General features: G+C 43.7%; 3 protein-coding genes across 7 annotated transcripts in view; all 3 read left to right on the top strand.

Moving 5' to 3' along the window:
* The window catches only part of nsmce4a (NSE4 homolog A, SMC5-SMC6 complex component), a 4,251-nt gene extending 3,545 nt beyond the window's left edge, over nt 1-706 (top strand). The window contains exons 8-11 of the mRNA XM_068741404.1: nt 9-103; nt 191-239; nt 324-409; nt 497-706. Coding sequence (XP_068597505.1) covers nt 9-103; nt 191-239; nt 324-409; nt 497-562 — 296 coding nt within the window. The 3' untranslated portion in view covers nt 563-706. The remainder of the gene's footprint in view (nt 1-8; nt 104-190; nt 240-323; nt 410-496) is intronic.
* A 2,921-nt stretch (nt 707-3,627) lies between these two features.
* tacc2 (transforming, acidic coiled-coil containing protein 2) lies at nt 3,628-45,110 on the top strand. 5 transcript variants are annotated; one of them, XM_068740945.1, is made up of 22 exons: nt 3,628-3,701; nt 5,025-5,127; nt 5,599-5,661; nt 9,065-9,297; nt 18,248-18,832; nt 22,398-22,664; nt 32,084-32,190; nt 32,508-33,915; nt 35,476-35,533; nt 35,630-35,834; nt 36,138-36,187; nt 36,338-36,447; nt 36,551-36,689; nt 37,035-37,175; nt 37,448-37,540; nt 40,785-40,916; nt 40,998-41,074; nt 42,295-42,338; nt 43,483-43,643; nt 43,734-43,840; nt 44,024-44,144; nt 44,248-45,110. In XM_068740945.1, exons 2-22 carry the CDS (start codon nt 5,095-5,097, stop codon nt 44,311-44,313), a joined length of 4,200 nt encoding a protein of 1,399 aa, XP_068597046.1. In that variant the 5' UTR covers nt 3,628-3,701; nt 5,025-5,094; the 3' UTR covers nt 44,314-45,110. The 5 variants fall into 5 exon arrangements, with proteins under 5 accessions (XP_068597046.1, XP_068597048.1, XP_068597049.1 ...); XM_068740947.1 differs by having other exon boundaries at nt 37,448-37,489; XM_068740946.1 differs by having other exon boundaries at nt 3,631-3,701; nt 5,035-5,127.
* Nucleotides 45,111-45,318: 208 nt separating this feature from the next.
* On the top strand, nt 45,319-48,486 carry ly6pge (lymphocyte antigen 6 family member pge). The gene is made up of 4 exons (XM_068741592.1): nt 45,319-45,322; nt 45,546-45,629; nt 47,597-47,713; nt 48,293-48,486. Exons 1-4 carry the CDS (start codon nt 45,319-45,321, stop codon nt 48,484-48,486), a joined length of 399 nt encoding a protein of 132 aa, XP_068597693.1.
* The last annotated feature ends 23,603 nt before the right edge of the window (nt 48,487-72,089 follow it).

Genomic DNA, 72,089 nt, shown 5'->3' on the forward strand with positions numbered 1-72,089 from the left:
TATTGCAGCAACATCCGCAATATCGTATTACGAGTTTGTAATTGATCCCAACTCATTTTCCCGGACAGTGGAGAACATTTTCCACACATCCTTTCTGATCAGGGTGAGACGTCAACGATAGCGGTTTCAGCAGAGCTCGCCTTCCCTCTTGGGGCCGTTGGCAGACGTTACAGTGTTGTATGTGTTTCAGGATGGACTGGCACACATGTATCTGGTTAATGACAGTCTGCCTTGTATAGGTAAAGAGATTTAATATTTTGTCATGTTCCTGGTACTGGATAATACGAAGATACGTTCATTATTTTTGTGTTTCTGCATTTCAGCGCCTGCAGAGGAGGAAGAGGCGGACGCTGCAGGACCATCTACCCGTAAACAGTGCATCATCTCTCTCAGTCCAAAGATATGGAAGGTTAGCGGCACACGAGGTTTACTCTCACAGCAATATATTTAGTTTTGTGTCTAAATCTGATCCTCAGATCTGCTTGTTCTTTCCCAGGAGCTCATAGAAGCCTTCGACATCACGGACACGATGATTCAGCCTCGGAGCACACGGGAGCAGTGATGGACCTGACACTGTTAATATACCAAACACTGTTTTTAAATGCGTGACATTTTTTTCTTAAATGTTTTAGTAATAAAGCTATCGTTGATAGAAATGTTTGTTTTTATGTTTTTACATATTAAATGGTTAAAGAGAGGATGCTGGTGTTGTTTTAGTTTGTTTTTGGAGTGTGTGAACAAAAGATTTACATAAAAGCAGAACTGATGTGCAAGTCTATGCTATAGAATGTAAGAAACACAAATTGGCTAATAAATAATATGTGTAACTAGAAGTTACAGTACAGGCTGGATTGCTAATAAGATAAACACTTTATAAATAGTGTAAGATTTAAGAACCCATTTTATGAAAGTGGACAATTTTAAAGGTTTCTACTTCCAAACCTGAACAGGATAAGTTACAAAAAAATGACCCAAGTTAAGATCGATCTGTGGTTCAGTGTAGGCTTGGAACAATGATCGGTCTGTGTGTGTGTGTTTATATTTTTATATTAAAAAAAACATCTGTAAATGAGGTTGTATTAACCCTTTCATCCAAATCCATGACAAAAGCTGACAGACTTTTTAAGACTGCTCTGACATCTTTCACTTATAATGGCTAATGATTTGGTCTTGTGATAAAATCTGTTGGCTTCCTTTTTCAAAGTTTTTCTACCTTCTTTAGGGACTCCCCTTTATCTATTCTGTCTTCTTCTTTTTTTCATGTCCCAAATGGCTAAAAAATGAAAGTCTTTATACTTGGAGTCTTGATTGTCAAAATATAATTAAGAAAACACCTGTGAGTGCTCCTGTGTTGTGTATATATACTACCACGTTTCTGCACTGGATTTACAAATACTTCACTACCAGAGTGACAGACAAAAGCTTAAAATCTTAGTACTTCTTTACTACTCGATAATTAGGTTAGGTGTTTTTCCACATTCCTTTTCATTGTGGTGAAATCACCATCATCCTTACTATCTCCTTGGTCATTTAAAGGGACAGCCTCCTTTAATGCTGCCTCCCATCTCTTCTCCTCTGCCTGTCTGAGTATTTCTTCCCTCCGAAGCAGTGCCTCAGTCTGCTCCACCCGTGCAGTGATGTGAGGCATAGCTACACATGAGGCTGGAAAGAGGAGCTCCCTCTTTCACGCTCATGGCTAGGTCGGATTCCTTACGCAATGTAGATTTTATATAACAGTGGCTTGAAGGATATGTCACAGGCAATGCAGCGCAGAGAATTCATTGGCCACTGAGGCGCGCACTCATCCAGACACGCAGGCAGGCGTTCATGCACTCACTCCATCTCCAGATCTGTCTACTTAGGCGATGCTGAGCCCGACCCGTAACGATGCAGTTCTGTAGGAAGGTGCTGTGCCAGCCTTGTAGTGCCAGAGTCACTTCACCAGAGGAGGACATGGAATACAAGATGGGGAGCTGCATCGGAATCTCACAGCACCAGGTAAACAGGAGAGGGAGCGTGCCAGCCCCTGTGTAACAGCCGAGAGAATGGATTTCACCGTTAAAGAGCCGAGTCTTCACACTGGCATAGAGAGAGAGAGAGAGAGAGAGAGAAGGTGTACTCTGGTGATGGAGGAGGAGGCGATGCCAGCTGGGAAAAGAGGCTGTTGGATGGGGAGGGGGAGAAAGGGTGCAGTATTAAAGTGAGAGTGATGCTGTTTGTAGAGGAGGAAAATGGAAAACGGTGACAATCCTGAAGCGAGTGAACAGAGCCAAACGGGGCTAAACGGGGCTGAGATTATAGCGAGTCACAAGGTGTGATGGGGAGAAGTTTGCTGCTCTGTCTGACAGAAGCAGCTGATCAGTCGATTGTTTATAATGATTGTAATCGGCTTGTAAATCCCATAGACTTGGTACTCGGCTCAAGATGGCCTTTGATGCTAGCGGGTAAAAACTGTCCCTAATGCAACGTGGCAAGTTTATTCAACCCCGATGCATATCAGGACCATCAGAAAAATATGCTTCTTTGTAATAACCAATGGCATGTACAGTGACGCAGTGGGTAGCGCTGTTGCCTCACAGCAAGGATGTTCTGGGTTCCATTCCTTTCTTCCTCCCACCTCCCCCCCCAAAAAACAAAAAACAAACATGCAATATAGGTGAAGTGGAGGTCTCTCTATGTGTGGCCCCCCCGCAATGAGCTGGAGACCTATCCGGGTGTACCCCGCCTCTCGCCCGCAGCCAGCTGGGACGGGCTCCAGCGACATCCGTTACACACAAGGCGGATAAAGTTATGACGATTGAAGCCTGTCTTCAAGAAAATGGATTTATGGATGGATGGTAATAACCAATGCATAACAGAACAGTTTAAACAGCACATTGCAGTAGATATTACAGCCCCCCCCCCCCCATATATTTAACATAAAATGCTGCTTCATCGACTTCTGCTGTCTTCGGATAAGTCAGTCCTTAGTGTCTCTGGCAATCTGTAGATCCCATTTTGTTGCTCTGACCTCCTTTATTTCCAAACACCAGCTTCTGGCAGTGTTCTTGAGGAATCGTTACTCAAAGGCTCCAGTTCTGGATCACTACCTTCTGCAAAAACCCACCCGAGATTTCCTACGAGATTCAAGTCAGGCAACTGTGACTCCAGAAAGGCCCCTGACTTCTTCTGAAAACCCAGCCATGGTGGATTTAAAGGTTCTGTTTGGGATCAATGTTCTTTTGGAATGCCCAATGATGCCCAAGCCTCATCTCCGACTTCCACGCAGACTGTGAGACGTTCTCTTCTGAGATTTCCTGACGCTTGATGGACTCCATCTCACCCGACGCTGCAGGCTTCCAGCGTCTGATGAAGCGAAGCTGCCCCAGAGCAGCGTAGAGCATCATCTCAGTGAGGCTCAGGAGGAATATCACAGACTAGCGCTTCAGGCTGCCAGGCTGAGCTCCTCCACACCACTGCCACCCTGTAGAAGACATGACTCACCCGGCTCCAGGTCAGTCAGCTCCCCTCCCTCCCCCCAGGATTCACCCTCTCCTCCCACTCCACGTGCAACATAAAAATAGCATCAGAGGGGGCCAAGGCTCCTCAGAAGAGAGGACAGAAACAAACCCTGGCCTTGAGTCCGACAGTAAACATGAATTGTGCTGGTCCGTCTGTTAAAAGATAAATACCGTGTGTGGACACACCTCCTGTTTGCAGTGGTGAGTAGTTTACACGATGCAGCTGTGGTGCAGATGTTTGGTTTCTTGGGGCAGATGATAGAACTTTAGATGGTGGAGGAACGTGATTGTATAATCTTGAATTGAGATTTGTCTGTGAGTGTTTTGTCTTTGTTAGCATTTCACTTAATGTGGCAGGACGATCACCGGCTTTTTCTTGCGTCTTACCTTTTTGAAATGTATTCGTTAACTAAGAAATGCTGCATTTTCTCACATTGAAAATGAGTCAATGAGTGTGGATAATGTGTTTAGTTTGGAGGTTGGGTCACGTGAAGGGCAGGAGACAGTCGTTTGATTGGCTATTTGAGGATGACGTAATGCAAAACGAAAGCGGTTTGAAAGGTTGCACAGTGTGATTGAGGTGGCCGGCGATGAGGCGAGGCGACACCTGGCATCGGTCTAATTGTAAGATTTAAAGTGCTCACGCACACATCCACAGTGTGGGGGGGGGGGGCTGAAATTACACCCCATTCACAGAAATAGCAAAGCAGTCACGGCGGAAGAGTTGCCACGCCACAGATGAGAGAATTAAGATCTAAGAGACGTATTATTACTTAATTAAACATTAATTTCCCCCATGGGAGTGTCCTGAGAAATATTTAGGAAAAAGTTAATTATGTAACGTGTATTCACATGCACATTACCCCCCCCCCCGCCACACACACACACACACATATTTGTTTGGAAATCATGCACGCACAAATTGTCGCGCACAAGTCAAACAGAGGAGGACAGGGCAGAACTCTATTTATAAAGTCTTACATATTCAGGTCAGTGTGTTCTGACTATGCACAGGGCAATCATACAGTCCCTGGAGCCACATGAGGAATGCACAAACAACCTTCCCACGCCATGACTCTTCACTGGCCCGCTGTAACTCATACAGCAAAAGAAAGACTCCTGTTTGGGGAAGAAAGAGACTGTTTGATTAAGATAAAAGTTCCTAAACGTTTCTTTAAATCCTTCAAAAAATACAAAATAAAAAAGCTGTTGATGCTCCATAACATCAGCCCTATATTCCACGTCTCAACAGCGCCAGAAGGAGATAATTCCACCGGTTTCATGTAATTTGGAGATTATATATATTACGCTGCTCATACCATTAAAAATAATCCCTAAATTAATATAGAGGATGCCGTCGCAGATATCAGCAGAGGTAAAGCCTGCATTTTGGTCCTGGAGGGGCCCAGTCCCTGCTAGTCTAATCTCACGCCAGAGGCTAATCCCGTGGGGTATGACTGTGTGACTACTGAGGGGACCACAGTCCCCCGGGGGCAGCGTATGCTGACGGTCCTTCTCTCTCAGTGTCTTTCAGACAGCTGATGTGAGAGGGGCTGTTGGGCTGCACAGGCGTAGCCCTGCAGTTGGATGAGCCATGGGGAACGAGAGCAGCACAGCCCAAGTGTTGGTAAGGGCCAGCTCGCCGCCACCGGACAGCTGGCATTTGTTATTCGCTTTAACGCTTCGATGTGCACTAACAGGCCGTCTAAAAATGGATTCCGATGACATGCCTTCATGCGTTCAAGCTTGCTTTCAGTCAGGTGTTTTAGCGCATCGGTTACGGAGAGACAGCTGCAGGAGGTTTTCATTTCACACATCTGTCTGCTTGCATGTTAGCGGCAATCCACAAAAGTCATTTGTGTAGTTCATGCATCATACAAGAACTCTAGGACTTGTTACACACACACACCTAAACACACACTCACACACACACACACACACACACACACACACACTCAGGGTTATCTTAACAGGAAGGGGGCGTTCTAATCTTTGCTTTAAAGACCAATCAGAATTTCTTTCCACTGCTGGAATACACTATTAGAGAAAACCTTCCTCTGTAAGCTACGCCCTCAAATTATTCCATTCCCTGTTACAGCCAGAAGAGCGCGCTCAAGAAAATGTTGAGCTGCTTCAGCCTCAAGAAACTGACCCCCTACAGGTACGAAGCGTGTGAGTCATGTGTTCTAATCCCAACACCTGACTGTTCTCCAGTTTTACGGGCGATCAGTGGACCTTTGCTCGCTTCTCTTCCTTTTTTCCTGGTTTGCTGAAGCGTATATTCTGAGTGTCATTGTCACGTCATTCCACGAAAAGCTCATCAAGTTAACTTGTGACGGAATTACCTTTGTAGTTGCTGAACAGCTAAATGTGCCGAGTTTGTCTGGGACTTGTGAGCATGCTGGTGATACTGTGATACTTAAAAACAGAAAGGGCATTTTTAAGTAGCCTTAAGTGGCGGGGTACACCTCGGACGCGTCGCCAGTGCATCACGGGCCACATAGAGACAGACAACCACTCACACACGCTACGGACAATTTGGAGCAATAATCACCTAAACTGCATGTTTTTGGAGGAAACCGGAGAAAACCCACACTGACACACGGAGAACATGCAAACTCCACACAGGCAGGATTTGAACCTGGGACCTTCTTGCTGTGAGGTGACAGTGCTAACCAGTACGCCACTGTGCCACCCTAAAAGTTGTGTTTAAAAAACTGATTTTCTTTTAATATTTTGATGGTTTGACAAGAAGATATTCTTGATGTTCCAAAATTCAACAGGAGCAGAGTGTAGAGAACGGTTGCTGTGATGTCCTTTTGTGCCTCAGCATGCAGAGAGGTTAAACTGGGGTACAGCAGCATGCTATAGGTTGTCTGTTCCAGTCCATGTGTGCAACCAAAGCTTCTTGAAGTGTAACCTGATTCCTCTCTCTGGGGGTCACTATAAGCCCGACCTTTGGCCTAATTCCCAACATTCACCTGCAGAGGCACTGTCAGTCAGTCCAGATGAGGAGGCAGGGGGAGGAGGAAGAAAGAAGAGGGAAACGGAGATGGAGGAGCTGAATGGGGAAAAGAGAGGGGCGGAGCATTCTCAGCACTTCCCAGTGGGCATCCCATCGAGCCAGTCAGCAGCGACCAGTATTGTTTGTGAGTGTAGTGTTTCTGGGTTGAGGAGGCGCATGGAAATTTAACAGGGGAGCGCCAGCAGTCGGAGACAGGAGTCTTTGGAAAGGAGGCGGAGGAGGAGGAACTTAGCTGAGTCAGTATAAGAGAGGAGGGAGTGTCAGCAGCAGCATGTGTTGCAGCATGTTTCTATTTCCTGCCCCTTCAAAACAGAAGCTGCCTTTGCAAGTGAGCAAGGCAGCAGGGGACCATTGAACTGTGGAGTCACCTTCGGCAAAGAGGAGCAAGCTGCTCGGTAAGTGCTGAAGGAATCCGGATTCAAGTTGTCGATGTATAAAGTTGCAGATGTGCCGTGTGACAGTCTGCAGGACGAGGGAGGCTGTTTCTGGAAGACGCTCCTGTTCCCGGCTTCCTGTGAAGAACTAAACTGGCATGTTTTATTAACAGCGGATATCACGTTCTGAGCAGTATGTCGTTTTCTGTTTAATTAATTGCAGACAGACCACATTCTGTTTTTGTTTTTTTTGGGGGGGGGGGTCGAGTCCTGTGCCTTCATGTCCCTTCCTGCAGCAATAATAAGACCTGTAAAACACAGACGTGCCTCTAGCTGCTGTTTGTTCTTCTTCCCTGTGCTAATCTAATCGGTGGAGGTGTTTGTCTATTTCCTCTGTGACATTAGTCCTGATGACAAAGTGAGAGAGTTCTTGCTGCAAACAGGAAACCCAAATCGCTTTATGATGCAGACGTCCGATGACGGGACCGTGTTTATGTCAAAGTCTGGCTCTTCAGGATTTTACCGAGGGAGAAACAGCAGGAGGGACACAAACGCTTTATCTCTGGTGTTCTTTCATGTTTTGGAACCGGATGCGTTGCCAGGTTTCTTTTGAGAACAATCATAGCAGGAGTATTCTAATGAATGCATTTCTAAATATCCTCATGACGCCCGAGCTCTGCATGCACACACATTGCAGTGAGTTAAAATGTTCAACAGCATTTGTATATTCATGCTCATGAGAAAAAGATGTGTCACACTAAGGGATGCTACTTTGTCATGATGATACAGGTGAGGTTCAGTGATTCAGAGCCCCCCCCCCCATGCACTCACAGCTCTACTTATACAGCCGTCTTCAGCAAATGCTGCCAGAAACACCAAAATAGAACTTAGTACACAGAGCTCTGGCAAGGCATCAATTAAAATGGTATGAGCTGGCGGCTTGTCCAGGGTGTGACCCCGCCTCTCGCCTGTTTGACTGCTGGGATAGGCTCGACCTGGTATCGGACAAATCGGTTCAGAAGATGAATGAACACATGAATGGATCTGGCTCTGGAATGGACTTTATTGTCCTTTTACCTGATCCTGAAAGTCCCCTCCGCCTGTGTGCAGCCATTCTGTACTAATGTTCATGTCTAGAAATCGAACAAGTTCCTTCCTGAATCTCAGCAATGGGAGGCATTAGTCATGTCATCTGTACTTACATGTAATAACACACATCCTTAATCTCTAAAAACAGGATCCGCCTGCAAGTATCATCTTATGCTCACATGGCCCAGACAAATTGAATGCTCAAGGTGTGGTCATAAATCCTTATGTGCTTATATGAGTCTGCAAGTGCTCATTTGTTTTCCTGCTGCTGCACGCCTTAGTTTAAGTACAAGTATGAAGTGGGGGGTGCTCTGCATAGGACATAGGACAGCCTATGTGGGAGATATCCAGTTGTATGGTTGTTCCACAGTTGAGTGTTGTATGTTTTTAGCATTGCATGCTGCAACCGGATGCCACAGTTAGCTGTTGTGTTGTTTGACAAAATGGAAAAGCAACCAAGGTCAAGTACTTTACGTGTTTCATGAGATTTGAGGAGAGATTAAATCACATTTTCAATGCAAATCTTCTCCGTTTTTTTCAGGATCAAGCGAAATCGAGATTGAAAATATTAGACAATAGACAATAATTAAACCGCAGGGCTGTGTGCTTCCTACAGTCAGTCCTGGAGGCCTGGTTTGCCTTTTATAATTACTCACTGGTTGACATTCTTTTCTTTCTAGGTGTTTTCAAGGTGTAATAACCAAGTAGTTCATTTAATAACTTTGTCTTGCTTTCAGAATAATGGATTCTATAATGCATAAGGATTGGGTGCACATTCTACGCTATAATGCAGGGAACCATCTTTAATTCTCAGTCATAAAGCCTATTATTATTATTATTATTATATCAGAATAAGATTTTTAAGTAGCTCTTAAGTGTAGCACTTGCACAAGATGTTTCACTGGAAGAATACTTGTAATACTTTACTCATCAGATTAAGTCATGGGTGATGTTATTTGTTTATGATGTTTGAACTGGACATTGAAGCTTAGTGAGTTGCTGTTCAGGTACTCCCTCTATGACACACGGAGACACACAGTGCGTTCTGTTGATGAGGATGTTTAAATACCCTACAGGCTGAGCGTTCAACCCAGAGGGACGACAGAGCGCCGCAGACTCAAGCCTCGAGCTGCCAGCAGAGTCTGCTGTCCCAACCAGTTCTACCAGACGTCCCGGTCGTTGCCGGAGTGGAAGAGAGCAGAGGTGCAGCCGGACACCCGGACGACGGAGACGAGCTTGAGTTCCCTCACGACCTGCTGCCCAGTCTGGACTTCAGTAGTGAGCTTAACATCTGGGAGTCCTCTCTGGGGTAAGTTGAGGGGCATGAACACACACACATACACACACACACACACACACACACACACACACACACCTACCGACGCAATTATGCAGGTAAAACCGACATGATACCACAGAAAGAAGAAATACGAGTTCTTTATTTGGAGACTGTAAAAGTTGTGAGTCATTTTAATACCTCCAGTTTAGTTACAATATCTACAGCTTGAAAAAACAGTGCGTAGCAGAACTACAAAGGTGTAGTTCTAGTCTCTGTCAGCTTTGGGGTTTTTCTTTTCCAGATTTTACTGCAGTTTGAACAGTTTTGGCTATTTTATATGATTTCTCTATGTGTGGTTTCACATTGGTTGATGATCTTATGCCTCCATCAAACCCACCCAGACAGTGTCCTAATAAATTTAATTAACCATTCGTTGACCGCTTACTCTCAATAATAGTATTTTGTTTGCATTTCGGCTGTTCAGAACTTGGTTCTTTGGTTGGTTGTTTCGTCAAGAAAACAAAATCTGCAAAATCTTCTAATCCACCATCAGAGGACCCTTCAACCCAGCCAACCTTCTAACCCTTCCACCGTGGCCATGTTTATAAAAGCTTTGCTTATACACGGTTAAATATCAAGCTGACATGGTTAAGCAGAACTTTAAAATGAGGTTATAGTGAAGTCAAATTAACATTTATTAACATATTATTCAGATTATTATGTTACAGATAATACACAAAATCTTTCCACAGGTTTGGAATTTACATTTCTTATTTATAATGAATCAATCAATCAATTTATGATAACACCCAGCATGCTGGGTGTTATCATAAACACACTGACAACAGGATTTACATTTTTAACAAGACAATAAGTGTATCATGCTTAATGTTTATATTCCCAATATTATTATATAAAGATAAAAACGACCTTCACTAGAAGATCCAGAATCATCATCAAAGAACAACATTTTTATGAAATTACTGAGTAATATTCTGATATTAATTTGTGTTGATTTATGGATGTTTATGAACACATTTCTGTGACTGTTTTTTTCAGTGAAGCAGAAAGCTAATTTGATATTGATTTGTTGCGTCGGTGAAATGTGAATGTGTGTGTACGTTGTGTGTGTGTGTGTGTGTCCTAACAGAACTGAGACTAGCTCAGGTGAGAGGAGAAGGGAGCAGGTGAACCACATGGCAGACAGTCCGCCTCTGGTGCTTCTAGATTCAAGGTACCACTTGGGTTTAGCATGATGGAGATAGTGAGGTGGCTGCTGTGGGAGTGGGTTGATGAAGAGTGAAACTAAGGAGCATGGAGTGGAACAAAAATGAGAGGATGGCTAAATGTCTAACTTCTAACTCGGTTGTGATGGTTGTCCCTGTTTTTTTTTGTGCTTGTGTGAATTGTTTACAGACCGTGTTACACGCTGAGGCTGATTTCACTTTGTCAGCGGCTATATGTGTTTTGACAGCCTAAATCATTGCAACAGTATAATTGTTTAGAGCTAAACCAAATAAGGGTAACATTGGAATATAGGAAAATAGTTGTGAATTACTCAGTACTAGTATTGATGATGATGCTTTATACTGCAAGCACAGATTTCAGATGATAGTCCAGCCTCCAGCAAATGTAACTAGATTACTCTATACAGGTGGTCCTCAATTAACGACAACTTGACTTACGACAGGTTACATACGTATCTATAAAATATATCAATATTTTATAGATACGTATGCATGTACAGTATAAATGGCCTTTACGTATGCAAATCTAAAAAAAATGTCATTCATCGATTCACTTAAATGTCCGTTTTATCCCCTTTCCGGGTCACGGCTGCTCTGGAGCCTATTCTAGCTTTCCTATGGCCGAGAGGCGGGATATAAACTGTGATATTCATATTGCTGGTATGTGATGCAAACTTTAAACGCAACACAAATACAACGTGCAGTTCAACACATCAATAAAACATCATTTGAAATTATTTGAACCAAACTGCATTTTAGCTTTAAGCTTTTCTTGCAGGCAGAAAAATAGTAGTTACACAACACATTCGTGCGTATGAAGATACCTGGATACTAGTTAATCGCTGGTGTAACTCGTCGGTGAATGTACGTTTCATAATAGGAGCCCTGAGCCGAGTTGTGTGCTCTTGATAGAGTGAAGTGTGTGTGAGCATGGGCTTCTGTTCTGCCAATAGCAAGGCTCTGTGGCATCGTGGAATGGCCAGCTGCCTGCTTTTCAGTCCACACTCTTATCTCTGTCACTCTATCTTCATCTCAGGCCTCATGACAGTGACCCAGTCCTCACAAATACCCAGCAGTCACCTTGTCCCCCTACCACACCTTACCGGGATAGCCGACCCATGACCCCTCCCACATCCTTGCTCCTAGACCAGGAGCTCCAAGAGGCCTTCCAAGAATGTGAAGAGCAAATGGCCTCACTGGAAATACCCAATTTCACGGGGCCCCCAAGTACCACGCCTGAGAAACATGTAGGGAAGAAAACTGGCGAAGGGAGGGTTAAAAAGTCAGATGAGTCATTGCCACTGCCGCCAATCACAGTCCAGCCAGAACATAGCAACGGGGGCCATGGAAACAAGAGTACACATGGATACAGTGAGGCAGCAAACAGTCAGAAATATGCATTTGTGTTTAGTTTCAGGAATTACATACTGGGTACTGGGAGCAGCACTCGGGCAGTAGAGGTGGAGAGTGAAATAAAAGTAAAGCAAAACCCAGATAAATGTACAGGTCCAGAAAACAGGATGGAGACACGCCTTCAAGCACAGACAGAAAGAGCAAAAGATTCCTTTAAAGAAACCAAAACAGATGTTGCATTCACTGAGCAGAGGGCTCATATGAGAGACGAATACATTGGTTGCAATGTGGCCAATGGCACATCAGACAAGATAGAAGACACAGGGGCAATAACAGAGATTGTAGACAAAGAGAGCGAAAATCACAGTGATGAGGTCAGTGTTAATGTTAGTATTGAACCTGGAAATAAGGATCATTCAGTTTGGGAACCAGTTGAATGTAATAATCGTCATGTAAAGGATGCAGAGATGCAGTCAGAGACACAGAGCGCATTGATGACGCACACTCATGATGACCAGGAGTCCAAAATAGACAACCTGACAAATGACAAAGAAGCTGAGCCTGGAGAAATGGCAGAGATTGAAGAAAGGAGGAAAGAAATGCAAAAGGAAAGGTTGGAATACAACACAGAGACTGAACAGAAAGGAGAGACAGCGGTGCAGCCTGTCAATGACATAAAAGCAAGAGATTTACTGACAAACGCCCAATCACTGGCCCCGGCAGACACTCTGACTGTGGTTTGTGGTGATTACTCTGGTAATGGGTTTGGCTACAAGCAACAGCTGAGTCCTGGGGGGAAGCGCACCTCCAGCCCACTGCTATCATTCTCTTATAACAGTCAGCACCATCGTACTGACTCAGAATGCCCATGTGCAGTCGCCCAGGGCTTTTCACTGGGACCTGATCATTCAGACGTCCTTAACCATTTAGCCATCCCAAACGACACGAATCTCTGGTCACGTGAAAGTCCACAGCAGGGGCGACATGCCACTGTGGCTGTCATCAACAGCCGAATGAAACCACCTGCATGTGTCAATCCATCTGCCTCTACTGAGAAGAGATCACACGCACGGACACAGGATGCTGTAGTTACCACAGAAGCAGTGATACTTTCACAGGCGGATCAGAGCCCACTCTCTATCAGCCAGGTTTGTGTGGGAGAGAGTGGGGTGGAGAGTGCGCTCGGAGAGCCTTTGCTAGTGGCTGCTGCGTTGCCACTGACAACACCCACGATGCCAGAAGTGTTAGAAAGCGAGCAAGAGGGAGAAAGCGTAAGGCATCATTCACCGGATGGAGCAGCAAATGCAGAAAGTGAGAAAGCAGTAAAAGAGAAAGGTTTGGTAGGAACAGAAGAGTCTCCCAGCGCCGCGTACAGAGAGGCAGAAGGACTCCTGGACAGCCTTCCTCATCTCACATTAATTTGTTCACAGGGAATTTGCACACTCACGTCATCAGCCGAAGAGGGACTGGCTGTATTTGAGAAAAGCTACAGCAGCAAAATGCCGCACAACTCGGCGGAGACCGACGGAAACGGACCGGGAGAGACGATCATTTGCAACGCAGACACAGGAAGCTCACTATCCGAAGAGGGAGTCAGAGAAAAGGAGCCACCGTGCTTAGACGCCTCTATCAATAACGCTCCCCTTGGGCTAATCACTGGTTCTGATTGTCACCATCACGGTGCTCCGGGATTGGAGGGAGCAGGAGAGGGAGGAGAAGGATGGCTGGGGGGAGAACAGAAAGGAGGGCTGGCCAGAGAGGACAGTTCGTTCAGCCAGCCGGAAGGCTCTGCTAATGGGCCGTCGTCATCCGAGACAGATACGTGCCCTCCCACCGAAGTTGCAGAGTCACAGCTGAAGCCACAGAGCAGTAGTGAGCTTATCCCCTCCATCATTGAGAGCATCTGCACTGAAACGGACTGTGTCTCTCATCCCTACAAGGAGCAGCATGGCACAGCAATTCCTACTCCCCTGACTCATCCTGAACCGAGCTCCAGCAATACACGTGGAGGGGTAAGGGCTAATCTCAACTTGAATTCCATTTCAGCGGAAGCACTGGCTTTGAGACTCGGTGACGAGTCAGTCATCTCGGAGACAGTAAAAAGCTACGACAAAGTGTTCCTGCCATTAATCTCACCTGAGCCTTTGACTACTTCACAACAACAACTCCCTGTCCTGCAACAAGACAGCGACAATCAACAGGTCCAGCCCGAAAGCAGCGCTACAGCAGCCAGGACAGAACAAAATTCATCTGAGCTCCAAGTCCAAGGCCAGATCCAAAGCAGTAAAGGTAGGCCTGCTATGTCTGACGTGGGTGTGTGCGTGTATGCCAGCAAAGGACGCAATAACAGAGTTCACTTTGCGTCCAATGTGAAACAAGAAGACGGTTCCCCTATGGACCTCCAGATAATGTCGGCCCCAGCTACGGACTACGCCTCTTTGCCTCGGCTCACTGTGCATGAGAGTTTGCGCCATCCTGTTGTTGAAGCCAGTTATAACTTTCCAGATTGCCTCAAATCAGAAATCTCCACAAAGGATGTTCCTACAAAGGATGACAACATTAACACGGGTCGGTCACGCAAAGAAAACTTAACGTCATTAACTGGCGTCTGCTCTAAACGGCCTCAACCTCCTAGCAGTGAAGAGTGTTTTGTCGTTTCACAAGCAGCAAGAAATGCAATCGCTGAGGCAGATTATCTGACAGAGGAGACGGGCACTGTAAATCTGTGCTTAACGAAGGAGAAGGCGCCTCAGGAGTTGCCTGCGACTGTCACGCTTGGATCAGTTGCCAAAGATTCAGTGAAGAGTACAATCTGCTCCACCGATTTAACAAAGGATGAATTGCCTTCCGAGTTGACATTCTCCGACCGGTCATTTCCTGCTATTGAGCAATGTGCCAGTGAACCTACTTTTGTGCTACTGCCTCCTGCCCCAATGTTAAGTCACTTGGAGTTCAGCACAAACCGTGACATCTCTCCTCCGGGACAGACAGATAAGCACAGTGCAAATAGTGAGAGCGCTGAAGTCTTTGGAGACGTGCACGGCAAGAGGGGCACGTCTTCAGCACGGAATTTCAATCGCTCTGAAATCAGTCTTAAGGCGGATGAAACTTGTCAGAAACTGGAGAAAATAAATAATTCGATGGAGTCTCTCAATGCACTTAAGAATGACATAATTAATAATGTCGGTATCCCAGAGGAAAATCTGTTTCCTGAAACCCAGCCTCTTCGTGCAGGGAGTATCCTGGCAAAGGGTGGAGCTTGTAATGTAATTTCTGAAATGCACACCGAGCCAGACACTATCGGCGTTACACCTGCTATTTGTGAAGCATCCAGGAGAGACGGCCTGAATAATGTCAGCTTTCTAGTCAACTCTGATCCACCTACAAACGGGCTTAATAATGAAATCAAACAACACGGAGCACACGAGACACAAAAACTAGGAGATCAAATCGCCGTCCGGTTTGAAGAGAAAAATGAACAAGTGGAGGATTCAACAATGGCTTATCAGAAGGAAATAGCTGACAGCAGCAAGACGCAGACAAGAATGACTGGCACAAGACCGCAAAAAGGTCATGGGTCAGAGAAAGATGCCGAAGAGGAAATTGGAACCGTGCAGCCATGGCATAAACATCAAGTAGACAATGCTGAATTACTAATTAGGGATATGAAGGAGGAAGGAAAGAATATGAGCGGCATTCCATTTGAAAACCAGAGAGAGCAATCTTCCGTGTTTTCTGAAAAACCTGCCGGGCCATCTGAGAGCCCGATGATTGGTTCTGGTGGTGAATCTCGGTTGCACCAGACGACCGCACCACCTGTTGTTGAGCAAAGATTGTGCCCAGCTTCGACAGCAACGATGGGATGTGGCTCGTACGGAGCCGAGGCTCCAGATTTTAGTGCAGCTCTCTGCCAATCCCAATCCCACTCAGTCCCAAACTGTTCCGCTCAGCGACAGCAGCAGGGCCAAGGATCCAGAGTTCCCTCTGGTGAATTGTCAGATCAATGCCTAGAGGGAGCAAAAAAGACTAACAGACAGGTCAAACGGGAAGAATCAGGACTTCCTGGAGTGAAAGCGGCAGCGGAAGAAAAGGATGGTGCTGCTGTGAGTTTGTGTCGCTCAGGAAGCAGCGGCGATGAACAACTGATAGGTCTAGAGGAAGACGGAGGACAGTGGGCACAAACGGCACCTGATGTGTCCTCTCACCCCGTCGGTGATTTAAATGAGCATGTCTCTGTTGACTTAACCACAGAAGCAGCTGGAACTCAGGGAGGTGAGACGAGTCGGGAAGTGGATAAAAGTAAAAGCCCCGGGTCAGGGGTCGTTGGGGCGTCTGCTGTTTTAATGCCAGACACTGGGTGTCTGAACAATTCAACAGGTGAAGAAGAGCAAAAAGGCATTCTGTCAGCTGCCTTTCAAGACCAAGAGGGGAAACCTGAGAGCTCAGAGAACACTGCTGCATCTGTTGAGTCGGCATCACGCGAGCATGAGATTTCACCTTTCCAAATATTTGCGCCATCAGAGGTCAGCACAGATAGTCGCGACATTCCTACAAACGACTTTCCAAGAGCAAAGCAGCCCGAAGAGCTTCACGAAAAGAGATCCGACACTCCAGAGCATGTTGGCCCACCTGAGACTGTGGAAACGAATTCTAGTGCTGATGTTCCTGTGAAAAGCACATCACAGACTCCCATACTAGGTCCTGATGTAGCCGAGATCACAAAAGAAGAGAATGCCACGTCGAGCAAAGAGCAGGTTAGCAGCCGACGGAAGGGACACCATGAGACGAACGATGAAGCAAGAGGGGGTTGGAATCAGACTGCCAGTGTCGTTCCAGTCCTCTGTGAAAGTGGGATCTCACACAGCACCAGCAATACTGAGGTGAACATCAGGTACTCTGAGGAAACAGAAAATAAAAGTCGCACAGCAGATAACGTGACCCCTGATGCTACCGGAGCCCCGGCTCTTGTTGCGTCGTATTGTGAAGAACATTTTTCATTGACTCCTCCTGCGGCCCCGAACCAGTTGGAGACACTTGACGATCAGCTGTCATTGCTAAAGCGCGAAGATGATATTGCGGTTAACCCCCTCGTTGCTGCCTCCAAGTTAGAGAAACTGGAAAACGCTGCCGTCAGCGTGTCTCTTGTTGAACAAAGGTCTGTGAATACAGAGTCCGCCGATCTGTCACAGAGTCCGGCACCTGGACCGGCAGCCCCCGGACCAGATACGCACTGGATCAAGGCTCGAACAGAAGCCGCGTCTCAGCATAATCAAGAGAAGGAAATAGAGACCTTAAGGTAAACACCAGAGCCTGTGTGTGTGTTTGAATTTATCATGCGACAAAAAATGCCTTTAGAACATTAGAGTTGTTGTTCGTGTAGCAATCAACCAATATTGGCTTCCAATGGCCAATGCATTTTAAAAGAAGGCCAATGTATAATATTGATGACATATTGTGTAATATTGCTGTCTGCAGTGATCTATTGTTTTAGAAGGGGATTTTTTAATACAGTATATAATACTGAAAAAGCATTGAGTCAATAAATCAGTGCTATCAATATCAGATCATGAAGCATGATATTTTTTGGAAAGTGCATATTCCATAATTCTACCTGTTAGAGAACAAAACATCCCCCCCGCCCCCCATTAGCCTTTCTAAGCGCAGCAATGGTCAATGCCAGCTATCTCAAAATACCCGATATCGGCACAATTATTTTCTTTTTAAAGTTTGGTTGAGGTTCAACAAATGACTCCATGGGTTTTAAAGGTCGGCGGACGTCACCTTGAGATCCCCGTAATGTTTACCTGCATTCAAATCAGTTCAACTACCTCACAGATAGAATGAGAAAATATTGTCTGCATAGGTTTGGAGGCTCCATCCTCAATGGTTATAACCAGGACAAAATAATTATGAATATGTGAATTTCTTCATGTATAATAAGTTCATGGTTTTGTAAAATCTGTGTTCTCAGTGTATTATTCATAGCTGCTTTTCATCTTAGCATTCTGGTGACATCATGTTCGGGACGTGTGTAGTGGGGATGTGACAGAGGGCAGGGTCACGATGAATATGAATGAGGAGGTAAACACAGAGCCACACTTTGTACGGACCGGAGCTGGAGTCAGATGACTGCTGCCTGTTGAGGTTTAATGGTGGTAATACAATACATTACAGTCAAAGGATGACATCAGTTCTTTGAACACAAAGCAACGACACCACGAACACACACACGCTCACACACACGCTCACACTTGCAGTGACAGAAGTGGCCTCACTCAAACGCAACCATTTGTCATTTGTCAGTCACTCTTTGTGAATGTGCTGTAAACTAAACAACCGATCCCCCCCAACCCCCCTCTGCTGTTACATTGTTTTTCCAGACCCCTCCCATCTCTGGAGTCTCCTCCACCAGGGCTTCTCACTCCGACTGAGGAGGTAGCTGCTCTTCCGAGACAGGAGGAGATCCTGCCAGGGGTGCAAGCAGCAGGGAATACTTCTGAGCTCCAAGCTCCGTATCTTGTGACAAATCAGTCGGATCTCCCCGATCCTTTCAAAACAACAGCAGCTCAGCAAACAGTCGAAGATCCAGAACCAAAAGAGAAAACAGCCGAGTGCCGAGAACCAAAGCAGAGCACGAGAGCGGAACTCCCAGAGGGAACAAATGGAGTAGAACCAATAAAGCAAGAAGAGCGTCTTCCAGAAGAGATTCCAGAACCGAAGAACGCAGAACCTTCTTCAGAAATAGTGGAGGTGGCAGCTGAGTCCATAGAATCACAGAAAAGGGAAAAACCAGAGCCAACAAAGACGATAACAGAGCCCTTAGAACCAGAAAATAACCTTTTAAGCAAGCTGCCAGTGGAGAAATCTGTGGAAAGCCCACGTAAGGCGCAATTTAAGGAGACAGCTGAAGAAACCGTGGCGAGAGGAGCGGTCCAGGATCCAGCCGGGGAGCTGCAGGACAGTGGGTGAGTGTCTCATTAGCTCACAATCAGTTAAAATAAGCATTTTAACAGTCTGAACGTTAGTCTTTTTACGTTTTACGTTATCACAGTGATCCTCGTTCTGAATGAATTGCAACTTCTCTTTGTCCCAGCATCACATGGCACCAGTGAACTGTTCTATTTGAGTCTGAATAAAAGAAAACAGATTATTAAATGCAATCTGACTTTAATTGAACTATTATAACCTCTTATCATTAAGAACAACAGGTTTAGGAGGGGCTGGCAGCTTTGTGGCTGACATGTTTCCAGTAGGAGTCCAAACTGCAGAATCCTTCTATGACCTTTTGGACGTGGCAGATTGACTAAAATCAGAACATTTCCAATGCAACAATGCATCTGATACCTTTTCAGTTTTTTTTGTTGCAGTTGCCTTGTAGTTGGAGAATCTCCTGTACTTTCCAGCTCAGGGGCTCTGCCTGTCAGACATTTAAAATGGATTTCCATGTGCCGAGACGCCCCCCCCCCCCCCCCCGGTGTCTCTGCTTTGCTTCGGCACATTGAAGGAGTCTGGTTGATTGTAACTCTCTGAAACTCCATATATCCTTTGTGCGTCGAACGTATTTGGGACAATTGATCTAAATTGCTGCTGCTGATTTCATCGCTCGGCCCTCAATTTTCTCACCTCCCTCTCTCTAATGTGCCGCTCTCCCTTGAGTCCTCTTCTGCCATGTGTTGCACGCCCAGAAGCCACCCCAACATGCCAGAGCAGCATTTGCTGTCTGTCTGTCACAACACTTCTCCCATCACTGGTGTTGGAGTTGCAAAGGTTTGTTCGAGAGAGGAGGTGTGACAGTGCTATTTGCAATATAGTCTTCATCAATGGATAATGTTTCGCTTGTATATTTGTGGCAGGGACACAAAAAAATGGCTTCATGGTCAATAATATGTGTGTGTGTGTGTGTGCATGCATGTGTTTCCCTCCGCCCCTCAGAGGCTGTCATTTGTCGGTCCTGTTCAGGCTGTGGTGTTTCGTGAACCGAAGCCTGCAGTGGGAGGAATTTGGGCAGGCACTCCAGCCTCATTTAAGTCATGTGCACAGACCAGACAGAGTGGAACAAATGCCAGAGCTCAGAGGAACACACGAGCTTAAGCCGCTGCATGAATGTGTTTGACAGACAGGCGGAAAATGTACATTTATTGTGTCTGGAGTGTGGCAGCAGAAGTCATGCCTTACTGAAGTTGGATCTGAAGTTGTGTGATGGACTGCTCCATTGCTGCAATCATTTGGGTGAGTTGAGAGGAGGTGGCTGCTGTATTTTCGTTCTTGTGCATGTTTGCAGTCGGTTCTGGTGTTCAACTCCCTCCAGGTGGATGCAGCAGATGGTCACTAGGTAACGGGGGGGGGGGAGTAATTACGCCCTGCCTCTGCCTCTGCTGACCTCACCAGATGGGAGGGGTAATTGGGAAAACAGAAGGAAAGAAGGCAGAAAAGAGAGAAATTTGGGAAATGCTGTGCTGGACTTGAAATAAAGCGTGTTGTCTCCTCCTGCTTTGATTCAGAGGCTAACAGAGGGGTAGCGATATGTGAGACGTTTGACCGATTTGCTATATGGATTTAAAAAAATTGAAGTGAAATACTACTTTTAAAAGCCTTTTAATTAAAATAGCTTTACTCTTTTAAACTAGTGAGCCTTTTGCTTGCCATGTTGGATATTTCTCATCTGTGTTGTCGGAGTAAAAAAAAAAAAAAGACTAGCCCACATAGTACTGTAAATAGCGTGGTTGCCATGGCTGTTGTAGATCCTTATGACTCCTGTGGCATACCTGAACCAGATAATCTCATGTCTTTCATTCATTCAGTCAGCCTAGAATGTCCGTAATCATTATGCCATCTGTAGTGAAAGAGAGATGGTGGATTAGCTACGAAGTGTGTGTGCTTGCAATAAATGCAGAGTGTCGTTGAATAGGCGGTTTAAGTGTGTTGATCCAGTATGAGCTGCTGGTTGCAGAACAGAAATGGTCCTCCCATCATCAGAGCAGAAGGAAACTAATACTAGTCTCTGTAAATTCAGATGGTTCTGTTTCCTAGTCTCTGTTTATCATTAAACACCCTCCCTGGACTTTGTCTCTCACGAGAAACTGTTTCCTGTAGATTATACTCCCGGTAAATGTGTGCGTGCGGCTTCAACACACCATGGCCAAAGATACAATTCTCTTCCTTGTAGTTATGAAAATGAAGTGCAGAGAAACAGGTCGGACTGTGGAACGAAGTCATTTCTGTGTATCTCTGGGCTGGCCTTGTGTCATGGATTCTGAATTTTTAGAAGCTAAGTTTATGATGTGCTCTTGAGTGCAATGCCCTACCCACTGTTGAAAAAGCAACAATAGAAAACCACAAAGGACCGCCTCTAGGATAGAGCGGCTACGCTGAAGAGCGTGCGCACGCCCACCCTGACGTGCTTCATTCATCCCATTATTTCTGCCATGCCTCTGTTTGCTCATGCCTATCATATCTTGAAAAAGAGCCAACTTGGTAATCTCCAGTTGTTATTGGCTCAGCCAACCTTAGCTCCACATAAAAGCCGCTGGACCATTCATTCGCTGCAAGTGATGCACACAGTAGACTTTTATTTTCCATCGTTTATTTATTCAGGCAGCAGTGTCTCTTAATTTTTCTCAGACTATGTTGTGACTCGCTAGTTTCTATTTCCAGATAGCATGTGCCAAGAAGAGATGCTGACATATGTACAGCTTTGGCCGGCTGCTATGAAGTCACAGACTGAGGATTTGCAATTAGAGAAATAGGACCAACAAAAATTTAAGCAATGAAATTCTAGATGCTGTCTCTTTGTGCAGTCAGCCTGAATTAAGAAAAAAAACATGTGTTACATTTAAAATGTTACTTGTTACACTACAACCTTCAGAAAAGCGCATGCCCTAAACAAACGTTATTAGGTTCTGGCTTTAATGAGATAGAGAACAGCAGAACCCCATTTCATTGTAAAGTTGGGTGGAAGAGATGCTCGGAGAAGTGTTGGCTTGATGTTTGAAAAAAAAAAAGTGCTTTAGGTGCTGCAGCTACTGTAAAGGCCTACTATGAAGAGGCTGTTGGGGTATTTTTAGAGCTCAACAGGAGGCAAGCCCCAAGTGGGGAACAGCTGCATGGGCGTCCATTGCATTGCCTGTCAGATTAGAGAGCCTACCACTCCTGATAAGACGGGCATGGATCAGGGCTAAATCCCACTCCACCAGGTGGCCAGTGATGACAGAGCCAGGCGCCTTCAGACATGCTTCACTGGAGAAGCCAAGCAGAACAGGCACAAGAATCATGGCTTGTCATGTAAAGGCGTGGATTAGAGGAGGTTCAAGTTTATGCCATTTAAACAATGAAGCATTCTTAGGATGGTCGGAGTGAGCTTTTTATTTTTCAAGTCACTCCTAGGTTTAGGTGACGGCACAGAGCAGAATGTGCCGTCTTTCTCTGCATGGCGGTAAGTCTCTCGTGTGTCCACAGAGGGGTCTCTGTATGGCACTGTTTGGTGTCCTCCTTTTGGTCTGTTGATGTTTTGTGTTCCCTACCTCCCTGCAGGAGCTCTTATGCTGAGCAGACAGAGCAAGGTGACCGTGCCCCTTGCTCTCCCCCACCTCCTACTTCTGAACACCACGTCTTGCCTGTCCTCCCTCCTCACCTCCACCACACCACCGAGTTCCCAACTCCTCCTCCCACACCCCCAGAGAGGCACGCGCCAGCATCGCTTCCTGCTCCACCTGCATCTCCAAATCTTCCTTCCCCTCCTTCAACCCCCGTCTCCCAGTGTAAGGACCCAGCTTCTGCAACATGTCACCCCCCACTCAGGTAACCCAACCCAACGTCATTTGACAGGGAATTTCATTAAAAAGTACAAACAATTTTTAAAGTTATAAATGTAATGAAAATATCTGCCAGGTTTTTATTTTTATTTTGGTACTTCAATGCACCTTCAATCAAAATTACTCAAACCTCACGGTATGTTTAATTACAAAAATGTTAATTATCAGCTGTTTACAATTAAAAAAACACGCATAGTTTAAATTGCTCAATCCAGCAGACATAAGTAATGTTTTTACTGGCATTAACCTCTAGTAGATGCCTTTTACCTGCTTCTGGTTGCAGTAATTTCCCCGACTGTGTTGTCTTCACCTGTCCCAGCATGTTTGTCTCACTTTTTTTGTGTGGAGTAAATGAACAAGACGTAAGTCGCTAATTAGTGAGTTTTAGTGGCTACTAGGGGATTCTGCGACCCTTGACCTGAATCGAGCTAGACATCTCCATGTTTGCATTCTTTTTTCTATGCTATGCTAAGCTAAGATAGCCAGATGCAAACTCATTGTTGCCATAGAGCGGTGAGCTTGCTATTGCCTTTCTCATAAAAACTACCGACATATTATTTCGGTTGATATTTAATTGTTTCCGAAAGGAAATGACGCAGCTCATTGAGTCATCACATTATTATTAATGTATTACACCAAACAGTCCAACCACCTCATGAAAATACACATGAACTCACAGGAGACATGATTTACTAAAGAGCGTCGTGGTCATGGAAATCTTTTAAAGGTTAATAATGAAGATCATTTCCACAGACAGGTTGTGTGGATTTAATAGACCCTGACTCCACTTCCACAAAATATGTTTTGAAGGTTTTGTTTATTTCTTCTATGCATCCTTCTCAATATGTTGCCGACCCAATATGTAAGCAAAATAAATGGTTTTTAGTAAAGACAATAATTATAATGATGACTAATAACAGATGTCAGAACGCCATTACTTTAGTCAGGTTCACCCGACCTTTGTTAAGGGGAAACAAAGGAGTGCTCATTTACACCCACTATGCACTGCTGTGGATTTTACTAAATTCTGCACGTCCCTCACAAGAGGCAATGAAATGCTAGCTCATGCTCACACGCCAACAAGTCTACAATTAACACAAGTCCACGTTGTGACTGATTCTTGTCGTTTCAGCTATGCGTGATTTTCACAGCAGTGATGCTGTAAATATTATGAAGCTGCTGTTTAACACTAAAGTTCTTCTGCTCCCTTTCATGGCCTACAAGTTAACAGATTTAATAGCATTTATAAGAAGGAATGACTCAGCCTCTTTCATAGTGCACTGCTGTCTGCGTCCAGAGGGGGGTGTTGTCCTTTCACAGACTCTAGCGGCGTCTGCTCTCTGCTGTCTGAATGACGCAGGCATGAAAGTAACACAGGACAGAGTGGGACAGAGCAGCGCTCCTCTTCATCATTAAGAACCACATGAAAATATATTGTTGACTGTGCGGAAAAGCTTGCGTGGTATTATATTATTCATAATATATGAAATGACTTTGAGCTCAGTGGTGCACCAACGCAATAACATCTAATATCCTGAATGAATAAGGACGATAATATTTCTTTCCACTGTTCTTGCAGACTCACGTTACTATTGTGCAACCATACTTTTGACATTTGATTGAAGAAATATATAAGACTGTCTGTGCTATAGCAATAAAAACATGATGTATCAATCCCTGCAGGGACAAAGCAACATCCTCAGCCTACATCAGCATGCCAAATTGTTCGTTATTTTAAACTATTTATTTATATATTTTCTGTGCTTTTTCTTTAAGGGTTCATTGAGGGGTGCATGAGTGGCAATAGTAGGCTACACTCTGATGGGAGGGGAAATACGACAAGACATAAGACTGATGGATAAAAGTGTTTTTCTGATCGGCTTATAAGCCCATTTCAATTTTTACCCACTCTCTTTACCTCTGTCCTCAAGAGCGTTGGCAAAATTAGAAGGAACTATAGCTGCCAGAACTAACTGCTCTGGTTACCTCACTGATTGCTTTGACATGTAATAATAAAATGAAAAGTATTGCAAGTCAATCTTAAAATATATTGTGAAAAGATTGCAGAGAAAGAGATTAAAGATGGGAGTGTTGAAGACACAGCCTGAGGAAACTGGTTTATGGGAGCGTTCTCTTGTCGTATGATGAGAGCCACGGCTCTCCTCCTGCCTGCTGCCTGTGTTCATTATCTTTACAATGCATTTCTCTTGCATTATTCAGGGTTGATGAACTACACAGTCAGAGTCTATCTATCATTTGTTTTGTTTTCACAGTTTTTAATTTTTATATATTGTGATTAAATGGTATAACTTCAAAAACATTTAATCAGGTCAGTCTGAAGTCTCACTTATCTTTTCTGACATTTACACTTTAAAAGCCATGCCATAGACATGAAGAGGTTGTATTTTTTTCTACTGCCACTTTCCTAATTAAGATTTAGATTTTTACAGCTCCTCTCCCTTTGCTTCAGTCCCCACACACATGAAAACACTCTCCATTGTCCACAGTGGAAGCAGGCGTCATTCCATTCAGGCCCTCTCGCAGGCTACATTGTAGGATTGTCGTGACCCTGATTTCTCCTGAGCGTCGTTATGAATCTTTCAGAAAAAGAAAGCTTCTGGTGGCTGAGTGTATTTAATTTTTAATCACATTTCTTTTTTTCAAGCCCAGAGTTCAATCTGCAGTGCATGGCCAGACCCTCACATTCAGGAGAGGCTCTTTATGTGACTCATTTAATAGATTAGAACCTGATCCTTCACACAAACATGCTTTGCTGTCCTACATACATCTTTTTTGCTGGTATGAAAGTAGAAATCAATACTTTCTCTTCAGCGGGGGTCTCTGCTGGGATTGGTGAGTGGGCAGTGTTTTTACTTGTCCCCTCAGGCCACGGAGCATCGACCAACAGGCTCACACCAGACTATAGTTGCATCAATATTCTTGTTGATTAAAAAAAAAACATCTCTGGATTTATATCAAAACCGTTCCCTTCTCAACTGTGGTGTCAGGTTGAATGTTGTCTTTTCCATGCTGGTGCGACACTGGAAGACGCCATAAAGAGAGGTTGTGCGGTTTAAAGCGCTGCAGGCTGAAGTTGCTGTTGCAGAGAGCCCTGGTTTCCCAGAAGTCTACAATAGATGTGTTATCTCATATTTTCACTGTCTCTGTTTCCATATGACTCTTGGAAAGTCGATATGAAATTTGAGGAACCTGCCCCCCCCCCCGCCCGGTCACATTCTCTGCATCTGTCTCTCACACAGACATCCAAAGCACAAAGAAACGACTAGACAAAATATCGTAATCCTCTCATCTTTGATGCGACTCAAACATTGATGACAGTGTTCGTAAATTAGATTAGCCAACCCAGCCTGCTGTCCAGGGATTGTTTTTGCCGGCTTTGGTTTGTTTGTCTGTTTGTTTGATTGTTTGTCTGTTAACAAGATAACTCAAAAGGTTACAGACGGAATTTGATGACATGTTGGGAATGTTTCCAGGAATAGTTGATAACATTTTGGTGATGATCCAGAAGAGATCCTGGATTCTGGATCACTTTGAGATTTTTGTTAACATTGTAGTCAATGGAGCTTCAAAATCTGTTCCTCAATATCTCGTTTGGTTATTGGCCGATGTTTATGGAATTGGACACAGTCGTGTAGGGTGGGGAACTCGATCTCACCACCGAATTTCATCCGGATCAGATCCAAATGAGGTCAGGAAAATATATTTCATTTTAACATTGAAAACTCCATTTACGGATTCAAAAATCAGTTAAAAATCAACTCCAATTCATTTTTACTTTTCATGGTTGATGATGATGATGATCCAGACCACCATGTGGATAGTGTCAATACAATTACGAGGGAATGAGCAGCTTTGTGGAGGTCTGTGCTCTCTGCGTGCTTTTCTAGTTCAGAGATGCTGACACTCGTCTGTTAAATAATTTGCATCTGATGCCTTGCCGGTGTTTCTCCTCATTTGACGCGTAAAAATCTGCCAAGTTTCAAGATATATATATATTTTAAAGATGTCTGCCTGTTATTTTGCTCATGATGCTTGTTCTCTCACTGTGTGCTCTTGGTGGAGGGTCCAGAATGAGTGAGAACATGCTTTAAAATTCAGAGTCTATCGTTTACCTCACTCTGGTTGGCCGTGCTGAGTGCTGGAAGCTTCCATTGTGGTGAGGCACAGAAATACATTCTCACTAAGCTGATGGATGGGCGAGAGAGGGGGATCCTCGCCGGAGAGGTATGGCGAATGTGGGAGGGCACGACGCAAATGATGCAGTGAAAGAGAAAGCTGTTCATCAGTGGGGTTTTGGGGGTCTTCTATTGTTAGGCTCCCCTGCATCGGTGTGGTAGCCAGCGAGAAAAAAGCTGCTTGTCTTTTTAAAGGCACAGAAGGCTGGAGTCGGGGGAGAAGAGTGGGGGGAGGAGGCAATGAGAGCAGCACCACAGCTCAGACGTATCAACAGCCAAACCGAGAGACGGTACCTCAGATGCAGGAAGACAAGAAAGAAGGATTAATCTTTCCCCCTGTTTGTTTTGGATTATTCTCTTCTTGATATTTTGGTTCTGGAGATTTTATTCCTCCTCTTGTTTTGTGTTGGATCTTTTTTTATTTAGTACCAGAAGACAAGCAGGAGTATTAACATGTTGTAGAGGACCAGAATCTTGGGGATGTCGTGAATGAAGTCCGGATCATTCACGCTCGGCTCCTGATGTGAGCAGGAGCCGCTCAGCCTCTGCACTGCAGCTCAGAAACCTCAGCCAGCGCTCACCTCCTCTGATACCGGCTTCCAGCCTCCTCATCAAGGATCAGAGCAAAAGGAGTTCTTGTTTGTTTTTGCAGAGGCAGCAGGTGAATGTGGAGAGTGGCTAGAGAGCAGCAGGAGACACGGTGGAGGGGCAGGGGGGTGGGCGGGCAGAGCTAACCGAGGATGGGAGCCAACGAGTCCGTGGAGCAAGGACAGACCCCCTGTCCCTCTCAGGAGCACATGTGAGTTTGACTTAAGCTGCATTGCTGCTCAGGGTTCTCTCTGGAAAAACCCAGAGGGTATGATGAGGTGGAGAAGCTCTCTGGCACATGTGCACAAGCACATGAGATTTAGAGTATGTTGACGGCAGAGCAGCATGTGTGGCTGGCGGGGTGGTGTGTTCTCTGGCGCACTGGCATCAGGAGCTGGCGGTGTTGAAATGGAGCACGCTGTGAGGGGGGTGAAGTTGGAGATGGAGTGAGGCAGAGGAGGAAGAGTGTTCTACTTTGCTCTGTTTTATTTATATCTCAGACTCACTTCTGCACAGGGAGGCAGAGACCTGGGGAGAAACACAGTGAATGCATGTGTGTGTGTGGCATGACACAACACAGACTTCTTTAGAGCTCAGAGGACTAAAGTGGGTAAATGATTGTCATACCTGCTTATGTGCAGCACAGATGCACCATACCCACCATATCTACTATTACTAAGGCTGTTATTGAGTTCACATCCTGACTATAGCGTAGGTTCTGCAGGTTCTGCAGGTTCTGATCTGGAAATCATCAGTAATAGATCAAATTGTATTTATTTTTATTCATTAGTCTCGCTTTATTTTGAAATCTGTATTCAGAGCCCGGATTGTACCCGTGTTTACTGGGGCTGGGATGCTCTGCCCCCCCCCCCCCCCCCCCCCCCTCCTGTGTTCTCCTGTGCTATAATCTGAGGGATGTAAGCATCAAAAAGGAGAGATCCTTCTTCCCCCTCCTCGTGGTGCTCTGACTCAAAGCCAGCATGCGTGTTGGTTAATGTGCCATCTGCTTGCACTCGAAGACTCAGATTAGGTTTTAGGATGAGGTTTTACATACAGAGATTATCTTGGCTGGACACTCTTTTTTTCTCAACAGCTTCTTTGTTTTTGTTTTGGTACCACAGAGGTGCCGATTTTTGCCGACTGGAGCTGACATCGGTCCGGATGGTGATGAGAGACAAAAAGTCCAAGATGTATGCTCTTTGGAGAGAAACTCTTTCCTCACAGCGTCTGTTTACACCAACCACAGAAGGTTTAGTGAGAACAATTTGCAGAAGACTTTGTACATTTTCGCCATCAGAAGGCTTCTAGAAGTTGCCCCATGCTTACCTGCTCACATCTGTATATAAGATAGCGGCGTTCTTGTATAACAAAACAAAACAAAAATAGGTTGTTGTGATGTTCAGTGTCTGACGTAATCCTCTACAGCCAGACACTCAAACACCAGAAAGACCTGAGCGCCCTCTGTTGGTCTCTCCCACCTTGCAGGTGAGACACAAGGCAGAACAAAACATGCATGTTATTAGAGAAAGTGCAGGCTGTACGCACTGCAAACACATTTATTTTTATTTTATTTATAATATATTACTTTAGCTATTGCCTCTATTTGGTCATTCAAAGCATATTTAAATACCCCAACAGATGGGCTATAGATTTAGTAATTCCCCAAATGCACATTCAAATGAGAAGGTAACAATGAGATGATGGCTTGTGCAGATGGAGAAGGAGGTAGAGAACAAAAGATAAAGGGGGATAAGATATAGATGTAGTCCAGACAGAGAGCGTTCAACGGTGTTTAACATCTGACAGACAAAGGAACAAAGGAAGGCATGTGCAGCAGTAAAGTCATCATTTACAAGCCCAGTTTTTCTCTCTTCCCTTGATCTGCCGATGGTTTTCCCTCCAGCACGGTGAAAACTGTCTAAGCAGGCTGAATTTGGCTCAGCGCAGGTCTGAAATGAAGCATCTTCCCTCTGTCTCCAGGGAGTCATCTCTAGGCTGCTATCTAGGCTCAGATTGTCTTTGTCTCCACCACAACCCGACAGCTCTCACACACATGCTGCCTCTCTTCTGTCTGCACTTTGTCTACAACTAGGAAACATAAAAGATGCTAAATATAAACTCAAACCGCATTTGCTTTCATCAATTATTTTTACTCCAGCGCTATTTCATGGTAGTGAGTCCATGTGAGACAATTTTTCCTTTTCTATATCCAGTGCGTGAGCTGTGCCTTAAATAATGCTGATTAGTTCATGAAGCTGCCTTGTGTCTTTATTTGTCTGCTATATATCATATATTTAAAAAAAAACCTCCTGGCCCTGGTTGGTTGGGTAACCTCAGTTAAGCCTTTATGTTGGACTCTGTTAATTCAGCCCCTTCCACTCACAGTGGAACATTATAGGGATGGTGGGAACAACCTCCAGTTACCATAGCAACACAGTGTTTGCAGTCACATGAAAAATGTCCTCTGCAAGGACATAACTGCCAGAGTGAAATAAACCCCGATTACTGCATTGTTTCACTGTTTTCAGTTTTATTTCCCAGAGGTAGTGTTGCACGTAAAAACACATCATCCAGACAGCTAAAGATCTTACTGGTCATCACGGATAAAAACGGTGTCGTATTTTCATACATTTTACATCCTAATACAGATTTGCTGTGTGCGTCCTATCCTTGGAGCTACCTGGGTAACTGTCTGACTCTCAGCATCCTGGAGCCCACTGTCTGATCCAGATGGATCAGACTGTTGTGGAATATTGATAACATGAATGAAATGTAGAATACATCGCTGGCCATGAATTGTCTTCTTTCCCCATTACTCCACCCTGAAGGTCTTTGATTCAAGCACGTTTTTGACATGATTTATAATTGTGTGTTCTATTTGCTATTTAAAATGTTGTTTTAGTATTAACTTGCTTTAGACAAGCAGAGTATAAGTACACCATGTTACTCTTGCCATATTACTTAGTTCCGCCATCTCTATTGAGATTTAACATTGGGAATCATGAACATATTGGCTATGACGACAAAAGTCCTTCATGATCAGCCTCCTCTATAAATTCAAATATCCCAGTGCTTACTTTTAGTAGCATCGACCATATTGGCCACATTGATGCTTTATCGGTGTTTTAGTAACGCCCCCAGGCTTTTAACCTTTATTTGATCTGTGTCAGAATGTGTCGGAGGCAAAGTGCCCCCGCAAGATGCTGAATGGCCGCAGTATTGCCTTGCAATGAATCCCTGTGGGATACTCATATCTTCTCTTGTGTATACTCTGGTTTGTGTGTACAAGTTTAACAGGTCTGGGATTTAACGGTTTAACATTGTTTATTCTAAGACTCATTTCATTATAGGACACCCTTCTGCATACAGCCCGATCTCTGCAGCTCTCAGTAATCAACAAAACAAATAAGGGTGTGTCTTGTCAGTGACCATAAATGTGAGACAATTTCTTACGGTAATTGTTTTCAGGCAGATAATGATACTCGAGCAAAGATAAAGTCAGTGGCGATGTGAGTCTTATCAGGTAGCAGATAATAGGCTTTTATTCTCTTCTATTCTGTGTAGATATGCAACAAATGGTTAAAGAATGGGAGCGAGGGAGGAAAAGAGAGACAGTGTGCTGTAATACACATTATGCAGGCAGTGGGCTTCTGCAGCCAGTCTCATTCAGATGGGGAGGCGCAGGGGAGGAGTGGAGTCAGACTGATGTGGCTACAAATGACAAAGAGGAGCAACATCGAGTGGCTGAGACTGCAGATCTGAAACGGAGACGGTCGTTGTTTTAGATGTAGAAAGAAAAAAAGAGAGAGAAGGTTGGATCTGTTGCTCTTAATCATCATTTCAAGAAGAGGATGCAGGCGTCTAACCTGTGAGTCAGGCGGCGGAAGCCACCCTGGCGACCATGGCTGTGAGTGCATGGCAGGCCCTGTCTCCACTGCAGTGGGCTCGGTGGGGCTGGGACACACTGCTGGGAGGAGCTGGAGATGGGAATAGCCCAGGCTCAGATCCGAGTCTCGGGCTTCTTTGGCGTCTCTCACGCCATGACAACATGATCGCAGGGCTGGTCAGACCGAGGTGAGATGGGACGGGAGGTTTAAGCTTCATACCTCATTGATAAATGGAGCACGGCTTGAAGCGGCCAGGCTGTCTGGAGAGCATCGCTATTACTGTGCGGTGCTGATGAAAAATAATCAATCCTGCTTTTGATGATAGCAGTGGGTTTTTTTTTTTTATCCTATTGACATCCTATTGTCAGAACCATTCATTTCTTCCTTATGTCATGTGTGCATGGGTGTGTATTGAGGTGGGGTTAATCTGGTGTCTCACATGTCACCTGCACTGCAGAATCAGCATTTTCCTTTGTAGCCCTAGAAATGAAAGCAGCTTATACTACCCTGGCGGTTGGACACGCCATGAGCTTTGCTGCCTCACGTACACGAATCCTATTGGAAAATACTTCCTTAACTGGACATGAGCAAATGGAACATTATGTCAGAACTGCCTCACAGGATGACAACATAAGTGATTCCGAGTCCCGACCCAGTCAGCGGATCCATTGCAGATTGATAACTGTCCGAGTCACGGCAGCATTGATGTGATGTGCGCTTGTGTTTTGCTACAGGAGCTCAGACTCGGATGGAGCATTTGAAACCCCTGAATCCACAACGCCAGTGAAAGCCCTTTCTCCCATAGAACCACAAAGTCAGCAACAACTAACGGATGATAAAGGTATTGCTTTATTAATACGGTTACATTGATGTCAGAAAGCAGACGAAATGAAGTCTTGTTGCACCATCTAGTGGGATAAAGCTGTATTTCCGACATGACTGTGTAAAACCCAAGTCTCAGCATAGCTAGGAATATCTGACCAATCCCTTCCATGTCTTTCTCTGTCTTGTGGTTAATTTATATCACTTCTTATTCAACTGGGAGTTTCTTTGAGCACATTCGTCTCTATAACTGGATCAGCTAAAATGCAGAATTCTGTTTTTTTTTAATTCAACCCTTGAATGAACAGTGGAATAAAACCTCTTGCTCATTTGCAGACACGTCAGGCTGTGATCCTGTCCCTAACGTGACTTCAGATGATGCAACCTGCTCTTCTCCGCCTGTTGTTTTTGATGAGGACAAGCCCATTGCAGCCAGTGGTGCCTACAACATTGACCTTCTTGCCACAGAATTAGCAGGACACACTCTGACCCGTTCACTTAGCCTTCAGGGAGGAGAACTAGACACTGCTAGTCTGTTGGACGGCTCCACAGTCAAAGAGTTCCGGCCGCATTCTGAATCATTCAGCGTCGGTACCGAAAGTGCTTCAGGATCACTTCACAGGCCAAAGAAAGCTTGCTCTGGGTCTGTGAAGAAGAAGCCTCTTCTCAGACAGAGCTCCGACCCAGAGAGTCCAAGACCAGCCTCATCCAGCAGCACTCCAGAGACCAAGAAGCAGGCAAAGCCTCAAACTGTCAATCCTCTCCAGGCTCGGGACGAAGCAGAAGGGGGATCTGCAACCCCGAGCCCTGGAGGAACGCTCCGAAGGACCAGGAAGAGCCGTGTGGAAACTCCACCTCCTCTGCCAGAGGAGACCAATAACAACAGCCCAGAGGATAGCCTTGCCATCCCAGCCTTACCATTGAGCCAGGAGGGAACTCCACCCTCCACTAGTCCACCAACTAAAGACGAATCTCCTATCCCCCCTAGTAGCACCTACAAATGGGATCCCGATAATTTTGAGAACGTAGACCCTTTTAAGTCCGGAGGCAGCAAAATAGCAAATTCCCCTGTGTTGGGTCAAAAATGCCTTGTGCGTTCCCCAGCTGCCCCCCCTCCAGATAGTCTCTGTGTCTCTACCGGGGAGCTGTGTCCTCAAGTTGCTCCAACAGAGCCAATATCCAACCCTGAAGATCAACCTATCATTCCCAAACGTCAGCCTGTAAGACTGGAGTTCGACTATTCTGAGGAGGCCAGTGAGGTCTTACACCAGGCCTCTCCCCCACCCAAGAGAGCAGCCAAGAAGCCTGGTGGCAAGATGCCTCTTAGGAAACCAAAGCTGGGGCTGAAGAAGGCCCCTCCAGCACCAGCGGAGCAGCTGGACAACAACCATCCAGCAACGAGCAATAACAATGAGGAGGAAATCCCTCCTCCTAAAGTATCCTACAACTTTGAACCTGACAAGTGGGAGGATCCAAACTTCAATCCATTTAGCTCAAAGAAAAATATCGCCAACTCCCCCAAACTGTCTCGGCCATCTTATAGCTTTGACCACAGTAGCTTTGAAGACTCCGTCGATCCTTTCAAATCCTCCAATAAGATAACCAGTTCCCCTCCTAAGGCTTCTGCCTCCTTTGAACTGTCATCCAACGAATACGCTGATGAAAATGACAATGACAACGTGGCAGAACTTGAAGACCAAAATCAGAACAAACCAGCCAAGAAGAAGAAGACTCCAATAAAGTCGTAAGTTCAAAGTTTTTTTAATCACAGCTTCAGTCATGCTTCACTTGTGAACGTCTTCCTACACGTCCAGTTGACTTAGTTCAACACAGAGCGCTACCATCGCCTGGATGGCTGAAGTCTCCAGTTACTTGCGACAGATAATATTTGTCTGTGTCTCTTTTCCAGTGTGACATGTCATAAAGATATGAAAGTAACTGTAAAAATTCCAGAGTGGATCTACAGCAGCATTTAACGTGTTCTTGCACGATCCTCTCCACAAAAGTTCATGGACATCATTTCATTCATGTTTGCATCTTTAAAAATAAAACGGTCACATCATTACAACTTTAATAATTTTGTTCTTTGATGAAGGTTATAGTCTACCTTTCAGTACAAATTAAAATGTTCCAGTAGGGGGGGGGGGGAGACATCTAAGGTGTTTCAGACTAGTCTGTGTTCAAACATGTTCCTCTTGCATATTATTCCTGTGTCCTCTGTGTCTCCTGTGTCTGTAAATGTCCCATTGTCACAGGAAGTCCAAGGATGTGTCTTCTCTATGTTGTCTGTTGTAAGTACAGGGATGACATAACCATCCACCCATTAATTCCACGTGGGCCCATGCAGCATATTAATCTCTGCTGTCCTATTAACAGACACATCACTGTCCCCACTATCAAACGTGTCGATCAACCGGGTTGTTGAGCGGTCAATGAGGTGCTGCTGAATGACTCAGAGAAACATTTAAAATGTGGTTTTGAGGTTAGCAGTTGCTCTTTGAAAGGTGTTTTCTGCACTTTTACTGAAACAACATTGTAAATACCGTAGTGCAACTTTTAGATATTGGAAAATAGCACAGGTTTCCTACTTGATATAAACCTTCTCCTACTAAGGCTGACAAAACACCTTTGCTCCAGATTGCTTTTCTTTTTTTAACTGATCCACTGCCTCCAAACTCTGAATGCGTAACAAAAGACCGTGCTTGTGCACCCTCTTGTGTTCATTATTGAATCTTGCAGACAGCTTTCACACTTGACTAGAGTACTGTGATAAATCTTGTCTAGCTATTGTGCCATTTGTATTCATGTTCAATTTATCAAGTTAGGAATTGCAAGCACAGTGGATGCAGAATTATTTAGGCTAAAGTAAGCACCAGCTCAGCCTTATCAGATATGTCTTGCACAAACTGTTGACATATTAATATTTTAAGTTAATCCCCCACCCCCCAAAAAAATGCCCTACTGAGAAGTTGTTGTCTGTGGGATATATAAAATTATGGGAAGTATGAAAATTGAAAAACCAAAGTAAAACTTTCCACTAACAGTTCATCGACAAACCTGACTGACCTGCAACGATACAAAAAGCATTAACATCCAGGATCTACGCTATGTGTTGACTGTATGTGAAAAATTATATATTGACACACACAGTTCATCCTGTCCTTCACTGTACACGTATAGACCAAGCCTTATTGATGCAGGGATGAGATATGCAGTAAATACACAGCACTCATTACACAGTGAATGCTGCATTGAAGATACTGTGCATCGACTGTGGTTAATGAGGATGTCTTCTCTTTCTCAGCAACACGTTCAGAGTGAAGCGGTCCCCAAAGAAGTCCCCGCTGTCAGATCTATCCCAGGTAGGCACCTTGTTCTCCATATCTTCACATGCCTCTCACCTTGATCGGCCTGTCTCTCTCCTTCTTCCACCTGACTCTGTTTGTAACTTGCTGCAGGATCCGACCCCCCCGGACGAACCTTCGTCCCACTCACAGGATGACCACGCCACAGACGAGGAGAAGCTGGCCTCCTCCACCAGTCATAAATGGGCGGCCCTGCATGATATGGATGCACGTTTGAATGCTGACCAAGAAGACTTTCCGCGGCCAAGTGACCTGACCTCCTTTGTTAATGGGAATAGTTTTCCTCATCGGGCTCCAGGTGAGACCTTTTTGTATCCCAGTTCATACATCCAATCACGTTTTTCTTTTTCTGAAGGGAAAAAAGCAAACCGCATATAGGGAGTACTAAAAAACAAAACTGTCCACCGACCAGCTACTTTATTCTTTATGCATCCAATGTCATTGTTGTTGTTTTTGTTGTGGTCGGCCCATTTCACCTCCTCTTCTAAGCTATGTAGCTCAACTGATCTGGGTCGGACATGAAATAATGAACAGACAGCTCAGCTTCTGCTTCTTTTCTGTATCTAAACCTTCTTATTTATTTTCTGCCTTTCTGTCTCAGTACAAGACTACGAAATTGAGTACATGGAGAAAATTGGCTCCTCGTCACCTGTGAGTATTTTATAGCATTTAAAGAATGTATTAAATGCTTGTAGTTTTATTTCTTTGCATGTTGTACATGTGATATGCAAAATTAGCCACAACAAAACAGAGCTAGAATTCAGCGTTAAATATCTTCTTATTTTCCTGTGTGTGTTTTAGCCATTGTCCGCGAAGAAGCCATCGTTGTTCTTGAACTTGGACTCCGTATCTGATAACTTAACCGAGAATACATGTGCACATGGATCTGAGCCCAGCTCCCCCTGCACAGGGTACAGCACACTCTACTGAACTAATCTACTGTCCGACTTTTAAAATACTCTGCAGTATTTTATGTTACGTTCTTCCCTCTTCTTCCCTTCTCATCCTGTGTAGGAGTTTTGAGGAGATGGAGGCCCAGATATCAGCTGGTATGAGCTGCCAGCCTGATAATGGGGGATCTGCTGGGGATGAGGGCAGGAATAGCAAGAGCGAGGCACTTGGCCCATCACAGGCCACAGACGGGGACGAGCAGGTGAGTGAAATGCTCTGTGAAGATTCCATCACGTACTGTATGTTGTGACTCACTTCCTGTCACAATCACACAAACAGATCAGTTTTGCTTTTGCCATGTTTACATTACGTCATTGTTCAGTCACCAGGCAGCGACTTGTCCCTTCAACACGAGCACCATAGTGAGTTCCATTAAATCCTGTAACACACAGCCAGACACCCCCCCCCCCCCCCCCCCACGCCTGACTCCCAGCTGACTGACTGAGTCACTTACTCAGTGACTCGCTCCCAGGGCTTGCTTCGCTATTTTGACCCCTCCCCTCCTCTCCGACCTCTGTTCGCCCCCCCCCCCCCCGTGCCCCTGTAGCCCCGAGGCCAGGGCTCTGTGGAGGCTCCCTCTCCAGCCCTGGCCATACCAGACAGGCTATCTGAGTGCGACAACCCCCCGCAGTACCTGGAGCCTGACCTTGCTGAGACCAATCCCACTGCATTCGCCCAAAAACTACAGGTGTGTTGACAGACCACACAAGAATCCTCTTGATGAACCACATAGGTCCCATTTGATGTCCCTTCTATGTTGTTGTGTGTGTTTTCATATGAACTTTATTCCCATTGTATGTCCTTATTGTTCTTATCTGCCCTTTGACACTATTGTCCCTCCTTATGCCTGAGTTGCAGTTCTTTAGCTGTGTGTAAAAGTCTCTATATATCTTCCTCTCTCATCCTTGGGCCGCAATCCTCCTCCCTTACCCCCCCCCAATCACCATGTCTGCGGCCCAGGAGGAGTTGGTGCTTGCTGCCCTGAGGATAGAGGCTCTGCAGGTAGCCAAAAACATCTCTCAATGCCCCTCCCTCTCTTCTGTAACCCCCCAGGTATTGCGTTGAGTTCTGCACCTGGTGTATGCGTGTGTGTGTGGGTGTGTGTGTGTAGGTGTGTGTGTGTGTGTAAGAAACATGCTTGAATGAGTAGCTATGGTAGGTGTATGTGAATTGTGTGTGCATGACTTTGTCCCAGCCCTCTTCTAAACACACCGTTCTGAGGGTGGCTGTGAACCCATGACCTTATCAACATGGCGGCTGCACCACTACACCGTCTGCTGCCTCTCCAGGCTCCACATAGGAAGTCTTTAACATGGCTTAATGCACCCAGCTCCCACCACCGACTAGCAGCGAGCTCTCCCAGGTCAACTCCTCGGGTACTGGTCGTTGTGCCCTAGTCCCTTGCCTTTCTCGCGCATGTTAGGTGACATGCATGTTGCCGAGGCTGTTCATGTTAGGCTTCCATAAGCATGGATGTGACTGGGAATGTCTCATGCAACTCTTAATACCAGCAGCGGAGGTGTTACATGGAAATGAATCTACCAGATGTGTTATTGGATGTCGGCCTGAATCCCAGTCACATTCTTGTTTTGTGATTTGATTTGGTCCTTTTCTTAACAGCACTAACAAATACATCAGGTGGCTCTCTGGGTCAGTTCGACTGGATCCTGAGGGAGAATGTTCTGGTTTGGAGAGTTTTTTTTGCCAGAACAGCACATGCATACATTAAAGTATAGTGAGCTTTTTAGTGGTCACCGCTGAATCGACTTTTTAGCGGTTAGTAAAAAAGCTAAAAGAGTTCCCGTCTCTTACTGTCCCTCATAACTTACAGTTTCAACTCCAGAAACCCTGCTCTCATCGTTGGAAAATCAACGGTTCACCCGTACTCAAAGTAAGAGTAACTTTGTACTGCTGAAATCTGTCTGCATCTAACTACAGTGCAACCAAGTATTTGGTTGTTAGCACATTTTTAAAAATTGTTTTGGGCTCAGTGTTACCAGCACATATGATATGAAATTAGTATAGGAATAAAGTGATAACTTTTATCATTAAATTAGCTCACATCTAAATTGGTAAAGAGTAGTGTTGTTGTTGAAAAAAATATTATATTTGAATAGAAATGTTTTAAAAAAGCAATTGAGTTAATCACTATTAGGTTGTCATTCAATCATTAATCACAAATTCACATTATGAGATTTACTTGTAATTTTGGGATGATCAGTCATCAATCATCATCTTTTTCTACCGCTTTTCCGCTCTGCGGGTTACGGGAGTTGCTGGAGCCGATCCCAGCTTGCTATGGGCAGAGGTGGGGTACACCCCAGATGTGTCGCCAGAGCATCGCGGGGCCACACAGAGACAGACAACCATTCACGCATACACTCACACAGTACGGACAATTTGGGGCAGCCAATTGTTTTTGGAGGTGGGAGGAAACCGGAGAACCCAGAGAAGACCCACACGGACACGGAGAGAACATACAAAGTCCACACAGATAGGAATCAAACCTGAAACCTTCTTGCTGTGAGGCAACAGCGCTACCCACTCTGCCACCGTGCCGCCCGATGAATTGATTACGGTATATAATTTAATAAAACATTTTTTTTACTTTCTAGCATTCCACTTTGGTTTTGATGGGTTTTTTTTACCCTCAATACCAAGAATGAATCACGCTGTGAAAAGTTACTGGATAATGTTGCTTGTTGACGTGTTTCCACATTCATTGTGAGAGTTACACGGTTAATATTGACAGCCCTCACTAAGAGTATAGAAATCACAGCATTTTGAAACAGACCGTGTTCCATGCAAATTCAGCACTTCACAAATGCAGAGCCAAAACAATAGCTACAGACCACAGTAGACCCCAGAAGCCCAGATGTTGGACGCCCTTTTTAGGATACCCCTGTTTTCAATCTTGCATCTCTCTTTAAATATCTAGTGCTAGATTACATTCTTTATGTTGTCAGGTGTGGGCGGCTTGGTGGCGCAGTGGTAAGCACTGTTGCCTCACGGCGAGATGGTCGCAGGTTCGTCTCCGGCTCGCGGCCATTCTGTGAGGAGTTTGCATGGGTTCTCTCCGGGCTCTCCGGCTTCCTCCCACCACCGACGACATGCAGCCTAGGCTGATCGGTGACACTAAATTGCCCGTAGGTGTGAGTGTGAGTGTGAGTGTGTGTGTGGCTGGTTGTCTGTCTCTGTGTTGCCCTGCAATGAACTGGCGGCTTGTCCAGGGTGTCCCCTGCCTCTCGCCCATTGACTGCTGGGATTGTCTCCAGCTTGGCCCGCGACCCGATAATGGAACAAGCGGTTAGAAAATGAAATGAAATGTTGTCAGATGTAGTTTTTGTGTGTGTGGTTTCAATATATGCCTTCAATTTGGTTTGGGGTCGATTAAAGGTTTGGTTTAAAACCTCACTGAAGTGGTAGAATAAAGCTGATAAATCCTAAACTTGAGTGTTATTTAGTGGAATAATGGAATTACTGCACCAGCCAGACCAAAGAGTTCACTCTCAGTTCTGTGTCTCTGTGGATTTCAGTCCACTTCAGTCCCCGGTGAGTCCCCACTATGTCCTCAAATCCGCCAGTATTCCAGCTCTCGCATTGATGACTGAATCTCTTTTAGAGCAGAGTTTTTAGTAGTAAAGATGCCTGCTGGTGGTAGAGCGTTGTCATTTATGCCTTCGAACATTGGACTTTGGATCTTTGGACACCAAGCCCAGCACCTTTCAAATAATAAATCCTGTGATATTTCTGGCTCACATCATATTCCTTATAAAACGATTTGATACAAGCTGCAACAAGAAACAGTAAACACCGACTCCAACCCCTGCAGGTAAGGCTATGCTACATTGTACTACGTTTGAACCTGAGACTAACATCTGTTTCCAACGCTGCTCAGTTTGCCAGCCTATCCTCCTTCCCCTGCGTATGATGCAGTCCTTGCTGCATCAACTGCTGCCTTTCCTTTTGCCTTGCCTGGATCCAATCACATCCGACCCTGCACAGAGCAGGTGGTCATGAGTGTTCACCTGGGGGGGGCAGCATCATTATTTGGCTAAATAATGCAGCGATGCAGGCAGTCGACTGTGTCTTCAGAAGCATCACTAGCCTCTTCATTTCCATCTTGATTTTGCCACGAGAACCATTCTGATGTCGTTTGTTGCTGCCTTGTGATTTGATTCTGGAGTTGAGAGTGTGCGCGTGGGGCCCAAGGGCGAGGGTGTCCTCAACTGAGTCTAACGTGCAACTGGCTATGTTTCCTTTCTTCTCCATTCTTTCTGTTGGATCCTGGAAACAGCACAGAGACGTCTCATCTCCCATAGAGAGTGCCGTGTCCAGGAACTCGCTCAACAGCAGGAACTACATCGAAGCGGAGAGTCCCCACCTGCCCAGGGAGCTGGACCACTCGCTGGGGATTGCGCGAGAGGAGGTACTGTATGCAGAAATGTCTTATTAGTTATAAATACTGTCTTTACTACATTTCAACATGGCACATTTTATGTAACTTCAGATTGTGACAAAGGAGAAAGAAGTGCTGGAGTGGAAGAGGAAGTATGAGGACAGCCGGCAGGAAGTGCAGGAAATGAGGTGAGAGGTTGCACTTTGGACTCACATCACTTTTATCCGAATGAGATCCCATTCAGGCACTGTAGACTTGATTCAACCTACGTACCCGTGACTCTGTATCTGTATGTATATAGAGAATGCATCACAGTGTTTTAGTATCTCACTTTCAGGCCCCACCCATTTTCACCTTTTAAATAAATGGTAAATGGACTGTACTTATATAGCCCTTTTTTTTACGAATTTTTGGTGCCCAAAGCGCTTTACATTAAACCACACATTCACCCATTCACACACGCATTCACACTCCAGTGAGCGACTGCTACCATGCAAGGCGCTGCCAGGCCCACAAGCGAGCAATTTGGGCTTCAGTATCTTGCACAAGGTCACGTCGACATGTGGACAGTCAGAGCCGGAACTGGACGATCCGCTCTACCAACTGAGCCGCAGCCGCCCCTGCCTCTTCATTGGTTGATCTCATTTAAACTCAATCAAGGCTTCAGTTAACTGTGGAGGGGAGAGCCATAAAGGAAGTCCACCTGAGTCCTCCTATCAGTGTGGCTGTCAAGGAATAAATGTGGCTGATCATGAATTTTAAAGAGTTAAAAAGTTTGGAATCAGTGTGACAAAATGTATAAAGGCTGTTAATCGGATCATACGCCATCAGTTGCCTGCCAGCCCCACAAACTTTGATTAATACGCCCCATGTTTCTGTCTTTGGTTGGTCTGTGTATGTCTGACAAATGGCTAATAATTATGTCTGAAGAAGACGGCCATATACAGCATGTTGTTCTCTGTCAGCAGGTGGTGGGTGTGGGTCCAGCTGGCCACAGATCAGTTAGTGCGGATAAAACAGAGCTTACTTTATTTGACTGATTGGGCTCAGGATAAAGAGGGGCTAAGAGGCTAAGGGGGAGGCCTGGCTAATCAATCCTCTTACCTCCAACCTGTCTTTCCCATAACAAGGCATCTTCTGGTCATCAGTTTGGAGTGTGTATATCCTGGATGGAAGCTCCGCCCACAGTGCAAGAATTAGAATATAAAGGCAAACATGGTTCAGGGGATTTCAGCCCCTGTCATTGCTAAATAAGATAATCATCCAAATTTGTAGTCTGGATAAAAGTATAAAATAAGATGAATTTATTTTATTTCCGTGGTCGGGGCATAAATGTATAATGTATAATAAATGCTTTGTCATACATTTAAAAGCTCCTGCAGGAACTGATGATCTTTGTCCCCCACAGGAGGATTGTCTCTGAGTATGAGAAGACCATTGCACAGATGATAGGTGAGTTCTATTTGAAGTGCAGGACTTCAGGTTCTCACAAAACCCAGAAAACATGACACAGACGATTGGACCGTCTTTCTTGTCAGGACACGTGGATTTTTGTTCTTGAACTTTTGTTCCGCAACCTCTACTACTACATTTTGCTGCACTTGCACTTTATTTTTATGCAAACTGAACACCAATAATAAAATGTATACAAACCTGTGCCTTGTTGAACAAGACTAGCTAGCTTTTCAATTCTGATTAATATGAAGTGAATTTAATATCACTGGAGGGAATAAACTCACCTTTTCCCACCCTGTGTTCAGCTTTACTGGACTCAATCAAATCGGCTGCAGGTTCACTCGCTGCTTTGTTCCTGCTCTCACTTTTCCTTTTGCCCTTTCCTGAAAATGTGATTTCCACCACCGTCTAATTTCATTTAAAGCACCGTCACAAAAAATGAAACAATCTCCCTCTGCTTTTTGCCTGGCGCTCGGCTCTCACGGGTCTCACCCTCCAAGCTTAATTTAACACTACTTTTCTGTTCTGCTCCCATCTTTGCCCCTCACCCTTTGATAACCCTGATAGGCATGCCAGGTGAGTAACACGGGTCACTTGTTTAAGCTCACGTCCATCTGTCCGTCCTTCAGAGAGGGGGATTGATTGATGTCCTCCCCTTCTTCATTTCATCCAGTGACATGTTTTCTTTTTTTTACTTCATCTGTATGAGCTGCTGTCTTTTATTTGTAATAGAATAAATTCAGCAGCCATTTTTGTACGCCGCGAGTTCCTCATGTTAATACAAATGCATACATCTTCATGCAGAATTAATGAGCTTAACAGGTTAGCCACTTATTCCTGTGACAGGAGAGAGAGGGGAAAGCTGTGAGGGGGCATGCCACTATGGGGGGGGGGGGGGGGTTATCAGTTAGTACTGCAGTGACACAAGCTTGCCAACTGTTTGCTGTCTCCACAATTCACAGGTTATTTCCCCATTGTTCAATGTTTGCATGCGTCTGTTCCATCAGTTATACTCATGTAGCGTAGTTTAAAATACATTCAAAGTAACCCTCAAAATCATTGTGACATATTTTCACAAATCAACCTGTGTTGGCATCAGTAGTTGTGTTGATCTCCAGTGTCAATTACGTGTGTCCAACAGAGGACGACCAGAAAGAGAAGTCTCTCTCCCACCACACCATCCAGCAGCTGATCATGGAGAAGGACCAGGCGCTGTCTGACCTCAACTCGGTTGAAAAGTCTCTGGCCGACCTCTTCAGACGCTATGAGAAGATGAAAGAGGTTCTGGAGGGCTTTCGCAAGGTGACTGATTATTTGCAGCTCGTAAACATCCTGTAATTTTGTTTAACATTCTTCGTGGCAGGTAATTAAGACATTTCCCATTCCATTCAGAATGAAGAGGTTCTGAAGAAATGCGCTCAGGAGTATCTGTCCAGGGTCCGTAAAGAGGAGCAGCGCTATCAGGCCCTAAAGATTCACGCAGAGGAGAAACTGGACAAGTGAGTCTACGTAAACGAGTGTTGCTTTATTTGGCGGTGACTATGAAATACTGAAATATGCTACTTGATCTAATAACCTCTTATTTAATTTACAATGTTTAAATTCCATCAAGCAAATGCAAATGCTTTCATAAGACTATTCTTATGGTGGTCATGGGGATGCAATTCTTATTTTGTTTCCAGGGCCAATTCTGAGATCGCTCAGGTGAGGTCTAAGTCAAGGCAGGAGCAGACGGCCTATCAGGCCAGTCTGAGGAAGGAGCAGATGAAAGTGGACTCTCTGGAACGCACACTGGAGCAAAAGGTCAGCCAGACACGTCAACAGAATGCTGAGTTGCAATTATTGAATACATCTCCAGAGCAAATATTTTGTATACGGTATGTAATATGTTCAATGATTTTAACAGAACAAAGAGATCGAGGAGTTGACAAAGATCTGTGATGAGCTGATCGCCAAAATGGGGAAGAGTTAGCAACGACGCCATATCCAGACCAAGGCTTACAGAGGGAGTGGATGAAGGTGGATCTGTAACATTAACATTATCCCAAAAGTGAGATGGATACAACTGGCCAAAAATACTCCTTGGACTAAATAACTTCCTTCTGATCACTCTGTACATTTTTGACGTGTCAGTGTATCGTACTGTATCAGGGGTCTGGCTTAAAGTTTTAGGAACTATATTACATTACTAATACGTGTGTTTGTGCAAATGCGAGCATGTGTATGTATGATAGCGAGGACGTGAGAGCTCTGTTTGTGGGTTAAATGATTTGTAATGACGTTGCCATGACAGCCACTGAGGGAGAAGACTGTTTGCCCCTTCCCTGTTCGCTCTTCTTTGATACAAGAGAAAGATTTTTGAAAAAGAGTAAGAGATTGTAGAGTTATTCATAAATGTAAAGAACACAAAATACTACGGTATCTTACTGCATGTGAGAGAAAGGAGAACTTGTTACCGTTTGTATATGCTGTAGCAAATATTGAACATTTTTATCATTATTCTGTCACCTATTTCCATTCGCCTCCCTCACATAACCTTGTAGATACTTGTCATAGCTTTTTTCTTGATGAAATTGTGGGACAATTTTTTTTAATGTTTTTATTTTGATATAAAGGAAACTCTACTTGTGACTTTATTCAATTGTGAGCAGGCATAATTTATTTTGGATAGCCATTTCTTAGTTCTGCTATGGGTGTTGTGTCACAATGAAGAATCAGCCACTGTACATCATCTGCTTACAAAGTGCAATAAAAGATGGCAATACAGCAGACTGGATTCGCTCTGGTTATTTACCCACTTGACCCTCTATCGATGGTCAAAAGACCCTCAGTGTGAGAGACAACAACACGAGGAATAAGGGTTAATGTGATTATGACTCTTTGACAATGATCCGTTCGAGTCACTGAAGGAACCAAACACACAAGCACAGGTACCGGATGCACCGATGTATAACAGATAAGATTGGGAAGGCATGGGATGGGTGTGGCCATCTCTATGGTGAAATGTGCAGGATGAATCTACTGATTTGCCTACCCAGGCTGAGGACGCAACAAGACAACCCTGAGCACAGAGCTGTGGCCCCCCCAGTGGAGGGGCTGGTAATCTCCTGGTCAGTGCATGAGGGGATATGTGCTGATCTGGTGGGCCAGATTAACCTCAGGATGCTTTAGGAGCAAACAACCTGCTTTGTGTAGTGTGACCAGGACAACTGAGGAGCACCAGCACCGTGAGGGCTGCACACTGCTCGCCGCTGCGCCTCCTCGCTCTGGTGCTGCTAGCAGCCAACAGTAAGGAGGACGTTTGGATTCTTTATAACTTTTTTTCGATTTTCACCTTCATCTCTTCCCCATTTTAGACATCACTCCACCCACTGTACCAAATATTTGGACTTTCTATGAGTCTCCTTTTAGGCATGTGTGGATTTTAAAGACTGCAGTTTTGCAGATCGTAGTCTGTTGTTTTCTGTTTTCTCCATCATTTTCATGACAGACAACAACAGCTGAAAGAATAATTTACTAATTAGTTTTCAGGACATAACATGTCGAACATAACACTACAGTTATCTCTGCTTTTCCAACCACATTCTGCATCTTTTACATTTTTTCTTGAGATATATATTATGAAATGTTATTATAATTAATATTATTCACTATTTATTTTATTATTATGTGAATGTTGTACTCTTGGCCAGGTCCTGGTGTGAGTCATTATGTACAGTATGAATGGCCATGAGAGGTGCCAATGTGCATTTCCGACCATTTGCTGGCTTATGTATTTATTTATTTATTTATTTATTTATCTGCTGTCTCTGACATTGATGGTCTGGGTAGATTGTTTGAACTGAATTGCCCTTCTGGGATAAATAAAGTTGTCTGAATCTGAATCTGAATATTTACATGTTTTATGTTCAATTTTTTCCCGCTCCCTTCAGTTTACCATCCTCCCTTTTTTAATGCAATGCATGCAGCTAATCTCTTAATAGGCCTGGGGACTAATACAGCACTGAGTAGCGAGGCTGTGCGGTAAAGCTGGTCTGGGGTCACGTCAAACATATGGGGGTGGGGGGGATTGGCCCTTCCATGTCTGCACAGATGCACATCGAACATGCTGATACTTTTTTGTTGTTGCCCTTGTTTTGCTGTTGAAGTTGTGCTTTGAGCAGTTTCATTACTGAACATTTACAGTTAATATATAGCACACTGAAAGCCAACTCTCTATGTTAGCAGCACGTAGTGTGTCTGAGCTGCCTTTCTGCCATCCTGCATGGTATCTCTCTATGACGAACGATGAGTGAAGAGATGTGCTGCTGCAACAAATGTTCGAAGCGATTCCTGTAAGTCCAGCTCGGTTTGATCCTCTTAGGAAGCAGCATTAAAGGCTGCCTCTGAAGGGGCATTTTAGAATTGAAGGGGAGGATGAAGGGTTTTTATAAAGGAAGCGTTGAAGTGATATTTGAAAGGTCAGCTAGTTCTGAGAAAGCCACTTCTTCTTCCTCTCGAGAGCTTTAGAAAGACATTTGAGTGTTTTATGTGCTGAAGTAGGCGCTTGAAGATTCAGCTGAAGGTCACGAAGACATTTCTTTATAAACGGAGGGCACTTGTTTAATTATTGGCTTGACTTATGATGGAGGTGATTGATTAATGTTCTGTCTTCACTCCACTTGTCACTGTCATAAACTTATAAGCATTGTGCATGCATGCTAATGGCACCCATAGATCTCCTCTTGATAAAGGATGAAATATCCAGAACATCTTATATATTTATCTTATGATAAATAGGACTATGTAATCTTGAGTATGCCGCTCACTTAGTACTTGAATCTTTTGCCTGATAAATAGAGGCTTTTAAAGGTTATACATGCCAGCAGACACACGTTTGATTTTTATCTTTCTCTAGGATATTTGATATTAAATCCTACATTAGCATTATGAACAGCAAACCACAACTGAAGAAACGATATCATGTTGTTCAAAATATAACATCAGATTTGAAATGAAATCAGGGTAATGTCATTCACTTTTAATGCCAGTAAAAACATATTCTCTTTTGACGCTGTTTTTTCATGTCATGCTTGACCTAAACCTTCTGTTACAAAATCTAAGCATATTTTGATATTTGACATATTCTGGATATTTGTAATATGATGATCTCCTGTTGCTTGTTTTTCAGATACGATCCATCAAAGTCTGATTTAAACCCCTTTCCTTCAGTGTCACATGCTTTGACGATTTAATCCTTTGTCTGTATCCCTCAGGTGAGGCTCTGCAATGCTACACCTGTATGGGCTCCAACAACGACGACTGCAACCGCCAAGGTTCCAAAACGTGTCCCAGCTACTCTGACGCCTGTGCTGCAGTGATGGGCCACGGCAGTGAGTCCAACAGTTTCTTACTCTACCAACAAAAACTATGCACATAGAAACTGTGTTTTTTTTCTGAATGTGAGGAAGTGTGTGTTTAAAGCCTGCTGTCTGGAGACACGACTCACTCAGCGTGTGTGTGTGTGTGTGTGTGTGTGTGTGTGTGTGAGAGAGAGAGAGCGGTTTTAAGGAAATGAAGAGCTTTGCTGCTCAATCAAAACTCTTAATTCGGCTGCCGTGTGTTCCTTCCTGGCGCTGAGATAATTCATCTTGAGCAAAATCCTCAAAATGAACTATCTCATCAGTTTATCCATTTAAACTTGCACAGCGCAAGATTTTGCCATTTTAAATGGGGGGGGGGGGGGAGCAAAGCAGTGTAAATATATTGAATCTGTAAGTTACGCTGTAGATGCAACGTATCATAGATAGACATAGGAGTCATGAATACAAAGTGAAATGTTGTTGCTTTAGCAGCATCCTTAAAGCCTCTTTGACTCCATCAGCCATTTCCATATGCTCAATCCTATACTGGTTGGTTTGTAAGCGATCGCTGCTACACTGGCGTATTCACTTCTATTTCTGCCTTGTCAGGCGGAGTGATGAAGTCGTGCTCCTACAAGTCTTTTTGCAGTCAGGCCAGCAGCCAGGGCTCCAGAGCACCAGGCGTCAGAGTCCACTGCTGCTACAGCGACGACTGCAACGCCACGAGCTTCACCCCCGGCCTGCCAGGGTTCAACTACTTGCTGTTGTTTCCGCCATTGTTGTCTGTCTGCTTTTTAAATTAGACCGGTATCAAGCAGCACAATGCCAACAGCTGATGTTCTCATTTTCTCCGAAAAGCCCAATAACCCTGATTAATACCGCATCGCATGCTTTGATTGATTTACAGTACTCGTGCAAACAGCAGCATCACCGTTACCACACGTGGAATAGTGCACGGTGTGATTATACGGCATTAAACGGTGCTCAAGTGGATGCATGTTTCAAATGGACTTTGGGTGAAGTGCTGAAATAACAAGCAGCTCCTACTTTGAAGAGGAAGAGATGCGATTTGGGTTCATCCGCTTCACATTCCCAGTTTGATGGTCAGAGCACAATCTGTTCAGCTTCAGCATAAAAGAAACAAGACACAATCACCTTCAGTTTCTGATTCATCGCTGCTGTCTCCAGTTTTACCTGCATGCATCCACACAAGAGCCTTTTGGAGTAGCTTGTGCCGCGGCAGATGCTCCTGTGACTAAATACGGCACTACAACTTCCATCAGCTGGCGTGTCCTTACATCATGAGTCTGCTACCTGTCAATCACACATCTGACGGATAGCGAGAGAGAGAAAGAGAGAGAGAGAGAGAGATTTAGGAAGTTGGTGAGAGGACAGTTCTTACTCTGCAGCTGCATAGCCAGGCACTGATGATGATGTTAATCCACTGCATTTATCATCGCAGCTCACATGAGGGTGGCCTGTAACAACAGACTACTGTATATACTGCACAATAAATGAAGAAACCAATAAATACAGTCGAGTGTTTTACGTCTATGTTGGTGACAAATGACAAACTCTGTTTACTGTGACTTTATCAGAGATTGTATCAGACAATGTTACAATCATTAATTTCTAAAATTCCACATTAGAGTAGGAAACAGCCAACTTCAATTTTTTAATCTAATTAATCATTAGGTGATGAATGAAGGAATGAATGAATTTAGGAAAGATGGCTGTCTTTTCGCCGCTGTGTATACTTTAAGAAAATATATTTTATATTCCTGATGCAGAACCAGTTCTAGATTTACAGGCCAAAGGATTTTTATATTGTAATCCATGATAAAAAAGTAAATAGAAACATATATTTGTGACTAGCTCTGTGTGTAAATAATTATTTATGCAGTGAGTGTTGTGGGATTATTTCACTTTGACTATTTTAGCTCTATTGGCAGTTGTTGGTTCGTCCTTCTACCACTTTGGTCTAAAAGGAAATTAATTCTTCTTCTAATGAGTGCTACGCCTGGCAATTTCCTTCAAATGAGCCATAAGGCATGGATCAATGGGATTCACATAAATCTCCAACAAGATAGTCACATTTGTGATGTGGACCGAGAGGTCTTAAAACTTGTTTTTTCTATTTCTGTAGTTTATTTTCCAACGAGTGAATCTCCCCTGGAAGAAGCTGCTGCTTCGATCCATTAAGTATATATTTTCTTGAAAATAATAAGATACTTAATTTCTTCACCTTCACCATTCTTACTAAGCCAATCAACATGCACTTGAATTAAAACAAATAGAGAATAAGACAATGCGTTTTTAGCCCATAAAAACCCACAGTATTGGTTACATTCTTCAAATTGAGCTTTTTTATTAAGTTCACTTTAAATGTAAATATGAGTTTATAATGGTTTCATATTTTATCAGGGTCAATAATCTAACTTTAAGCATAAATAAACATAAATAAGAGCTACTTAACCACATAGCGATACGTCATAAAACAACATAATTCTCCTCTGAATTTACAGTATTTATCCAGAATGAAGTATTATGAGACGTGGCTCGACACGATCTCTGTCCTGCGATGCAGAGATACGATAGGATGTGCAACTTATAATGTAATAGATTTTAATAAGTTAATGGTGTTCTTTTATGAGGCATGACATTTCATTGGAACCAGGCATAATTTCATATCATTAAAATTAAAAAACTAAAATGTTATTATTTGATTATTTTACTATTTTATGTAAATCAGGAAAAAAGTCGGTCTTGAAAGAATGTATTTTTAATCTTCACGTGAATATTCACAACACGAGCGCAACAACTGGGATGCAACCCTGTTTAACCTGTTGCCCTCCGGACGGCGCTACAGGTTGCACAAGAGCAGGACCAACAGACTCAGACAGCTTTTTCCCGAGAGCCATCAGCGCTCTGAACAACAATCAGGACTAAACAGAACAACTACTCACCATGTGCAATAACAAATGTATGTTACTCCTATATGCAAAGTACTGGTCAATCTCTCTGCATGCATTGCTGATCACTTTAAATCTGGGTTGTTATTAGATACCAGACGGAGCAGCGCTCCTAATCTCATTGTGTAGCCACCATACAATGACAATAAAGGCTTTCTATTCTATTCTATTCTAACAGCTGCTCTGATCAAACCGAACAAGACTCTGTTGGCATGATGGCATTTGCTGCTCAGACACATTAGTCTGCTGCGTGAAATTACACACAAATCAGTGATGAATACACACATTAAACACCTCAAATAACAAACCAATAATTATTAGCAATTTATTCTGCAATACCGTCAAGAATATAGATTTTTGTAGATTATAAACCTCAGCAGTCCGCTCTCCAGTTCACACAGCCTCCATTGTGAGGCAGTCTAGTCACACGTTTGACTTCAGCAGACGCAGTGAAGACTGCTGAAATTCATATTGACCAACCACGCCTCAAGGGCGCCGCTAGACCGCCTTGAGTCGATGGCGATAATAATTGTTCTGTTTTATTGCTGGCTGCCAGGTTTGGACCTTATTTAAGAATATAAAAAAAGCTCTCCCACTGCGTCTTGTTTTCACTCTGGCTCTGTCCTCTCTGTGCAGACATCCTGCCACCCTCTCCTGTGGCAAGCAGGTGTGAGAGTGTGAATGAACTGGCCCGGAGGAGGATAAGAAATGACCCCCAAGCTGTGAGTCTCCAGACTCCTTCATGCAGAGACCGCTCTGGGCGCTCATGTCCACAGACCGCCAAGACAGCGGCCTCACATCAGCCCTCATCTGTTTTGCTTGAAAGTACACTTTCACTTTCATGGAAGGACTTGATGAAGGGTTCCTGGGTAAAGGTGCAGCTGAGGTGTAGGCGTTCAACAGTGTTATGAGCATGGTTCACTAAAATCGGACTGTTTGTGTGAAGACTTTCGTGTGAAATGTTACTTGAACCTTTAGCCAAAAAACATATTGTAGGCTAGAGTTATTTCATAAAGGACTTGCGGCTGCAATCATGTCCTAAAGCTCCCCGAGAATCCGACCATCTGGGGACAATAACACCAGTCGCTCTATTCCCAACACGCACACTATCTGGGCTAAGACAGAAGGTCATCGCCATGGTAACTTTGCTGATAAAATTGGAGTATGTTTAATCCCAATGCTCTGGCACCTGAAGACATTATCAACACAAATCCCTCTGTCAGTCATCAAATAAATGAGCTGGCTGCCCTTTACGGGAAAGCTATGTGAGACGAAACGAGGCGACAGAAAACTCATGTCTGCACGGCCTTCTAAAGGGAACCACACCAGTTTCCTGACTCAGGAAGGCTACCAAATGTCACACACTACAAAAGAGTCATGATGTGTTCTTATGGCGCTCTTATGTATGCGTTTGGGGGTAGTTTGCTGCTGTCACAGAGGAGCAATCAATTGCTCAATATGTTGTCTTTTGGTTCTCATTAGAACTCTTTTGTCAACGCAGACAGTCATGTTGTATTTAGAGTGACCTTTGATTTGTAATTGGCTGCCTGTTTTGATTGCATCGCCTGTTTGATAATTTGGACTCCTCGGACTGATCGATACAAAAGGCAGAAATATTTGGCCGTTAAGTCCCCCCCCCCCCGCTGATCAGTTTTTGATTGTAAATAAATCACCTCTGCTTAAACAAGGATGATGACATCAGAGTATGAAGCCCTGGTGGAATCGAGGTCCGGCGTACAAATGCTCATGATCCTCGAGTCTGGAGGCCGAGAGGCAAAGAAGCACATCACAGTCTGACCTCCAAAACCATCTCCTGTCCACCAACGTCTTTTTTTCTTTTCTTTCAGATACACACATTATTTCAAAAGCCTTCCAGACTTGGTTGTCTCTGTCATTTCCACTTTGGAAACAATAAAAACCCACAGGTTGTAAATATCCTGGGGGGGGGGGGGGTTGAAGAGGTTATCTGGTGTAAGCACTGTTTAATCTCTGGCCTAATGGAAACTGCCTTGTTGCTCTTCTTGCTGTATTTTCAGAAAGCTTCAAGTCAGTCTATACCCACAATCTCCACTCGAGAGAAGAGCAATCTAATAACATCAAGCCTTCAGCGTAAAGCAGAGGGGGGGGGGGGGGGGTATGATGTGCTGCATTGTGCCTTTGTTGGAGCTTTAAGGGGTTTACTCTGCAGCTGACTTTGCAAAATGTGCCAATATGAAACGCTATTTGGGGGCCCCCTTTCTTTTGGCAACTCAGAACTCTTTGCCTGATGGCACGCCCAGGATCCTAGGACTCGTCCGATTTTCTTTGCAGCTCTCAGCATTAGAGGGAGTCCTACAAATATAACTAACACTGATCAAATAAACAAAAAAAACCTCTTTAACTCTAATTTTATCTCATTGGTCGGCAGACACATCCAACATAAGCGAGACGCACTGCTTAACATCAAATACATGGGCAATTGTGGCAGGGAACAAAAGTGCTCAGTGGGAAAGAGAGCGTGCGAGGCGTTGGCTGGGTTTATACGCACGCCCACGTCCTGGCTGGTTGGTGCGGGTTCACCCAGCAGTCACCGGTTCTGAGGTCTCTGTGTCTCGGGTCTTTTTGAAAGAGATCTGTGAAGCAGAATTAAAGTGATCTACCTCTGGCCTCTGGACGGAGGACCATGAGGGCTTTTGGTCTTTGGAAAAAAGAAGAGGAGAGTACAGCAAGAAAGTATGTGGGCTGAAGAAGAAAAGGCCAGGAGGAAAAGGGAGATGAAGATTGATCTGTAATGAGTGTGTTCACTTATCTTTGCTATTTTGAAATGTGTCTAAATGGCCCACCCCCTGTAGGGCTGGCCCCTGACTGGAGAGCAGCACGGAGCCTGAAGCGAGAAGCTGTCACAATTGTTCATAGAAGGCTAGTGTAAAATGTGTCTTAACATTTTCCTTCAGAAAATGGTTTCAACAAACATAATAGTGACTATCAGTTCCTTCAAACAAACATAATCCAACGACTTCCATTCAATTTAGTCCCTATTAAAAGAAAGAGTATCGTGCAGGATTATTTTATTTGCTCTTTATTGGCACAACAAATGCAGTTAGCAATTCTGAGAAATAATAGTTGAGTTTCACTCCCTGGTCTTTAAATACTGATTCTTTGCTCCAGAGAGAAACTCAAGTCAATCACAGTCATTAAGAAATGAGAACGAATCAAGCATCTTTCTCTAGAGTCTTCAACCACTGGTGGTGGCGGCTGATGACTCTGCTGAGAATCAAAACGCTGATGACGTAATCAAGTATGTGAATTTGCAAAGACTGGGCAGTGTTGTTTTTGTGTGTGTGTGTGTGGGGGGGGGGGGATTGGTATATATTGTTATATGGTGTATTGAGCTAAATACATATACTTATTCTCAAATATTTCAAACAATTGTTGAACCCAGAGAAATCACAATCTGTTTCTTATTTGTCTGGTACATTTTACTTGGGCACCTGTTGCTACGATGTCCGTTAGACTCAGAGAGCGGGACAGGAACATAAAGCAATGTGAATAAAACTTTAAAACATTTCCTCATCTCATACCTGAATCACATCATTCAGATTTTTAACTCGTCTCACTGCCTTTACATGGCTGTAATAATACGCATTTATAGTACTTGTAGCATTTTCAAGTAGATGATAACAGTACTTTTTACTTTTTACCTGAAAGAAAATCACACCATCAATAATATGAGCATATTTCCTCATAAACAACATATTTTAGATGTCATATCCTTTAATTATTGGATAATTTACAAGTAAAATAAAAATGCTTTGAGCCAATAAAGAGCGTTGAGCTACTCTGGCACATGTTCTCAGCAGTTTTCAACTATCATCTCTTCTCCAATCTTAAGAAGACAGCGTTTGCAACCTTGCTGCTTCGACTACAGCTGTTGTACACGCTGTCTATTTTTGTTATTCCCCGTAGGATGAACAAAGCAGCAGGATTATGTAGTGAGAAGGAGATTGTTGTATAATTAAAACACGTCTGCTAATTCTATACACAGTGTGTCTTATAGGAGAAACAACATTTACATCCGTAGGTACAGGGTCTTAGTTTTGAGCATGAAAAATATGTAACCTCCAGCAGCACAAGTCCTCATGAACAATACATGCAGATGGTCAACAATTGTTATGAAGAATTGTTGACAGGGAAGCGGATATTCTGTGATGAATGGGTGTAGAATGAAAGCAGGGTAACAGAGGAGGGGAGCGTAAAGTAGACCATGGAGCCAAAACCCAATCACATCAGTAACAGCTACGCCCCGCCGTGAGGGCAGGCTCAGTCAGCCGTACCATCCAACCGGGATAATTAGTTTTGGAAAATAATATAAACTGATATATTTGAGCATTCTCCACTAATGAAGATCCTCTCTGTGTTTGTCCTGGCAAGGTGCTAGTTGATGGGAGAGGGATACATTGGTTGCTTGCAGAGAGGGGGGGGAGGGGGGGGGGTAGGTCAGTGCAGGATATGATGGTGGAAGTGCTGCCGGCGCTGCCGACCAAAGGTTTGTCAGGTTTGTCGGTCTCTGGTGGAGATTTTATCGAGTAGTCAGTAACTCGCTGCTTTCTTTCATGCAAATGTCTGTTAGGCAATAGTTCATTCAAAATGTTGCAGGAGATGAAAGAAAAGTCACCACAGCGTTTACAGCCACGCTGAAAGAAAGGATGTGAATAGAATGGGAGAGGAGGGAGTTCAGGGGGTGCTCGGGTCGCGTTGGGAGTTTCGATCGAGGGAAGCAGAGGGTCGGGGATTTGTGGAGGGGAGGGCTGTGAAGAGGGGTCATGGCGAAATCAGTTGAGGGAATAATAGGAAAGCAAATTGGTTTTGACAAGTTAGGGGAGCTGGAAATAATGCCCTCCTTTTAAAAGGAAGATGAGGGAATATCCAGCAAACTATGAGATAATCAGTGGTGCTATTCAGGAGGGTTGAGAGTTCGGAACGGAGCCAAAACACGAGGCCTGCTGCTGACCCCGAAGGGCCTCTGCAACAGGGCGCTGCCGATGAGTGGCCTACAGGGGGCGACAGGTTGAAAAAGGAGATCAATATTTACGGAAAAAAATACAAATGAAATGTGTTCTTTTGTTAAAATGAAATTAGAAACTAACAAGCAAAGCTACATGGCCTTTCAGATTATGTATTTTATACTGATTAAATATATTTTAGTCATGGTGAATACATCCAAGAAAGAGAAATTGGCAAGTGAAAAATTGCTTTTTTTAAAAATCGATTCAGACATCATCTGCAATTCAGAAACAGATGGATGGAGAGACAATATAAAAAATAAAAAAAGCAGAGAGACGGATAGATATCCAGAAGTCCAGACAGCAGCACAGACAGCACCGGTCCCCTGTCTCAAAGCTCTTGAATCAGACATCGTCCCCCCACAGCAGGCTGCCTGCCAGGTCAGCGCCACTGGCAGCCAGATAGACAGACTGCTCACAGCGGCGAGCATGGAGACAGGCTGATGCAGAGTAACCGTCTCAGGTGTTTGGACACAAACAGAGGATTAGCAGAGTTCTGGGCATGGAGGTGATGGTAAATAAAACCCCAAGCCTGCCTGCTCCACAGGACAGCAGGTACAAACAGAGAAATGATTTCCCACTCATTTCAAATTAATGTTGGAATAATGGGGTCACGGTTCAGTGATTTGCTGGCGCTGATTCAATATGGAGCACAGGGAGGAATGCATCCATCTCGGATTGAGCTTGAAAAAAAAAAGGTGACAAGAGAAAGGCAGTGGGGGGGATTATTTGTGGGGTTGAAATGGAAAATTCCTGATGCTCTCAACAACAACGTCTGCATTTGTGATAAAGTCACACACTCTCCCTGCGCCCGCTGACACTGACATGGACTGATCTCTCTTTCCTGATAACGTCACACACTTGCAAAAAGAGAAGAGACACACGTGTCTAAATCTGCCTCAACCCTTCAAGCTCACAGATTCTGATTCAGAATAGGATTTGCTGTTTGTCCAGTTTGACTAGTTCTGAATGTAAATAAAATTCACACACAGGCACGACCTCAGTTATACATTCTACAAAAGTGCACAGAGCATCCGTTTTGGGATGTCCACAGGTCCACAGAAGTTGAACTAAATAGTGGAACATATATCTTTGCATTTATAATATAATCTACTTTGTATACCACAAAGGGAAAGCTCAAAGGGAAAGCTCAAAGAGAGCGATATAATCCAGGTTAACATCTAAAGCTGACACTAACAGCTCATTATAAGCAAGGATACATTTTCAAGCACTGAAAACAAGTTTCTTCCACAGCTATAGTTTAGTGTCTGATATAGTGAGAAGGCTGCCCCCCCCCCCCACACACACATACTTTCATTGTACCAAATGCCTTCTCGGAGTTTTCCATTTAACACCATATCCCTTGACATTGGTGCAGTCCGCCACAAAGTAGCTGCAAGAATCAGCATGCGGTCAACTGTGGCAGGGAAAAAAGACAGGAAGAAAGCAAAACAATTTAAGGCCTTGCTCCCTCTCAGCTTCACCTCCTTTGCCTCCTTGTTCTTGTTTTCACAGCCCTTAATCCTGGCAGCTAAAGCTCAGAGCGGTCACAGGTTTTGACAGCAGACTGTAATGACCTAAGCTATTCTCTGCAGGGGAGGAGGGCGGTAGTGGGGGGTAAGTGGTCGGAGATGGGGGGGGGGGGGGGGGGGGGGGCAGAGGAATGCTTAATGAGAGGTCTCTCTCTACATTTATTTTTAGGTGTAAAGCAGTTTTACTTCTCGGCCAATGGGCTCTGAGCGGATTCACACCCATTTCAACAGAAACTTGCTGAAAATGAAATGTTCTAAAAAGATAAGATAAGATAAAAAGACAGGCTGCACAACTCAAGTATGATAATGATGTACTGCACATCGTGAACTTAAGACACGGACTGACAAAAGCCATTATTACCTGTTAATTGTCACCCCTACATGTGACATGCTTGAATGTAGATAAAGGTATAATTCTGCATTTTTGGTTTTGATACCAAAACCGATAGGAGTTGTTTTACTTTGCCCACTCGGTCTGGATGTCGGTGAGGTCTGTTCATAAGCCTGTGAGGCAAAGAGAACAAGGGGGTCTTTGAAATCACAAAACACATTCAACTTCATGTTTTAAAAGAAAATGCAAGAAGGAAGGAGCGATAAGTCTGTCTGAGGAGGGATGCACGACGTGGTAGATCGATTGATTTGTAGCCGTTCACAGACATGAAGAGTATGAGTTGGTCTGATGACTCAGAAATCCGAGTGTGATGGTTACTTTCCTGTGTGGTGAAGAAATAGTAAAATCTGTAAAACCTTTCATTCAAACTGTAGAGTGTAAATCAAAGGTCAAATCCAGAGCTTTGTCATGCATGTTAGCTCTTTGTGCTCAAAAAAGTCAACTTCGACTCACTTTTACTTTTCATGGTTGGTGTCTGAAGATGCCAAGAACAATTTGGTACCTTTTGGTGACAATCCAGATCACCATATGGATGGTACAAATCCAATTAGGAGGGGAATGAGATGCTCGGCGGAGGTCTGCGCTCCCTGAGTGCTTTTCTAGTTTTGGATGAAATGGGCCGTGGAGAGAAGGCAAAAGGGCCAACAAGAGCTCAGCACCTCTGAGAATACGTTAAGACTGTTGGAAAAGCATTTCAGCTGACAGCCTCCTGGAGCTCATCGAGGAAATGCCAAGAGTGCGCAAAGCAGTAATCAAAGCAAGGGCGGTTCTTTTGAAGCATATTAAATACAAAACATGTTCTGATTTATGTCATATTTTCTTTGTTAATCACATGAACGTGTTCTCATTTTGATGCCTTTAATGATAACTACAATCTAAATAGTCATAAAAAGCAAGAAAAACTTTAAATGAGATGGCGTGTCCAAACTTTTGCTCTCCAGTTAAGTAATGTACAGTATTTACCATTATTGCAAAAAAAAAAAATTGCCCTAAATGACAGTGGACTATCTTCTTTTCAATTTGGTAAAGTGTTGCTCTTGGGGTGTTTGCTTATTTTTTTTGATGCAAACATTTACTAAAAGAAAAACATAAAGCACATTAGCCAGTATCATTTACTTTCACCACAGTCAAATGACCATTTTCAATGGCAGTAGGCAGCTGTTTTCATGCAAAACAATCTCAAGAACTCGACTATTTCAGAAACACCAGACAGCAAGGAAACGCATTGTTCAGGAACATGGTGGAGCTAAAGCTCCAGAGGCGTGATCTACAAAGTGAGAATATTGGATTATAGCAAGGTATGGGTCTTTTATGACCTGGCTAGGTCACTATGGTAACAACCAACATTCCATCTGCAGCCAAGATGAATACAGAACGGCTATATTTTAGCACTTTGTGCTTATTGCTTCTAAGTGTGTTCTAAACTGCTTGCATAAAACTAAGTAAAGGCCGAACATTGTTTTGTCTGCCGTTATTTATCACAGATATGATCCAAAATGTACAATTTTCACAAATAGAAAAGCACTCGGGAGCGCAGACCTCTAATGATATAGCAAATGCATGTGGTTTTTTTATTTATTATTCCTGGATCTACCTGGTGATCGGATCATCATCAAAAGGTTATAAAGTGTTCTTGGTATTTTATACACCAACCATGAAAAGCAAAGGTGAATTGATGTACGTATATTTTTAACTTTTGAATCAATAAATGGGGTTTTCAATGTTAAAATTTAATATTTTTTCCTGACCTGAGTCTGAATCAGATCCAGACATTTTGCATGATAGTTCATATCGGACCCCATTATGACCGTAATTTTAGATTTATTTTCATCAAGAGCCATCCAACAGTTTCCACATAATCTTGCTAACAGACAGAATCATTAGTTTGCATGTGTGTGTGTGTGTGTGTGTGTGTTTAATGCACAACCCCCAAAGGAGAAAACCGGCATTGACAAAGACAGCCCTATTACTGCTGTAACACATTGAGTACTACTGGGGTTTAACATTTTGTGAAGTCATCACATGCAAATTAAACCCTGTCTATTTCGAAATTACTCCATAACATATTTGATGATTTGGGATTTAATTAACAGTTTAGTCAAGAGGTTATTATCTCTCTCATTTTTCCTTCTGGCTCTGCTGACACAAATACTACAATTTTGAGCTAAACATAATTTTACTAGAGAGGTCATATTGTTTAAATAAAATATTATAAAAAAAATAATAAATACTATTGACAGGTTTATTCTTTAAACACCACAATATCTCCACTTTCCTAATGTATACTTTGGTTTTGCTTGCTTCTTTAAAACTCGCTGTTCAATTTAAAATAAGCTGCGGCCTACTTGTAATGGTCATGCTAAAATAAATTGGAATGAACTGTGGAGAACAACAGTGTGTGCATTCCAGCGGCAGTCAAACAAAAATTGAGCTGCTGAATTACCGCTGATGCAATTTTCATAGCAGTGCTAAAACCTTTGTATAAAAAAATGCATCGTAACCCAACTTCCAAAAGCTGAAAAAATATATATCCCGGTATATACTTTTTTAATATTAAAATTAAAATTCAGTCTTTCACTGCTGCTAATGTAATTGCTTTCTGCCCCTCGTCACTGAAATAAAATGTCCAAGGTAATGAGGCTTGCTATTCCTCCACAGTGCGCTAATTTCAAGTTACCATAATTCAGCCAAAGACAGATGCTCTTTCTCTTGCTTCATCTAGTAGGTAAAATATGACAAACTTTACGAGGCCTGGATTCGCTCTGTTTTCTTTATTATTCCGTGATGCCTTCTGTTTCTCAGTTCTAGCGCCACTCTCTCTTTTCCACACCCCATCTCATTAGTTCCACTCACCACAGAAGGACTGACTATTTCCCCTCCTTAGGACGAGTTTACACTTAAACTAGCAGCAGTCAGAAGACGTGATGCTCAGATTATTAAGACCTATTCCCTTGGGATAAAGCCAGCGAAGTCCCAATATGAGATAGAGACTTAACCCTGCACCCTCTTCTACAAAAATCAAGTAGACAAATAAAGTTTTGATTAAGAAATGCTCAGTGGGTTTATGGGGTTTAGATGTGGGTGACTAAATGAGGAAGAGGTTATGAAAGGTAGGAGAGGCCGTACTTGAGCTTCACCTATGAAATAAAGAACAATAAAGTGATATTTATTAAATATCTGGGAGCTTGCAGGCACAAAGGCACAACATTGGTCATTCAAAATGAAAAAAACCTCCATTAAAAATTTGTCATTATAAAATATATTGAATAATCAATTCAATTATTGCACATTTTATCACCTCTCCCAAGGCGCAGAATGCATCTTTTAGGGCGAGGCATCAAGATTAATTGCTGTGGAAATTAATTTAGAGAGTAATTTTAATCTGGAAAAAAACCCATTTTGCTTTATCAGCATGAGTCAGAGGAGCAATGTTTGTGGTGAAGTCCTTTCTGTGCTACTGCTTCTCCACAGAATCCAATCTGTTATTAGCGTTCTATTAATTTCAGGGCTTTGAAATGCCTCGATGAAAAATTCCTCACTGTCAATCATAATCTCTCTCTCTCTCTCTCTCTCTCTCTATATATATATATATATATATATATATTTATTTATTTGTTTATTTGTTGTGGGTTACCATGGTAACCATCTTACCAAGCATAAGCACTTTGCCAACCTCCCTGCAATTTAATATACTTCACTTAAGTGGAGGCTTTTGTGTGCTGAGATTGCAGCGATTGTACAATTATGAGCTACTGGGAAGACACAGCTCTTTTAAATCATTTAATGACTACAGATATGGACTGCAACAAGAAACGTAGCTTTTTCTAATTGCTATGTTGCTTTCTTTTTTGGGTCCGAGAACATACATGAATCTTATGGATCCATCGCTGTGTCTTGGGTGAAGATAATTTTCTCTTGCATCATCACACATCGAAGGATTCTTCATTTAATTTCCAATCTGCTAGCTATTGAAACGTATCCTCGGTGAACCCAAGCAAGTCAAATGGTGTATGCTGGGAAATGCATTCACATCTTCCTGAATATCTCCCTGTATATGTTGTGCACATACACATACACACCACCACAGTTACTCAAATGTGGATTGTGTGGTCAGATCCTACAGCTGTGTGTCACACAATTTATGGGCCTGCTAGCTTTTAAGTGTCCTTTTAAGATGTTCTGCTGAGCCATTAGTAGCACTTCCCCATAAAACTACACCGTTTATGGAGTTGAATCGCTGAGTTGTGCCTGTAGCCTCAAAGACTGGGGTTACTAATAGGACTAAAAGTAGGCCTGTCCTTTCTGGACTCTGTTTGCGCCTGTGCATGGACAGTTGTTAATGGATTTATGTCTATAATATATGTGCTCGGTATCTATGCCTGTTAGTGCTCAAGTGTGTAACAGATACAGTGAGATCTACTTTATTTATATATACAGTCGACTGTAAGGGTGGAAGGACGCTAACAAATGGCCTGGTCAGCCTTTGCCTGAGGTAACTATGGACCTCCATATGTGGCATGCCCATCTCCTGACCCTCAGTCCCCACAATATCGCCACCAGAGGCCCCTGGGGTCCTGCTGACCCGCCTCCATCCTCCCTCCCTCCATCTCCGTCCACAGCCACACGACACGAAGCACACTGCCGCCTGAGGCATCGACTGACTTTCCCTGTAGTTTGCCATGAATAGCATGCAGTGCAACAAGCCCTGTCCTCTGTCCCCTCAGTGTGTGGGTGCGTGCTAAGGTTGACTGATTTAACAGCTGCTAGGTAATACACAGAAAGTCATTTGTTAAATCCAATTGATCACTCCATTTCCACCTCGACAGGCAGAAGCTCTCTCCTCTGCACAAGCATGGCTGAACAACAGATGTTGTCTGTGCTATGTGCAGAAGGAGGAGATGAGATGAGATGCTGTGCACTTCTGTATCCTATGTAGCTTCTTAACAACTAGAGCCTTGCATTGCAAAGTATGACCTGGAATTATAATAATAAACCAGCTGATGCTGAACAGCATCAGCAAAAGGCTTGCAGATCACGATCATCCTGGAGACTCTGTTAAAAACGATACACGCACTAAAGTGAGCTCTGTGAAGTACAGATCCAGCCAGGTGTGTTTGGAGGCATGTAGGTGCAGCAGGGAGTTTTGTTCACCATGTATAACAGAAAGTTGGAACACTAAATGGATACAATATGCAAGTGCAAGAACTCCGGTGATGCAAAAAGTTCATTTCAAAGTGAAAATGCCAGCCAATGGATGGAACTGCCACATATTTCTTTTAAAGTGGAGCCAAGATTCCAATATAAAGCAGTTTCTGATGACTTGCAGCTTGTACCGGTCAGTGAAGTCAAATAATTCCATTGGTCCTTACAGTAAAAAACTGGGTTGTCGATTGGATGATATTGGTTTATAAGCTGAGTGCAGTCTTGGATTTTGAATGGTTTGGCCAGGTTTCCTTTTTACTGTTTCTTTTTCCTGAGAATATTCTTTCTCATTGCTGGTGGCTTTATCCTGTATCCCTTTCCTCTCATTTCCGTGAGTCCAAAAGGCACTGAGCATTATGATCATTCCAAAATGATGTTTGTTTATTTATTTATTTCCAGAGGCACGTCCCTCATTCTGTGTGGTGAGGAGTGTATTTGCTCAATGACAGAAACAAAAGTTTGAATTTTCTTTCTAAAAAAGAAAACTATAGAGGGAGCGATTGGATGCAGCGTCAGCATGCATCGCTGTTTCAATAACAGTATTAACAAAAAATCAAAGACAAGAGGTCCTTGAGGTCATAGTTTTTTAGGTCGTGGACAGATATAAACATGGACACACACTCCTGCCAGCCATAATAAATTGGCTGCACTTGCATGACACTTTTACTTGTTACTATGCTGTTTCTTGCAACCTAATTTGATCTCATTCTTGTATCCACGAGGCATTGGATGGGCATTTCCCTCTGGGACCGACAGACTTGCCCTTGGTCGAGCCCCCCCCCCCCCCTGTCCTTATTTCATTTTCACTTGCTTGTTTAGACCAGGCTCTTTTGTCTCAAAGCATTAACTGTCAATGCAACCTGAATTCTCACACCTCAACGACAACCGCATATACCAATGGCTAAATCTGGGCCCCTCTGCCCACTGGACCCTTTGGGAGCCAGCGGGGTGCTATGCTGTGGATCCAAAGGCCAACCAACTGGGGCCATGCATGGGGTCTGTGCACCTCACAGTCAAGGTAAAATGCAATCATGCCACATCTGTGCAATCAGCCACCTGTCCCCAGGCACAATTCACACCTGCTGAGTGGTGTGACAGTGCTCTCCATCAACCTGCATGACTGCAGCGCCACTGATCTACGTTTCTCCGTCTTTGTGACCTCAGTGTGCATACCGTATACCGTCGTACACACACCGACATATCGTCAGAGGTGGCTAACACATTACATCAGGGGCAGAGAGCACGGAGCTAATTATAAAACCACTCCGGGTTCCTGGTTGTTCCTAGACACCACTGCACCACTGCTTCATGCAGAGTAGGGGAAATGAGCCTGTCAGCCCAGTCCCAAGCTATTGTGATGAGCGCAAATGAGGTAGGGCCCTGGAAGACGCTTGGGGAACTCCATGAGGGAAGGTGGTGCTGGAAGATGTGTTAACACACACACACACACACACACACACGCGGAGCACATAGACCGATGGGTCCGATTTGCAAACTGTCAAGGGAAGTGGGTCAATATGTGGCAAACAAGAGGGAATTTCAGATCTTATAGCACACAACTGTGTGTTTGACCAATAGTTCTGTGTCATACAGCAGCTGTGGTCAGACACACAAATACCCGTAGAATGCAGGCTGCAACGAGATAATGACGACGTCCCCGCTGATTGCTTCCAACGTGTTGCTAAAGGAAGAGACGGTCTGATGGATCTGATCATAAAAACATGCAGCGCTTAGCCTGAATATCTGTGTGAACACTACTGTGGGATGATGGTCAGATGCATCATGTCGTTATAGAAACACGCAGGAAGTCACCTCCACAGTCCTGGTGCCTCTTCTGATGGTGAGCAGTGTCCGATCACCTCAGCCGCTCCTGTCTTGAACTCTTACACTGTCTGAGCTCATTTCACACAGAGTGGTTGAATGTCTGCCACGATCACAGCCTCACACGAAGACCAACGCTGTGCTGATATATTCTCTGTATACTCCCCTTTCCCTGCCTCTCTTCGTCTGCATTCCTGCACCCCCCTCCCTCCAGTGAGGTATTATTAGCAGCTGCATTTATTTTTTGTGATTGACATCTAAAGTGGTACCTACCCTTCATTTGCATATTATGGATACTCTCTATACGTGCCTGCTAATGGCGGTAACTCCCAGCCTGCTGTTCGTGAATTAGTATTCTCCAACCTGGGAGTCAGGGCTGCTAATCAGAGGCTGTGCTGAGAAGCAGGACAGCTTCAAATTACATCCTTCACAGTCAACAGGAAGATGAACATGAAAGTGTGACATCCAGCCGTTTTTCTCCGAGCTGAGGAAGTTTGCAGATCGGCAGTGACAGCAACCCCGCTTACCTCCGAGACACTGGAGGAGAGCATCTCAAATTAAAAGTCTCCTATGATTTTCCCATTACAATAAATGCCCCAGGGCTTGGCAGAGCTGTGATGGGAATGCATTTGTAAGGCTTTTTAGCACATGAACACATTTGTATGAGTCACATATAAGCTTTTGTCTGTGATTGCAAGCGTTCATGTGCTTTTGTTGTCTGCATTTTTGTGTGCAGTGTTTCGTTTCATGTGGTCTTTACCTCCTGTCAGTGGTGGCGATTACCTCATAATCACAAGTGAAGAACCCTAACGCTCCTCTCTGGAAACTGAAGATGCCACATTGGATTTCAACAGGAAATCTGAAGAGGTAACTCTCTCTCTACAGCTGAGGTGGATGCCGGGAAAAAAGAGACATTTTTCCAGGAAATATCTGTCGCCGCTAATGTAGTTCTGTCCCTATGACTTCTGCAGAAATGTTTCCTGGAGTGTTTTCCAGTCTGTTAGTAAAGCATTGATTTTCTCTTGTTGCAATGATTACGGATTATGAGCTTCATAACAGACTCAAACTTGAATGTAAAGGGAACAATACAATGGCTAGCTGTGACACACTTGCACCTCCTTACATTAACAATACTTGAAGAGACACTGTGATCTGATTTTTTTTATTATTTTTTTTAATGGAGGGCATTTTGCAAAAGTCATGCAAGACAATAAAATTTATTGAAACGTCCCCATAAATAAGTCTGGGCAGTGCTTGCACAGAGGACATGAGGACGCCTGAGGGCATCACTTCATAACCGCTCAGCCAGCGGCTCATACTGATAGCTGGTTTATTTACATCACCCTATCAATACAGCACAGCCCGTTCTATTCAACAGTCTTCAAATGTCTTTGACTCACCGTTCAGCGTCCGCTCAGTCTCTCCGTTCTGCGGATTTAACAGATTTCACTAATGCCTTCAGGACTTAATCAATATGCATGACTTAAGGTGTCAGTTATCAACTAATGAGTGTTGTATGGGGCCTTTTTTTTTTTCTTCCAGGAAACGTTATCCCTCTTCAGCTCCTAATTTGTACCTAAATAACATTATCTATGGATCGGTGGTAAATGTGTGTGGCAGGTAACCAAGACATTCATGGGTTTTTTTTCTAAGAGGTACAGTTTGAAGACATGAATAGAAGCGAAGGAATTGCCCCTCACATTTTGCTGCTTGTGTTTATTAGCCTGCCAGACAGTGCGCATAAACCATCGACGGATGTAATCGCTGCTTATCTGTGCTAACCGGAAAACACTGTGATACGACAGTCGGCCGGGATCTTCCATGTGCTGGGTCAGACCGGGCTGCACAAATTTCCCTACGTGACCATAATAATTTGTTTAGGCAGCAAAGTGGCTTCCCCACATTGACTTGACTTCAGCTACTTTTTTCTTGCAGTGGTGAAGTAAATGACTTGATATCACTTTCAGATCTCTACAGAAATCTTAAGACTCATTACTGTCCCAGAATGAAGGTCGCTGAAACTTTGAACTGATTTTTAACAATATGAGAAAAGTCTATTTTGGAGGAGGCCTACATTTCCTGAGCCGACAGAGCCTCAGCAGAGCAGAAAGTGCACAGCCACAGGACATGAGTAAAGGCCATGGCTCCCACAGCTGCTGTATGAAACATCAGGCTCACACTTCCTTCACAAGGGATTACTGGATTTACTTTGTCTACTACTAGTTGGAAGGGAATAGGGTCCTCCGGAGAACCGTACTTTCAGAGACATAGATATAAGAAGGGGAGCGATTTTACAATTCCTATATAGCACGATGGATAAAAGAATAAACCTCAGCAACTTCGTATTCCTGGAGGTTAATTGACAGCGTCGTGAGTATAAAATCACATTGAAAGCTCATCACACGCATGGGTTTTATTTAGTTGACTGAGCAGTCACGATGCTGCAGGGTTGCCACAAACGGAAATAAATGAAATAAATTCATTATGTTTCCTAATTAGTTCTATTTTATCTCCAAACACCGATAATTAATGTCAAGAGTTAATGCTCTGAGATGCATCTGATTTTGTTTCTTATACACTAAAATATTTTTGCACATTTGTGCTGTCATTGTTATAATTTAATCTTTACTTAGAGCATCCATTGAATGAGGAATACACTTTCTTCTGAGGAAGAATAGAACAAAAGCCTCTTTACAACACATATGAATGCTTGCTGACTGTTGTGAGACAGCTAACAAGAATATGCGGTGAAAAGTTCATCTGTATGCTGCACTAATTCAAATCGGGAAGTGGAGGCTGATGGGCGCTTGCTCCCTCTTCTTCAATTCCTATTTCTGTCCACTTGTTTGGTTTCTTTGCTAAGCGAAATTGCTTTGCATACCTGATGTACTTTTTCATTTTCTGAAATACCACACAGGATTCAGAGCCACTTCTCGAGCCACCGCTACTTTCAGCGGTCCAACGGCTGTAGGATAAACCATTAAATCTACAGAACACGAGAGAACTCGTTGTGAATCTGACAGCATGCAGCAGAACCGAGGTGTCTGCTCTTGTGGCCCTTGTTAGATGAAGAATGTTCCTCTCTACACAGAGTGCTTTGCCATCCTTTTGTCTGCAGGAGAGCATGTGAAGTGACCTTTAATGCGCTGGCGGGCCAGAGAAGAGCAACAGGACTTATAAGAAATGGCACATCTGCAGCTGACCTTTAAAAACCTTCATATTACATTAAGACCCTTTAATCATTTGGATCATCCATTGCTGTGCGGATTCTTGACCAGCGAGGTGCTAATCAAAATGAAATTAATCACATCATAAAAACAAGACAAGTTTTTCCAATATAAGATATTTCAGTTTTTGGAGACAACTGAATGGAGTAATAATGAGCTTTGTTGCCGCAGATGAAATGTGATGACTGGTCTGTCAGAAACTCTTGAGCTCGTAGACTCTTCAGGGAGAGCGAGGGATCGCAGGTCGTATGTCCAGAGAAGCAGCAGGATAGCCTCATCTCTCCCCTTGGTGTCGTGACGAAGGTGGTGGCGGCGGCTGATGAGTGCGCTGAGACTGACGAGGCTGGTGACGTGATGGAGGTGATCTCTGAAGCATCAGAGCAGTATGAATGAGAGGTAGAGAGAGAATCGTATTAAAAATGACTGCAGACAGATGCTAGGCTAGCGATGAACGTGTTATTGATGTAATGTGGCGAGCTGATTAAATCAGCTGATATATTCATTGACAGCCCCAGACGATGGCAACAGGAGACTGAGACTGTGCGTACTTGAAAGATGCATTGAGTGGAAAGTATGAGAAATGAACTCAGAAGCGATTCACATTTCTGGTAAATAAATCTGGATGGAATAAATGACTTTGTGTGTTTTTGTTCTTGGTTAGCTGAAGTGGTGGCAGGGGAAGGAAGATCATACTATAATAACAGAAATGTGGGCAGCTCTATCAGAGTGGTGGAGGGTATAATAGATTATGATGTAAAAAAAAAAAAAGGTTATTTAAGGTTCAGCTTCATTAGGGTTTATGTCAACCACTCAATTTTCATGTAACTGAATCAAATGAATCTGTCCAGTCTCCTTTTATTATCAGTCGACTCCAGTCAATATACCAGATGTTATTCAGCATTCTTCCTTATCCACATTAAATATAATAAACTGAGCTGTGAGAAAAGGAAATGTAACCACTTTTGCCATATTTATATTAACGGCTCTAAGTGTGTGATCGCACTGGACAGGTAACACACAGAGGGCCAAAACCAAAACCAAAGAAACTGCTGTCTGCAGCGAGGATTGCCTGAGTGGACCAAAAACCAGAAAGGTTGCAGCATAGAAAACCAAAATAATGAGCTGATAAAAGCTATGATGTTGTCCAGAACTAAGGGGAGCTATACAGCATGGCCAATTGTTTCCCGCAAGGGGGGGTGGGGGTGGTGGGAGGGCATAACAAACAACTCCTTTCAGATTTCTTATAAAAAAGTGTTTTCCGAGGTTTGCTGGTGTGAGTCTGACACTAATCAGAAGAATCCCTGGAGATGCCAGTGGCTGCTCTCGGACCAGGTGCTCTATCCTCCAGCTCATCTCAACCTGCTACTGCTGCCAAAGCTATCGCAGCCTGGAATTAGAGTCAGTCAGGTGTTCTTAAGTATAGCCTTAAGGGACACACAGTCGCTGAGAGAGAGAGACCCCTTTGATACAGCCCCGCCACTCCTCACTCCACCCGTCCTTAATATACAAATCACTGCCGTCCCATATGGACAAGGTAATTGACTCTATGATTTAAAGGCAAGCAGACCACCTCCATTCTCTGCATGTGTCTTGGCGATAAAACATAAAAGACTGCTCTGTTAATCTGTTCATAAACCTCTTCCCTCTCTCTCTCTCTCTCTCTCTGTAGAACTCCAACGACCCGTCAGCAATTCCAGATGACCATGAGGTGAAAATCTTCCCATCTGCTGTAATTATCATGTTACAAAGGGGCTGCTTTAAATTACACCAGAAATAATGGCTTTGTGCAGTGGGAGTTTGAGCCTGATACCTATTTGTATGTGAATGTGTGCATGTTTCTGCGTTTGCAGAGTTGCACACAATGAGTGCGGGACAAGATGGCTTTAAATTAAATGTGACAGATGCTCACATTGACACAGCATGTGGGGGTTTATTAGGTCTATTTGAATGAAAATGATGTACCGAACATGCAGGAGCAACTACATTTTTTTTATTCGAGTGAGTTGTCTTTAGTGCATACACAATATTATTTTTCATTTTACAATAAAACAATGGAAAACTGTAGTTTCTTTCATTTTTGAGAAGCTGATCAGTAGCATGTGACACATTAGATATTTCAGCAGACACAAAAGCGCCCCTTAGTCAACAAAGCACATTACCGCTTCTTAAAGATAATAAGATATTGAAATGCCGTCCAGTCAGGTGAGTGTTGCTGGTTGGCAGATAGACAGCAAGAGCGTTTGCCAATGTTGATGTACGAATAGAGGTATTTAGGAAATAAATCCACGTCATGTCAATAACGAGGCGTTTTAAGTCTCAAAGAGCCCCATCTTCCACTCGCGTCCGTCTAATTTCAATAAAAATCGACTTTCGTGCAGCTGCTGAATACCCGTGATTACAAAGTACCATTCCATCATTTGTTCAATAATTTATGTGCTCCCAGTTTAATTGCATGCTTCTGAAACGCCCAGTACTTGTGGCAATTGGCTTGTTCTGACCTGGATAGAAATTACAGCCATTCAAAAGCAATGAATTTCAATCACCCTTCCTGTCCACTCTCTAGATTGGCTCTGTGTCAAACTGTCATTAGGTGCACCCAAACATTTCGCCAAATGTGGGTGCGGATGTCGTTCACGTGGAGCTGATTAATCAATCATGTAATACAAGACAAAATAGAGCAGATCTGCAGATAGGAGGTTTTAATACAGGCACACAGCTGAAAAGGAGAGAATCATCCTTCTGTGGAGAACATTGTGAGACACAGAGCTAATCACATTTCATATTTTTTTCTCTTTTTCTCTTTTCCGGTTTGAGGTTATATCAGATATTTGGATTTGTGTTGGTTTACTGTCTAAATACACTTACAAACCATAAATATTGCAAATATAGAATTACAATATTTTCTTTATTTCCATATTAATTTATTTCCATAATATGTGTTATTAGTCAGTTGCTAGGATGGCACCTTTTCACCTTGGATGTGTTGGTTAAGCAAACAGCTGTGATTTGAAGCCTGGTGTGGAATGAAACGAGGGTGTAAACAGCACATGTGAAGGTTTATAATAAGTAATAAATGTGCCGTAATGTCTCCATTTGATGCACCGATGGGCAATAAGCATGGCCTGTGTTAAGTAGAACTTGATGTGTGCTGTGCTGACTAGTCTGTGTCTGAACATAACCCTTCACCCCTCAGAGAGGCTGCGCATCCCTGTGGTCGATCACATCTAACCACACTGACTGAACACTTACGAAGCTTCTTCTAGCGACACCCCCGTATTGTTTTTCCTGCTTCGTGGGCATCCAATGTTTTTATGTTCCTATCTTGTCTTTCATCAGGTTGCGTGTTCCCTGTTTCTTGAAGCAAGATGTCGCTTAGTGCTGTAGAAGGGAAAACATCATTACTTTTTTAAAACAAACTTACATAACACTTTTTAAAACGTGATACCGTGCAGTCAGATATGATGTCAAGTGCTATGAAAATGTAGGAAACTTTCTTGAAGCATCTACAGAGTGTATAACTCTGTTTCTTTACTTAGATGTCCCTGTTCAAGGCATTTTTGTATCACATTATTGTGATAATAATGTGATACAATATTTATCTCCAACAGCTACAAAATAGTTTACTTCAATGGAAAACAATTAAGTGATCTAAAATCCACCAAATGGGGTTATAATAGATTCATTAATTTATATCAATGTTCAAGAATCATAAAAGTCTGCTGTTCAAGCCATAAATGTTTTTCAGAATTGTTATTTTGAGAGCATTAAATGTTGTCATGCAGCCACAACACATGCTGTGCTTTGATTTGGGTTGCTTTCTCTGCCCTTACTGTGCTAGCTTTATCACTCTGGCCATCTTCCGTTCTTCATAAACTGCTGAAGCTGAAGTTGACTGACGGCAGTGGGCCCGCTTCCTAATGAACTCCGGCTTACAGGAACAGTCATTCATGTTTTACCTTTCCTTAAAGAGACAAGAGGATCTTAAGAGCAAACTTCAAATCCATCACAATCCTTCACTAATAAGTTGAACATTCAGTAGAAAGCAATCCTACTTTCCCTGACAGCTGTCTGAAAGGTTCTACATCTCTGTTCTACACATCTCTGGAGATTTTTTTTGTTCAGCAATTTCGCAAAGAAACATGTTGCATGTGCTGGAAAAACCAAGCAGAGCAACAACAGGCTTCGTCTGGCATTTACCGCTTTATGTTTTCCCCTGTGC

This window comes from Brachionichthys hirsutus, chromosome 7 (assembly GCF_040956055.1).
Source record: "Brachionichthys hirsutus isolate HB-005 chromosome 7, CSIRO-AGI_Bhir_v1, whole genome shotgun sequence".
Lineage (NCBI taxonomy): Eukaryota > Metazoa > Chordata > Actinopteri > Lophiiformes > Brachionichthyidae > Brachionichthys > Brachionichthys hirsutus.

What these genes read in the sequence shown, in the direction of transcription:
- tacc2 (XM_068740945.1), top strand. Translation starts at nt 5,095, where the DNA reads ATGGGGAACGAGAGCAGCACAGCCCAAGTGTTG. An exon ending in ACATGTCACCCCCCACTCAG is followed by an intron (nt 22,665 to 32,083) that starts GTAACCCAACCC and finishes GTTTTGCTACAG; the next exon opens with GAGCTCAGACTCGGATGGAG. An exon ending in ACAACTAACGGATGATAAAG is followed by an intron (nt 32,191 to 32,507) that starts GTATTGCTTTAT and finishes GCTCATTTGCAG; the next exon opens with ACACGTCAGGCTGTGATCCT.
- ly6pge (XM_068741592.1), top strand. An exon ending in GGTGCTGCTAGCAGCCAACA is followed by an intron (nt 45,630 to 47,596) that starts GTAAGGAGGACG and finishes TGTATCCCTCAG; the next exon opens with GTGAGGCTCTGCAATGCTAC. An exon ending in TGCAGTGATGGGCCACGGCA is followed by an intron (nt 47,714 to 48,292) that starts GTGAGTCCAACA and finishes CTGCCTTGTCAG; the next exon opens with GCGGAGTGATGAAGTCGTGC.